Source organism: Psittacula echo (assembly GCF_963264785.1).
Source record: "Psittacula echo genome assembly, chromosome: 2".
Classification (NCBI taxonomy): Eukaryota; Metazoa; Chordata; class Aves; order Psittaciformes; family Psittacidae; genus Psittacula; species Psittacula echo.
The window spans coordinates 42521028-42589508 of record NC_137737.1 but is presented as its reverse complement, the minus strand read 5'-3'; the positions used below and the strand labels follow the sequence as shown (position 1 = coordinate 42589508).

Sequence of the window (68481 nt, the reverse complement as noted above, 5' to 3'; positions counted from 1 at the left end):
CTCCTTTGTTCCTGAATGAAGGTCATTTTGTGTTCAGTATGACTTTGAGAAAGACCTATCAACAGGTACAAGAAGGAAAGATGCAGGAAGTGCAGGACTATATCAAGCTCTGCTCTTCTATTTTTACACTGCCAAAGGAAAACCCAAACCAAGGCATCTGTCAAGTTATGCTTTACATTTCTGGTGGAATTGTTACACATTGAGTACTTTTTTGTTTGTTTGTTTGTTTAAATGTTACTGTCTATCAGTGACAGAGTGATATTGCCCAAGACTTGTTTCAATTACCATTTTTCATTTAATGTAGGAAGCTGACAACTACCTTGCAATAAGTGATGGGAATGCTCCAGTGATGGAGACTTCTCTTTTTTCTTTTTTTTTCTTTTAAGGAAACAATCTCTGTTTATGGCAGGGAAGCTTAATTACATAAAATTGATTCTCCTGTAATCCTTTTCAGCTGACATTATGATAACACTAGTGCTTGTTAAACCAGATTTTATTGTCCATTCTCCAGAGTACAGCAGAGCAGCAGATTTGCAGAACACAATATTTTTCTGCTTTGCTGTCAAAGGGCACAGTCCCCTTAAGGGCAGCTATACTGCTTCTCTTGCTAAAACTCCAACCACTTAAAACCCCCCATATCAATACTGTTGATATCAATACTGAAATTTCATTATCATCATGCACATAGACATTGTGAACTGAAATAACCACGTTTCTCTTCTCAGAAATTATTCATTGGAGGCATCAGATCTTACAGCCATGCTCAACAAGCAATTTAAGCAGCTAAAGGCCAGCAACATCATCCCAGTATGGACAAGAAAACGAGTCAAGGCAGCATTGTTTCTGTGCATCCTCCTTCACACCCCCTGCTTACCTTTCACGATTCAGTTAAATCAAAATGATGCAACTGCAGCTTTTTCTTCTTCAAATTGTCAGAATGCATTTAAAAGATTTCTGATAGTTCCAAAAATACCATGAAAAGAAAAGCGTGACTCATGATGCCTCGTTGAACTCTCTGCTTAAACTGGCTGCAGACTCATCTATAGACTAAAAAGTGACAGGAAAAAGGCTGGCCTTGGTCTGCGTGTACAGAAGAAACTAGAAATAATCAGGTTTTCTCTAAGGCGAAGGTGGGAACAGCTGTATACCTCCCAGTAGTTATAAAGAACATTAAAGTGATAGACAAAAACAAACAAAAGCACCATAGAGAAACCTGTACAGGGTCTGTCACTGCTGGTGATTCTGTTTCTCTGGAGTCTGTACAGAACAATACACACCTTAAAATCAAAATTTTGTCTTTAGCAGATGTATCTGGTGGAATATGCTTAAATAAAACTGTAGGCTTACGTCAATGCAAAATCTGCACCTGAATTTAGAAAAGTGTATTGATATGACTCCAGCTGTATGTGCATAATGCTTTGCAGGAAAACCTGTGCTCTTTCTATGTTTAAATGATTGGATAGCACTGGCTGCAGTCTCAGGGAGCTGTGCCCAAGCTTATGCAATGTTGCTGAGAGCACAGTGCTGCCCAGCAGAACTACAGGGCTTTTGATTCAGAGGTGGTCCATGTCCAGCCAACTAGGTCATGTCCTGCTCTGCACAATCTGTTTGCCAAAGCCCGTGCTGGTTTACCATGCCCTCCAAAAGCAGATTATTGGTCCTTCATAACCTTCATAATAGTCTCAAGGGATGGCTGTATCCCTGACAATTTTCAGGGAAAAATATGTGTTCTGAGCAAATAAGAGATCTCTAAAAGGACTCTTTGGGATTAGTTCTTTATTGTCATCATGAGTCAGGCCCATGCTGTATGGTCAGAACCATACTGAGAAGATGAAAGTGAAGGTCCAAAAGCAAGTGATGCCTGGTGAGGTGTCCCACCTTCAGGAGAAATAAGTTGCCGAGCAAGCGCTACTTGTAGCAAGTGCAAGTGTAGCAAGTAGCAAGTGCTACTACAGTAAAGTAGCAGTTGTGGACCTTTACTCCCAGGGAGGCCTGAATGCAGGAGTAACTTCACTCTCCTGTTTTGCTTCAGCAAGTAAACTATTCGTCATTCAGGCGTTGCTGCTGTTCATTGTATTGCACAGAAAGAGATTTTAGAAGCACGGGACTGGAGGTTGTGTTGCCAGAAACTCTTTATCGCTTCTGCAGCCTGAAAGCAGTTTGCAGCATAGCTGTCCTACAAAGCCCACACTGAATTACAGTGAGACGAAGAAGTGGCTTGAAGTGCTGAAGGAGTGGTCTGGATCTCTGAACCCTCGTGTTTAAGGCCCTACTGTGATACACATTTTATCTGGAGACCTTGACCAAGACAGTGCTGGACTCCATGTGAGCTGTCTTACTCTGCTCCTCATGCTGCATTAGTCAAGCAAGTGTGGTGATTTCCCCTCAGCTACAATCTGCCCTGCAGATTTGGGCTTAAAGGATTGCTGTCAGCTGCTTTCCACTTGCAGAATGACTCAGAGAGATAGAAATAGAGAGAGAGAGAACACCCAGAAAATAAGTGACACAAGTCTCTGCAACCACGGAAAAGTCGTGGAAAGAAACTATATGGTAGTCCATGCTTTTAACAGGGGAGAATAAATTCACCACCACCTTTGTGCATGTTGTACATGAACTTCTACAAACACCTCCCTGAACTTTCCAAATACTTAAATAGAGCAACTGTCTTGCACCCTGTCACTAGATTTTAGTGGTATCCCTGCATGACCAATACAGAAGTACAAAATCTTAGGAAAGTAATTCAGCTTACCCCAAAGCCCTTGGAATCACTTTGCAGCAGCATGGGTCTCTTTCCTATGTTTACTTAGAGGGTATATAACAATGAGGCTCTTAACCTGGGGACCAGAGTAATTTGCTGAAATCTAGGTGCAGTGAATATCCCTCGCGTATGCAGCTCATTCTGGAATGAGTCATAATTCCCAGGAAATACACACTGTACTAACCACTGCGCATTTCTGCAGAGATTATTGTAAAAGCAGTCAAGATTAAGACAGCCAAACAACTCCAGATAAAAGTCTTACAAGCCTGACTGTCAGGTATAGATGCGACATTTCTGAAGGACATTTCAAAGACAGCTATTTCTGTTGCAAAGTAAAACTCTTTACAATGCAGTTCTTTTCCCCTCATTTGCCCTATCAAGAAGCGGGTTTTTTTAGAGCAGTTTGGGGGTATATGCTGCAGCACTCATTTCTAATAATTATTTTCATCACTAATCATAAATTCTAACAGCTATAACGTGACTTACAAGAATATAAGTCTGTGACTGAAGGATTTGCTAAAAGTGAGGGGAAACATAACGTGAATGGCTAGGCTCAAATGAGGTTATTGTTTGTTCATTAGAGAATTTGTCTTGTTTTTGTCAAATATTGTGCAATAAATTCCATTATCATGCCTTTTGTGTCACTATCAACATAGAAAAGAATTGGAATATAGTATGTAAAGAGCTAGGTGGTCCTGAGGACTGCAGTAACAAATATGGGATGAAGTTTATTTGTATAAAATCTCAGGATCATACTCCTAGGTTGTAACAGAATGTTTTCTATTAGCTGAAAGTTCATCAATTTGAAAAGACCAAAGGAAAAGTAGTATCAAGATCATTATGAGTCATGAACCCCTCTGAAAAGAGGCGAATGCCACGTTACAAGCTGCACAAAGAAAAAGGCTTTTCTTGCCATAGCCATGACAAAGTCAACCCCTGCAGAAGCCCAAGGCCCTTATCCTGAATGTGGCTCTCCTCACCTAGAATTCACAGTACAGTGAGAATCCAAATATTAAACAAAACCCCACAATTGCACTTAGGATACAACTTTGCCTGCTTCACCTACTTCCTAACATTAATTTATCTCCCTCAGCTTACTTCATCATTCCAAACAGCAAATTTTAGAGATGTTTCAGTTAAGATGGTATTAGAAAATGTTCATGTATCAAGGGATATTTTCTCATGCTCTTGGCATTGTAATTTCAACGTGAGATTTGAATTAGAAAAGGTCAAAGTTGCAAACAGATATTTTTAGCATGAAGAAGTGATGACTTCAGAGAAAAATGTATTGCATTTTCTCAAAGTAAAAAAGTGGAATTTGTAATGAAGCTCATTGCTAGTATACATGCTTTTTTTGAGCCTCAAGTAGCACAAGATAAGCTAGTGGTATAAGACGGTTCAGAGGTTACTGAAAAAACAGTACAGTCTGCCATCACCCACATTAAGTCTTGAGCAGGTCTATGGCCTATTGCCCTTTAAGTTGATGTTTCTGGTTATTCAGGAGGTCAGTGGGCTCTGTTCCTCTTGCCAGGTGTTTAGAAAGGATACAGAACCGAAAACTAGGTCTCTCTTCACTGGAATAACAAAAACAGGAAGGTTCAGAGGGCCCAGTGCAATGTCCTAATGACTCAGTGACGAATCAACGGTAGAAAATACCTCAGGAACACTGGTGCTAACGGCATGACTGTAGGGTGGCTCCCCTCTGTGCTTAGAGAACACACACTCTTCCTGAGCAGTCATAGTGCTCAAAGATTGGATCTGAAGATCTGGCCTTCTACAGAAACTTCTGAGCCTGTGACATAACCTAACAGGATCTCTTCTTTTTGAACCATATACACTGCACGTTCAGCGAACAAGATAAGGTCACAAGCGTATCAACAGACAATCACTGCAGAAGGCAGTCAGAATCAAATTACACCTCAGCATGCTGGGCAAAGAGGGTAATTTGATTTTGAGCGCACACAGGAAGATGCAGTGTTTGGACCTCAGCTATTAACTTCCAGGCATTTTTCTTTTTCTTCTTTTGAAATACAAAACTTTTGTTAATAAAGTTGAATTTGAAGAGGAAACATATACTGAGAAAATAACTGGATTCCTTCCTTACAGCTTTAAGTCAGTATTACCAAGTTTCTTGAGTTTATATGCCATGCCCATTTATCCAGCACAACACAGGTAGAAGGATTTCTTCCCTCAGTGGAAGGAAGAGTTTTTTAATTCCTTAAACTACTTGCCTCCAGTGCCAAAAAGCAGCACACCTTCAAATTATGGACTGAGAGTGTGAGTTGGAGACCAGGAGGGAGCTTTACAAGGAAAGTTGCCAGCAACTGGTGAAAGTTCAGGAATTTCACAAAAGGGCCCTATCGTGCCAGTGTAAAAACAGTCCCGTAACAGCATAATTGAGAAAAAAAAATAGCCAGAAGATTTCAAGATGAGCCTCTTTCAGGTGACTTGCCACTACACAGCCTATGCCTTGACTCTGGATCAGATTTACGTGCTACTTTTGTACACACACTGCTTTTGACACCTTTTACTCTGCAGATCGAAGGCCAGAAGATACATGTCATTAGTATTTAAAGACTTTAAAAAAAGTATGACCACTGAACTCAAAGATCTTTGCATAACCCTTTTATCATGCAGAAAGAACAAATGCCATCCTCTTTTACAGGCCTGGAATTCTAATTTCTTCTAAAGTAAAATTTACTAGTTTCAGCTACTCGAAAATAATGTCTGCTTTTCTTGCTTTTACAGGGGTAGTAACAGATATTAAGATGGGCAATCTTACCGTTTCTAGGAGACAGCTAGTCATTTGCTGCATGCACTGTTATGAAAGACAATCTTCCAGCAAATGAAGACAATAAACATGTTAAAGCTGAAGTGATTGTAGGTACAGTGACTGTAAAATGTGATTTTTACTTCCAGTCTTTCATACTACCTTCACTGATCTCATGTATGGAAAGATTTGGTTAAATCAGTGCAAATGGGATTTATATTAGTATCAGCCTGCTATGAAGTATGGACCAAGCTATTAGTTTAACCATGCCATGTAAATCAGTTAAATAACTAGATCTTTTACACAGTTTCAGATAATAAATTACTACTATTTTCAGAGAGAAAATTCCATCTTCCTTTGGGAAAGTTTATGTAGAAATTATACTTGATCAAGTGTAAAAACATGGTAACTTCATCACATGGTAATACATTCCCTTAAACTGGTTCATGTGAAGAGTGAATAAAACACAACCTAAACAGGATGGAGGAAGTACCAATAGATCATCCTGTTCCTGTGCCATTTGACTGCTCTGTGCGTGTGCAAATTGGGCCACCTTCTTTATGCATGTATTGTATAGGAAAAGAAAGTTCATGCAATTTGCTTTATGCAGCATTTACATAGAAAAAAAAAGAAAGGATTTTTGGAAAAAAGTACAGGACTTGGTAGAAAACAAATGTATGAGTTCTACAGAATGGGTAAGGAAGCTCATGACAATTGATTTACAAGCCTGTTTTTTAAAAATTATTTAGGCTTCGAAAGGACCAATGTCACAAGTGTTATCAGGATTTCAATTCATGTAGCTTAATGTTTTGGACTAATTTTACCAACATATAATTTCCCTATGTTTCATAAATTAATACTTTTAAAAGTTTGGAGTATGTTACTGTTTTAGTGCTCAGCACTGACATCTAATAATCTTATTTCTATTCCAGAATCTTTCTGGATTAAGCAAGTATCAAGTCTGCAAATCCAGTCTGAAGCTTAAATTTAAGCCAACTGCATAGTTTTTCTCTGAAATGCCAGAAAAGCGTAAGTACTACTCATCCCACATATATTTAAGGTCCAAGGAAACTTGAAAATTATAAATTATTTAGAAATATATTTTTAATTAACTTTAAAGCATAGAATAAATAGAAAAATTCCCAGAGTTAAAACTGAAGACTGCTGTATATATTGTTACTATAAATATGTCTGAAAGGAAATGTGGCAGATTTCAATAAGCTTTTTCCATACACGATAACGCCAAAATGTCTTTCAAATTTTATGTTCCATTTAAAAGAAAAGAAAAATTGTCATGCTTTACCATGAACCACAGGAGCAGTCATACCAGTAGTACATCAATACTAATCTGCTACATTTCACATCTAACACACTACTTCAGTATACTGAATTGGGTTTTTTTAAATTGTAAAATTGAGCCAAGCCATTCTCAGTTGTTCCAAATGAAAGCCATCAGGTGCTAAGTGATTTATTCAGAATTGATATTCCTAAATACCAGTGGAATAAAGAAAATATCTATACAATAAGACATAGGATTTGAATTTGCAATACACTTCATTCAGTCCAATTGTTGCAGGAACCTGACTAGTTATTTTTAGCATACTTGCTTAAACTGAACATTAGCTGACCATGTAAAAGTAAGAAAATGCCAAACATAATTTCACCTAACCTTAGCTTCCTGAATGCTAAGATCCTAATCTGCATCTTGAGTCAGAGGAGAAAGGAAAGGCACTTCTAAAGACTGTTTCATCCTACGTGTATAGAGCCATTGGCTCTACAGGGGAACCAAAAGATTAAGCTGTCTATTTTTTGGCCAGCCACTGTTATGACAGGTGAATCTTTCCCTGAGTGCTAGCCGCTCTGAAACAGTGAAAGTACCAAAGTTGTTCCAACTGGTCTTCTTTTTTAGCTACTTTTACCTTGCCTTTTCAGTTACTCCCATTTGTTGATGAACATCAATAAATTCCATGAGTTGTCTTTGTAGCACGTTTTCTTTTCCTTCAATTTGCTTAATAAAATCATGCTGCAAAAGATTAGATACAGTTGGGCGCTTCTCATAATCTTTAGTCAAGCACCTGTGCTGGCAGAAAAAAACATATCATTGTTGAGGGATTGTTGTTCAGTTTTGAAATGCTTGTCTGTAGTTTACTCATGCCTCCATAATAAATACATCCATCTTAATCATAAAAAATTTATATTGAAAATTGCTAAGATTTCACCAAAATGATGAGTCTGAGATGTTAAATCACTGCATTTTAAAACTAAATAGTCTGTAAGAAAAACAGAAACATCAAGTGTGTTAAAATGTTATTTTCCATTTTAAATCTGGAATCTCACTTGAAAGCCAAACTGGATTTACAAGGGTTTTTAAGGAAAAGTATTAGTAGCAAGATATTTCCATAGTGAATACAAAGATAGTTTACACATGACATTTACACATGTTCCATATTCAGCTACTGTGGTCTTAACTGTTACTCACTTGTTAATGAAGTCATTGAATTCAGGTGACCACAGTTCAGGCTGCTGTAGTGTTGGAGGAGGATTCCTGCAAAGGTCAATGTGACAATAAGTTAATAAGCTGCTCACTTGACAAAAACAATGTATGAAGGCAGGCTGAGTAATGAGGTTTAGAAGGCCACTGAAAAAAATACTGATTTTGACTGGTAAAAAGAGCATGGGTATATGACACAGTACATACATACATACAATACAGTACAGAAAACATAGCTGGACAAAGTATTTCTAACCTCCCCCTAGTACAAATAATACAAAGAAACTCTGCACACAAACTTACACAGTCTAAGTTTGAAGAAAGCAACAGTTAAGGAAAAAGCTCTGTCTAACCTGGCAGAAATAAGTACATCAAGATACTACCTTGGTATTTTGAAGAGTGCCCTCATAGGATGCAAATCAGCAAGGGGTGGATCTCCATCTCCCAGCTCTATTGCAGTAATACCCAGCGACCATGCATCACATCTGGCATCATAGGAGCTATCCAGCTGCTGTTCACAGGCAATCACCTGTTGGAGTAAAAGACTTGAATGGTCACTGTATGTTCAAATTTAAGAGTACACCCGCAGCTGGGGAAATCTCTTACAGGATCGAAATCAGTGAAATCCACAGACTTGCATGCATTCAGGAAGCTAAAGCTGAATTTTTCCTGCTGAAAAAAAACAATGCTTAAACTAGAAAAAGCAGGTGCCCATGAACACCAGGTTCTCTGACCAGATGTTCCCACATCAGACAAAGGGGTGCAAATCCTTGGCCTTTTCAGCTGAAGGTGGTAAACTACATCTCATGCTTAGGGAAGTAGAAAGAAACTCAGCAATGCTAAACTCTTTTCTATGAATTATTCCTGCAAAATAACTAATGGAGATATACTGCTCTGTCTATGAAGTGAAACAAGTAGGAACTTCTGCTGAAGCTGAATTCATTGTCTCCTACAGGGTCCTTGTTCAGCCAAATCAGCCAGTTTCAAGATGAAGCTATTTTTTCAACAATGCATTTTGCCACTGGATTACAGCAAACGGATTTGATTTCATGTATATTTCAGCTTATCTACAATGCTGAATGAATCTAGAATTTTTCATGCCATTAGCTACGGGTCTAAAGCAACATGAATGTTGCTAGCTACATGGCTAGGCCAATGCTTATGAATAGAGTATGTTTATAAAAACGTATATAAACAGAGTAGTTTCATGTGTATGTACGTGCATGTGTTGTGTGTGCACAAATACTGCAAGTGCATAGGCTTATGTATAACAAAACATCTTTCTTGCCTCAGCTTAAGATGTATCTTTGTATGCTTCTATTTCAGACCAGAAAAATCTCCAAAGATATGTAGTATCTTATGAATATTATATATATACATATATGAATATATATACACACACTATTATAGTACATCTTACTCATTCATAATAAACTCTTCCATTTCTTGCTGTCAGCTATGAATACACAGCATTAAAAACTTTCCAGGTGTAGAAATCCAAAGATAAAAGCTATAGTGTATTAAAAAATTACCACCCTGGGCTCCTTCCATCCATGGGAATATGACATACCTACAGTTCCAGAGCTTGGAGGGCTGAAAAGGATTAATGGTAGCACTATCTACTCTTTAAGATTTTAATCAGCAATTTAACATCTTGCTCTCTGGTTTTAAACTTGTAATTTCAAAAATAAACCCAATTTTAACTTAATCCCTGTGAACATGTAAGAAAAAAAAGTTGAAAACGCTTTTTTAAAGGACACTGGTATTTCATTTGGGGAACAGACCAGTGGTCAGGAAGAAAGACAAAGAACAACCAGAAATACAGAATGCAACCCTTCAAATACCCGTGACAGAATGTTTTGAAACATGAATCTAACCTCTGGAGCCATCCAGAACGGGGTGCCCACGGAGGTGTTCCGACGGAGGCGAGTGCTTGTCAGCTGGGCAGACACACCTGGAAGAACGAAGGGAAGCCATAATCAGAGCAACTGCTATTTCCATCCAAGACAGCCCTTCTGAGTGTTGACATCCTCATCTTCATGCTATGACTTCCCCTACAGGCAAATCTCAGATACATCTGTCTGGCCATGTCTTCAAAGGTACTCAGCACTTCATCTGAAGTTCTCCACATCCTTCGTTTCCAGTGATTAGAGTAGGACTGAGATTTAGCCACAAATGAGCACTTCATTAGTAATCTGACATATATATTTTGACTGGCTAATTACAGTTTTCCTATATCCTGTTTTAGGAGCGCAGTAGAGCACTTTAGGGAAAAGAAAAAAATAAAAGAGTTCTGTAACTTCCACATATTTATTTTTTTCTTTTAACGCTCAGTACTGATATTAGACCTCAGTTTCATTATTAATACATCTCAGGTTGAACACTATAAAAGATACTTATCCTCATCTTTTAGCGACTCTGCCATAAAAAAGAAACAATAAAACTTGAAAGATTCTTACAAAACCAGAAGTCTCTCCATGTTCAAAGCACACTCTCAAAGCAACAACAAACGCCTGCAAATCAGCTTTGTAACATGAGCTGTAGTTTAGAGGAATTAACTATTTCCGGCCAAAGCTAGAATGTGAACTCTGAGGTCTGAAGATTACTTACAGTTTTAAATTAAAATACACTGAAATATTAGGAATTCAAGTGGGATACAGCACACTTCTGACCAGCCTGCCACCATTTTCCTTCCTTACAAAACAAGTTTATATTGGTTGGAAATATCTCTAGTGTGTGCAAAGGGAAGAGAACAATACAGAGAAAAACAGCCCCTCAGCTAGCATGTCCTGGACTATTGTGGATTTATGAGTCAACATGGAGAAAAACTCTCACTCCACTAGCAAGTCCCAAACTGTTATGGATTTGAGTAACAGCCAACTGTGAGGTTCATCACAGGCATAGTCTGAAGGGCCAATATCATGGATGGCAAGTGAGGTGCTGAGTTCTACACTTCTTCCAATGTCTACGACTGACACTGAAGCTCACTTAATTTGCCTTCATACACATATCTGCTTCCTCTTCAAAAAAGTAAAAAGAATGAGTTTTACTCTGTGAGTGCCATTTCATTTTTCTGAAACCTATGAAGCTCCAGTGATCACCACTGGCCAGTTTCAGCTCTGATTGTCTGGTTTGAACATGTATGAACATATCTTCCTGAAAATTCTGCTGATGTTTCATAAAAGGAACAATTCACAGGAACTGCCCAGTGGAAATACTAACTAAATCTCTGTCTATGCAGAATTTGATTGATTTCGGTTTTTTAAAGCAGTGGTCAAGAAACCATAAAGGACTTGATCTGTTTTTCACTCTAAAGCTATGTCTTCAGCTCTGACTGACAAAAAATATCTGCATTTGCCTGTCACAGAAATGTATATAACTGCTGAAAATAAGGCAGCAAGAAAGATCCTGCCTGTTCCTTTGAGACAAACACAACCACTGCTTTTATGGTTGCCTCCCTCTAGTCTACTTCAGGCTTGAGAAAGTAAAATCTCTTTATCTCTCCCTGCATGCAGAAAGACCGATATAGTGTTTATACCATGGAAAGTAGGTCAGTCTTAGCACAAAGTCCATCAGTCCTACTTCAGCTCAGCTAAGCACAGCTTTGGTTTTGGCACCTCAAGGAGTTGTCTGAGGTCCAGCTTCCGGCTGGTTGTTTTGAGCTGTGGCTGTTCCGAGCCATCAGCAAAACACGTCATTCAGAAAGCAAAGAGTAAGCACACATTGCCACACATCTGTCACCGTTGCAGAGACGCCAACAGACATCATTACATGATCCTCATTTTTGAAGAGAAGGGAAGCTACTCTTCCCTCTCTCTTTCTACGTGTAGTGGGAGTCCCCTGTGCTAAGGCCTTTTTTTGTAGTCTTGGACACGGAAACAGGATTCAGATCTGCAGGCAAAGAAATTTTTATGATTCCATTGTCAGATATTCTAAATAATCACAACTTTCTGTAGAGATAAAGAACAAAATATAAAAGGAACATTAATGTGCACATTCTTTTCTGTCTGTGCACTGTTGCTTTTTTTCTCTTTGAACTGTAATTATTAAACTGAAGGATTTTTTCCTCCTCCCCCCTTTTTTACTTAAATAAAAAGCTGATTTAATTTAAATCGTTCACCACTACCTTCTTCAGGCTCTTGAGGTTTTTTGTGTGCTTTTTGTTTGTTTTGGGGTTTTATCGTTTTGCTCCTAGCAGTAAAGTGGCATTTCAGATTATGGAGCCTCGGTTTTATGACAAATGATATTTCCTCAGGCTTTTTCTGTGTATAGAGGAAACACGACGCAATTCCACACTTAGTAACATTTCTTCCAGCATTTCAGTAACCAGTCAAGCATGTAGCTGGCCAGCTTTTTATAACTTGTGTATTTTCTAAAAAACCCATCTTGCTCCTCCCCCTTCCCCTTCACTATTGCTTTGCTGCAAAATGAGTCAAATATTCTCCTAGGAAAATCTAAATATATGTTATAAAAGAGCATTCTATCACACACAAATGGTAAATCTTATGAAAGTGAAAAGCTTAATAAATAAATGCACTAATAGTACCAATGCAGACCATACCCCAAAGAAAATATTGTGTTCCCCCCTTTTTTAGGCATTAATTTACTCATAAAAACTGGAAATTAGCAGACTTACACCATGAATATCATTTAAGCTTTTCATTGCAAAAACTGGTATATTGGAATAACATTGAAAGTAAAGCCACCTACTTCTGACCTTAATACTCAGTAAAAGCAAAACAGTGCAGAAATAAGCTCCCTATTATAAGGAAAGATTTGTCTCCTAGTAGCACCCAATCTGAGCAGACACTGTTCTGATCTAAACTGGGAGGCTGTATAACATCGTTTTATGGTTATGTCCTGTGACAGAAGTATGCACATTTTATTGGTTGATGCTAAAGGGGGAATGGTGAGCCCTAGCAAATTCTACTAAATTCACATTCAGCACACACCAGGGACACTGCATTACCAACATGCTAGCCACTGCCTTTATATACAAAAACACAGACCCTATCCCAAAAGACCTACATTTTAGCTATTACATTGCCTCTGGCTACCTCTTTCATAACCTTTCTTCATTTCTTCTCTCAGTGTCCACTTCCCAATCAAAGCATCCTCTTTGTGACCTTTCTTGGACTAAGAACCTGCAACCCAACCATTCCTCAAGCTAGTCTCTGGACTAAAAACTGCTCCCACTGTTAATCCTGCAGATCTAAACAGGCCAAAATGCTTTGAATTATTTCCCAATATTTTTTTCATCTCCCAGAGAAACAGATGTAAAGCAGCACCAGCATCTTACACTTCATTCCCCATAAGCCTGCTGACAGATATGTTTTGGCATTCCTGTTCCATGTTGTTTGCTGCAAAAAGCAGCCTGTCCTTCTTTGCCTCTCTTACAATGGAGTGAAGACAACCCCTCATAAATGACTCAACCCCATCTTTTTACTAGATCCGGAGACAACAGGTCCCAATGGTTTAAGGTTTTCCTTTAGCACCCTAAGCTTCACTTTGAGAAGAAGCCACCACTCTTGTCAGGAAGCAGAGAGAGAAGTAGCTACTTCCCATGGAACAATGGTGGTGTCATAACTCCTCTATAATTGCTGTTATCCTTGAAACTGTCTCATTTCTTTGCTTCTTTCAGGTTGCATTGGTGTAATGGTACATATACTGACAGGATAGCTTCAGACAGATCAGCTGAAACGCATACAAAATGCTAAAAACATAATACACGTAATTCCTTCGAAATCCACAACAAAAGACAACAGAGAAAGAACAAGATTAAAACAAAGCAATTCTGATAGTCCAAATGACAAACATCAAAACACACCAGGTTGTAATTGTATTGCAGTGATGGCAGCATTCCCACTAAGAATGTAAACGGAGGCCAGAATGCTGATCCCAGGTTTAATTACTTAGCATGGATAGAAAGCATAAAGGTATTTAATAGAAAATGTTACTAATAGAAAATGTTACTAACAGGCCATAAGGATACACGTGTTTCAGAACATTTTTGAAACAATGTCAATGCTCAGAATTTCTTACAGATAATCAACTGACCTCAAAACCAAGCTTTTAAACGAAAATAGCACAGAGACAATACTGTTTCTTTGGGTGAGCTTTTGACAGAAAAAGACGGATGAGAACTTCCTGGTGATAAGGGCTCAAATCATGTCTAGAACTAAAATCAGGTTCTGACCAATAAGATGGAAATGAGAAGATAGGAAACAAAGTTGAAACGAAGAGCCAAAAAAAATCAGACTTTTCAGCAGTTTTTATGTTGAAAAGTGTGTGTTATGTTCTGCCATGTCATGTCATGTTATGTATGTTATGATGAGGCATTACTTCTTTTATCATAAATCCACAGTGCCTACTCCTTCTTGTCCTTCAGATGTTTAGAAATAATTTTCAGGATTATTCGCTCCATCACCTTCCCAGGGATCTAAGTGGGACTGACCAGCCTGCAGTTCTCTGAATCCTCCTTCTTGCTCTTCTTGAAGGTAAGAGTGACAATAGCTTCCTTCCACTCCTCAGGAAACCAGTCAGTCTCCAAGACCTTTCAAAGATTATCCAGAGTGGCCTTGCAATGACATGGGCCAGCTCCCTCAGCACTCTTGGATGCATCCCATCAGGTCCCACGGACCTGTGTATGTACAATTAATTTAAATTCTCCCTAACCTAATCCTCCTCTACCAGGGGTAAGTTTGTTTTGGTTCAGACTTTCCCATTGGTCTCACAGATCTGGGATTACTGAAGGCCAGCCTGACAACTAAAGACCATGGTAAAGAAGACATTGAGTGCCTCTGCCTTTTATCACCACATCCCTGTCTTTATGCGTTATTTTAATGAATTTAGTGTGTTAATGATGAAAACTAAAGTATCCCACTCAGGAAAACATGCACCGCAGATGCAAATCTTAAAACATATCCAAAAGGTAACCAAGTAGTCCTTTACAACTCCAGGAAGATCAAAAGCTTAGTACACAAGAAGACCATGTATATGAGCTGCTTGGAAAATTAAAAATCCGTGGTGATTACTACAAGCCAAGAAGCATGTAACAAGAATGGGATAAAAAATTGAGTCTGTACTATGAAATATAATGTGATATAAATGAAAACTAAGGGTATTGAAGTCCAGTGGCTTTCACAGTAAACTCACCACAAAGACTAAAAACAAAGAAAAGGCATTTTTAGGCATATAAGGAACCAAACAAAAATTCTAAATCAGATACAGAATCATTACAAGGTATGTACTGATAATGAAATAGTAAGCAGTGATTTAAAAAAAAAAAGCAGAATGTTCGCTACATCTATGAGATATATAACCTTTTTTAAACAAAAGGTTCTAATACAGCTTCTTTCTTTAAGAAACTTGAGAACTTTTTCATAATACAGGGGATTGTCAGGATGGTGTGGCAGCGTACTCATGCTTCCCTTAGTCTATGATTCTGATTGCACCCCTTCCATGGCCTTCAGTAGAGCAGGTGACCATGGGATGCCCTCCACATGCTCCTGACAGTTCAGTGTGACACCAGGCCAATGATTCTAATCAAATCTCATGCTTCAGGGCGTCAGCTGGTTTCCTGAAAGGGATGCACAGGAACATTTGTTTTCCTGATGGCCAGATGTATTTAGATAGCAGAAGCAGTCTTCTCTAGAGCCTAAGGGATTTGTGCAGCTACACTGAATCTGGTGAAGATGATCTTGGAGGTCTTTTCCAACCTGACTGATACTGCTTCTACGATATGAATACTCAAGTATGCTGGTGAGGAAAGTCCTCCTTTTTAGATGCTGCCTTCCTACATATGAGGTTTCAAACTAACTGCCACTTTTGAGACCCAAAAAAAGATTTTTTTTCGTGTATGAATGGGAAAACCCTGGAGATTTTTCTCTTTGTTACATGACATGGTTCTCCTGTTAAGATTATCTGGGTGACTGGCAACATCTGTGCTGATGGAGAGAATGTTTAAAATACATAAGGACGTGAATACTTCAGTACAAATGAGTAATTGGGTTCAACTTTCAGGTAAAAATTAATGTATTTTAGTATACACAGATACGCCTCATGATAAAACCAAGAGCAAGCCTTTGCTGGCGAGACTGTGGTGTTTTCTCACTTCATGTGTTTCTGGCATATGACACCAGCTTTCTGTGTCAAGCTTCTTTAATGTTTAAGCCATCAGTGACATCTTTATGTGCCTTAGAAAAAAATACTTGAAAGACCAAGTGTACAGCTTATCCTGGATACAGAATTTGGCCACATGATTTCTTTTTTTATTTTTGTTATTGGACAGCACAAAGGTTTTCATTCACATGTGGCTCATAAAATAAGTTTTTAGGGACTAAGCCTTCAACAAAGAATTAAACATTCAACAATGAAAATGTCCCACAGCTCAAGCCAATGCAATCCATCTTATCCCTGCTAACCCTAGTTTGAAAAATTTGGAATTATTACTATGATTGGGTTCAAAGCAGTCTGACAAGCTGCTCATGAAGAAAGTTTTCTTCAAAGTCTCCTATTGTCTTCTGTCACAGTCCCTTAGCAAATGCTTTTTAGAAGCAATGTGTGAATGTCACACTGTACGGTATGCAGAAATGACAACACAATAACAGCCTGGTTTTGATCTGAATCAGTGAAGCAGATAGCTTTATTATGATGCATGCTAGAATTATTAAGGCAAACACAAGCCTTGCTATGATTCATTGCTTGAAGTAAGCTAAGGGCAGAAAAAAATATTTTATTTTTAATACTTTCAAATTAAATTATTTTAATTAATTGTTTCATTTTTGCTGAATGATTCAGACAGCATTTATAGGTAATGCAGGGCAAGGAGAAAGAGATGCAGTAGGATATTCTGACTACTCCAGAGTAAGTAATCTACAAGTCTGGAAAATTACTCAAGGTCATGTTGCGTTTCTCTTCAATGGTTCCTCCTTGCAGGACATGCAAGGCTGGGAACCATGATATATATTAAAAGGGACAGAGATTAAAATGTCCCTCCTCAAAATGTTCCAATAGTGCTCCAAACCTGGATCAGTCACAATTGTCTTCTCAACCCATTCACTGAGCACAAGGTGGCTCTAGACTCTCAATCTATTGCAGCCCAAATTGTACTGTGTGCATTTGCAGCACAGTCCTGTAAGCCTTCTCTCCCTCTGAAGTGCCAGATGCCACACAAGGCTTTCTAGATTGATCTGTGATCAGTCAACAAACTGCATCTATCAAGTCTGTTCACGGCACGAAGAGTCCATAGCACTGTGTCACAGCAAGGGAACAGAGCTATGGTTCCCTCCCCACCCTCTGTCCCAAGATTTCAGATGCTTTCCCCACATGACCAGCAGAAAGTTCCTCATGCACCAGAAAATCAGGAGAGGTGAACAGTTACACAGTGGAACTATTAAGATGCAGTCCTACTAAGGATTCCTTAATTACTTTGAGATTGTCCCCATATTTTGAACATGCTCTATAGTGTAACTGATTTTACTACTCTTGCTTTGTCATTATAGCAGCTGCTGGCACATTTATACTTCAAAAACTCTAACTGCTTCGTACAGTTACAGAATACTAAGTATTTTGACCTGTATTTCTCTATGGGAATGGGCATGAATATAATGCGATAAAACATAACAAAACCATCTATGCATCTGAACTTACATTGATCAATTACTACTGATCACTACTAGTGGTAAAGCATCACTAACATAATTTGTAAGGAAGAGAAATATTGGCAGAATTATTAAACACTCTTTCTAGGAGAAAAACCCCAAGAAATTCATTTTATGAACTCAACTGAATCATGAAATGAACTTAATACTTTCACTTGTTATCATCTGAATGAAATTATGCATGCATTTTAAAGTAAAAATAAAGTTAATATAAAAATACACTACCAAAAAGAGTGCCATACAATTGGCTTGTTTCAACAAATTGCAATTTGCAATTATAAGAAAGCCACCCAGAACTGCCAGCATTAACATTGCCTTAACTTTGGATAACTTCAAGTAGCTTTAAAAGAATGATCATTCTCTCTGTAACAAAATAATAACCCTATTACGCTCCAAACACAAAAGCTAACCTCTGTCTATCTGCAGTTTCCAAACTACATGGAAGAAATAGTTCAAGTATTGAACAAGGTAATGTCAATTTTCAGTATGTCTAAATAGAGCAACACAGTATTCCCTCCCCCAATTCATATTAAATGTCTAGTTGACTCAGGCTACTATACATTCACGATAAAACTGTGCTAGCTACATGAAAAGTGTGATATCTGAAACTGCATTTGGAATGCCAAGACAATATTCACATGCAACTTTTGCATCAAATACTTGATGTAAAACAAAAAAGCAGAAAAAATGCAAACTGAGCATGGTTGAAGTACAAAAATCACCTTACCTTCACCATATATTCCATTAATGTTACAATACATGTTTTACTTATGCAATCTCTTTATTCACAGTATTAAAGGAACCCTTGAAACCACTCTTCTATCAACTGCATGCAGAACAGCTTGTAATTTTCCACCATCTGCCAGCACCAGTGAGATTGCATTACCTTCTTTCCACACCTTCCGCTGGAACCTGCTTTACCTACAGAACCCCCTTTGATCTTTCCTATGTATTTCTTATTCAGAGACTCTAATGATGAAGAGTTTTATATACCATTAATGAAGAAGAAACTAAAAAGAGACAGTGCCAATCATTTTCAATATCCCCTTTTCCACAGTGTTAGTCATAGGTAAACTGGGGGGAATCATGGGAACTCTTGTGGTTAAAAATTGGCTTGAATTACAAAGATTTAATGAGTCCTCCAACTTTTTATTTTCATTATGGGAACTCGAGTATTTCTAATATCCATTTAGATGTCTGACTCTATTGAGATGTTGAGATGCCTGACATTTTTCCTGTGACTTTTCTTGGTAATAATGTCAACAGTCTACATGTGGCAAGGAAGCATGTTTTAATTAGATGCATAGAAGGACATGGCCTTCAGCAAGGATCAGCGTTGCTCTAAAACTATGCATTTGCCTAAGTGATGGAGTACAATCTATACTTATATTTTTTGTGGGCATTTACAAGACAACAGCTGCTCATCATGAGATATTTCTAGTCTGTGGCAGCAGGCTTCAGCAGTCCCATAAGAAGTATGAGCTACCTGTGCCCTTGTTCAAGACTGTCAGCCTACAAGGTTAACCCTCAGAAACACAGCTGAAGAGGAACTTTCCATCAGCATTACACTCTCCTGTTTTTAGCTAAAAGAATGACTTGCAACGTAACTCTAGATGTTTCAGAACTTTGAGTGGAAAAGTGGTTCTTTCCTCCATGAGTTCCCCACATGTCAGCAACATGTCTAGTTTGCTGATATGGAGTCATGTTCTATAGGATCTTCTTCTTTCAATAACATGTAAGTGTGAAAAGCTCTGGGTTTTAAGCTCTCAGACTCACTGCAGTGGCAGGGGATTTCAGAAACATGTCAAATCTTTCAAGATGAAATGTCACTTGGACTTTTTCAGACCAAAGTTAAAATAATAAAAATAATAATACAGCTAAGTTTCTCCCAGTTTCAAACAGCACATTATTTGACATCTCAGAATTTCCAAATGGGAATTGTGTCTTAGACTAATATTGTTTAATACACGAAAGGCCCTGTGCAGCATCCTGATTTCCAGAAAAGAAATTGAATTGAGAGGGACTATTCAAAGAAGCAAATATTTGTCAGCATAAGCAGATGTTATACACTTGGCTCCTTATGAAAATGGTTATACACTGTAAGATGCAGATGAATATATGAATTTTATTACAGATGAGGTGTGCTATGCGTGCAAGTGACTTCAGGCCAGTTTTTTAACTGATGAAACAAGGTCAGACACTGAAAGATAGTAGGCAGTAAAAGCTGCAGATTAATTTGTCACAAGACTTTCAATAGATACCTAGCATTAAATTAATTTGGATTTACCTGCTAGAAGTTTCTGAAAATTTTACTGCACTTTTAGTGGTAAAATTTATTTTCAGTCTGGCTCTTTAACATCAATCCACAGCATTCAACCAGACTGCTGAGGAACAGATGTAATAGACTTTCTTCCCAGAACACTAATAAGCAATTTTGAATATAATTAAGAATATTTATAAAATGGGAATTTAGTTCACACTTTGCTTGCCTCCAACCCTTTTTATACAATATTATTATACAGCTGTCTTCCTTTAAAGTGCTGCAGGGAATTTACTTTAATGTAAATCTATATTTTTCCATCAAATCTCTATCCTATACTGAAAACATAGCAGCTACACTTGAATATAGTGCAGCTATTTATTATTTGTATTGATGTGGTAGAGGATGCTCCTTGCTTCGAGCATAATTGCTGCAATTCTCAGGCGTAACATCCTTCCCCAAAGGCTTTCTACCAGAACAACAGCTAATTCCCACAAATGTTGAGGTAGCAAACCAGCCTTCAGTCAACCTTCTCTCATAAGGAAAACACAAACTTTTAATGTATCTAGAAGTTAAATGAATTCAGGGACTGAATCTGTGATCATGGGATGCTTAGAGTAGATCCCCTTGGTTGCTACTCATTATCTGTAGTAAAAAAAGACTGATTTTGTTTATCTTTGCCAATTTAAGTTATCATACTGGATGGATGTCAGGAGAGAGGATGCTTTCCTCGTAACAGCATTTCAAACTTCTTGTGGCTTGGACAGTTTAGACTAAAACTTCTATCTGGCAATAGCTTTATAAGTAATGGAGCTCCAGATGCATCGGTGTGGAGACGTTATAGATTTGTTTACTTGATTTCATCATTAATGTCAACAGGGATTGAGTGTTTCTTAGATACGAGAATATTACTGGGGTAATTAAGCAATATTACAGCAGAATTTTAAGGGAAAGCAAAAATTTCACTCTTCAAACCAATGTGGGTGAGGCACTGGCACAGTATTCTTTCAAAGTCTTTCTCACCTTTTAACTATCAATACCTCTATGAAGGGCAAACAGTTCAGGCTGTTAGCCTGAATTTTGGAAAAGCTTTTCCACACACTTCCTCTACTACCTCAAGCAGATCAGTCTCTCAAAGTTTCAGATTCCCCAACTGTTAACTGGGAATTATAGTAATTTACTTCCTCATAAGAGTGTTGTGAAGGTCATCTGTTACAGACTGTAATGTATTCAGAAACTAGGGCCACAGCATACACAAATACCTATGACACAACAACGGTAAGGCAACGTGTACAAACTGTGTGACAAAATGAAGCTTCTGGAAAGCCAGTACTGCTGTGCAAGAAAGGACTCAGAATGGTGGTACTCTATACCATCAAGTTCAAAGAGTACAGAAAGAACAAAGGAAAGGAAAGCTATTTTCAAAGGTGATTTAATTCACTGAAAGTTAACTGTTCTTTCATTTATGACTCTTAAAAGTTCCTAACTGTACTTTAATTAAAAAAAAAAAAGACAAAAAAAAAGACACAAGTGCAAATTGTATTACCACACAACACATACAGACTAGGTCTTTTTCTAGTATTGTGCTCCACAAGGCACTTCACAGATCCGTCTTTCAGATACATGTTTTATGCATCTGTTTACATGAAAATCACCATAAAGAGTATCAGGAGAGGAGAACAAAGGGCTCTTCAGGAACACCTCATCATCAACCCGCATGCAGGAGAATGGCACAGACAGAATTATCTTGGGAATGGTTCACTTCCATTGTCAAGTGTTAGGTGGTTGAAGAGGTCCCCAATCCACTGCCTCTGCTTCCCTCCCCACAACAGAAAAGCTGTGTGCATGCTAGAAAGCCCAGGGTGGTTATTTGGGTTGGTGTTGTTTGTTTGTTTGCTTGGCCCCACATAATAATTGGTTCAACCTAAACAAAAAAATTTGTTCCACTGAATATTTACTGGAAGAAAATGGGATTGTGCCTGCATGTCTATCTCATTCTGCAGCCTGCAGATATACAGGCTTATATATTAAAAGATGGCTATGAGTTTCAGTCCCTGATCCAATAAATGTTTATGTACAACACTCTATAGTAGTGCCAACATGAGAGATTTTGATCAACTCACATTCCTGGCTTAAATGTACTCCTGGAATCAGATTAATGTGGGTTTAAATCCTCTTAAGTAGAAGACACAAATCTTCCAAATCTCAGCTGAATACCTTAAACATCAGCCTGAAGGGTGAATGGTACGTCTTCCACGATCATTTTGTGAAGACTGTATAATTTTTTCCTATATTACTACTCATTATTGGCTTCATATTGTGCTTTGTTTTTTTGTGGGTGTTTTTTTTTTGGGGGGGAGGGCAAAAAAAGCCAGGGAAAATTTCTTTCTATCTCTTCCTAAGTTAAGGTGCAGTTTCTCTATTCCTTTGAGATGAAAGACTGCAGATACTACAGGCTCCTCCTTGACCCACATAAGTGTGTGTGTGTATGTTTGTTTCTTGTGCATGTTCTCATCTGTGCTTTGGAATCACAATTTTCCCCATAAGATTTTAAGGTTATTTTTCAATTACAGCCTTGGCAGCAGACTGCAGTAGCTGGGGAATAAAGAATTCAGGTCCTCATCCCTACATCTTGTATGTTTTGACATCTGCATAAGTGAGTTAATTTTCAGAAACATTGATCCTCCACGGCTCTAATTGCCTTCAGCACCTTAGAAAGAAAATAGTATACACAATACATTAAAAACCTGTGAGCAAAAATATTGATTTTGCCTCACATTAAACTTCCAGACTATTAGAAAATACTAGTAAGTGTACAAAAGATAATTTAGGAAGTCTGAAGGCTTTTCAATAGAACATTTTATCCGATAAATAAAATAGTGAACATAAATACATGAATCTTCAGAAGAATAAGTAACCCTAATAATCGTGGGGATCTTAAATGTGAAGTAATGAGAGTTACATAAATACAGTCTACCGGCAGGAAGACGCTACAGCAATGGGAGTTAAAATCCCATGATTAATTTAAACAATTGCTATGTATCAATTGAATATATCTTACTAAAAAAAATTGGAGGGTAAAGGAAAATTTTCAGATTTTCCATCTTTTGAATGGAATCATCTTTACAATTGTCTGCCATGCTGTGAAGTAGTTACCAAGAAATTGAATTTAAACATTAGAAGACAGTGTGCTACCAGGGGATAACAGTTCATAATAATGAGCATTGTTATTTTTTACACACACACACACCCCTCCCTTATATGGAACAGCAGCCAATACACTTATAAGGCGAATCACTGTAGTATGGCTGGTAAGTAACAGGTTGCATCCATTTACCTGCATGTCTGCTTTTCACTTTTGGTGGTGAAACCAGACCGTAACATTCAAAAATCACTTTAGCCCTAACAGACTTGATCAGATCCTTTTCATGTCATGCAAGTTCTTGGGTTTAGACTTGCCAAAAATAATCTGTTAGTCTTCCCAGACTTTGGAAAATGGGGATTACCTATGTAATATCTCCACCTCTACTGCTTTCTCACAGTATCTCTTGTTTTGTTTCAAATCACACTAATGAAGTATATGTGACTGAGGTGAAGCTCATATATTCTTCACAAGATCTAGTAAATTTTAAGTCTTCTCATATATAACAGGAAGCTCTTCCCTATCAGCTTCTTATTTCACTGAAACAGCCCATGATCCTGAAGGAACTAAGTACCAACCTTATTTGAACTCTATTAACTAACTTTGCCATTTCACTCACTGTGTCTGCCCCAAAGCACTTGGCACTTACTACCACCAAGTTATACCTTCTATTTGTTAGCCATGCTATCAAAACAGCATTAGCAAAATTGCTGGAAACCCCAAAGTTGTAAAAACACAAAGTCTCTGAATATTTTATTTCTATCAGGTTAGAAAATAACTTTGGTTATCCAAGCAATTTTTAACAAAGAACTCAAAAAATTATTAAAAACATAATTAATCTTTTCTGATTTATTTTATTTTCCATACTTCAGATGTACAACATTAGTTGAATATATAAGTAATAATAACTTACCAAAATCCACAAGCTTGACTCCTCCTTCAGTGGTCAAAAGGATATTATTTCCCTTAATGTCACGGTGGATAGTTTTGTTTTCATGCAAATGCTGAAGTCCCTGAAAGATGAGATGCAAACATGAACTTTCTACTAACACTTCTGTCTTCTACACTACAAAACATAAACAAAAAAGTAGCAGAAAAGTATGGAAAGCCATAAAGCAGATGGGGTTTTTTTTTAATCCAAAACCACAGAGATGTCATTCTTACTGGAAAAAAACCCCAAACAAACCACTTAGCACACCATAAGGAATAGATATTTTTTAATTAGTCCACTTTATGTCAAGTAGAAATTTCAAGATGAAAGCAGGAAAAAAGCACTATAAATCTACGTTCTATATGACACCTTTAGAGTATAAACTCAAAGAAAACTGCTAAGGCCTAAATTCCACTGCAGAATATCAAATTCTGGTTAAAAGAAAATTAAAAATAATGACACTAGATCCTGATCAGAAAAAAAAAAAAAAAAAAAAAAGTATTCTTGTAGTAGTGTTTGAATTCACTCGATCTGTTGACCATTTTGCTATAATAATATTTCAGATACAGACATAAGAAAATGAACAGTATTTGGGGCATATTTCTGCTATTTCTCAAAAGCAAAGCAATTCTGATGCAGAACTGTGTTTACTGAGGAAACTAAACAATAGTCAGAAATAAATTTTCATTCTCTTAATAATGAAACATACTAATTCTTCTTCACCTTGCTTGTTCAAAAAGAACCATCTGAATTACACATTACATTGATTTCATTAAACACTGCTATAATACAAGATAGTGAGCCATATTACTGAAGACATGATCTTCATTCATTTAAAGAGAAAAATATGAGCTGAATACTGACAGTCCTTTCACTGAGAGCTTATCTTACCATCAGAGCTTCATGCAGAATGTAAGCAATTATAAGTTCATTCATCCTTTCGCCTCTCTTCAGAAATCCTTTCACAAGATCAGTCACGGATCCTCCATTGCACAGCTACAAAACATGAGGGAAATATAAGAAGGAATTAAGAATGCTGGAGTAGCCACCTGGTTTTACTTTTCAGTGGGGTTTGTATTTGTAGCCGAATGAGCTCCTATTAAACTGGCAAACCACAAACTGTCCTCACGTCTACCATTTGTACAAACAACATACACAGCAACTTCTGCCATTTTTTTCCACTAGTTTCTGCATTTAATTATCCTTGCTGAAATACAAGTACAGCAGTCTGTATCTTTGGTTTTCTATATACACGATTGCTTTTCACTGAAACAGAAGCAGCTTATAGTGCAATAATTTTGCTTCAAAGGCATGTTCTGTAGGGCATGCCAATTGCTTCTTATATCATCATGTGCAACTCACCAGCAATGCATTGATTATTACTGCATCAATTATCAGGTACAAAAGCCACATACAACATAAAATGGATTTAAAGACAGGCAGCAGAGAAATTCTCCCAACAGGAAAATGGTCCAAAGGGAAAGACACCCTCTTTGCCAAGCAGCCCTTAATTCCTAGTGTAGAAGGATGTTATACACAAGGGATCGGCATCATGGAAGATGATGAAAGCACCATGGAAAGGTAGATCCCAACTCCCACAGAAACAAGGTGGGCCAGGGGTGTAAGACTAATTATACCCACTGTAGCACCAACCATGTCAGCTTCTTGTTCTAGATGCAAAGCCACAATCTACTCTGGATAACCATTTCTCCTGTCCAAGGTCCAGTTAGACCCTCATGTCCTGTCCCACAGGAAGCAGAGATTTGGCCTTGCTCCCTAAAAAGATCAGTGCACCCACATTACTAATAGATTAGTTTAGACCTGCAATATTTCATATGTTCATTTTTATCACTTACAGTTTTTCCACAGGAAGAAGCAACAGTGTAGCTTTAGCAGCTTTAGCAGCTAACTGTAGCAGTTACACACCCGCAAAGAAGAAATTGGTACTTAAGCCCTTAAACTATCCATAATGCACTTAATACTCATTGACTGTACCTCTGTAAACAATACTCATCGACATTACCTCTGTAGAGGAGCAGCTGCTTCCAATAGGACAGTGAAACAAATTGTAAGTTTAATACTATATCATCGGGTGGCTTTTCAAATGACAATAAATACTCATGTACGACATTTTGCCAATCCAGCGCAAAACAGTAATTCCTTTTGACAATGTATTTTGAAGTCTATTCGGATTAAGGGCATAACTTATAAATAAAACCTTTCAACTGCAGAATTCCAGACATCAGATACTCCTTACATGATGTTTTTAATCTGTTCTTCTATACCTCTACCTTTTTTCTGTGCTGCAATTACAGAAAGACTAGCACCTTACCAAAAAAGCATTTCATAGCCCTTTGTACCCGAACATTCCAATAATTTTCTGACTACCTTTGGAACCCCTGGGTTGCACTGAACTTGCAGCACAAGAATGCTCACACAAAAACTATTTAATACGTAAGTCTTGTAGAAAGATTTGTCCCGCATCAGGTCAGTGAAGGCACTGGTCTTATAGATGCCGAGCTCTATGACAACAATCTTAGAACTCTCTTAATCTCACCCTTACTTCAGTGGGACATTGAAGTTTAATTTACTGTCTTTAGCCATGCTGGTCTGCCTTCTCCATTGACTTTTTCTAGTTACTTTTTTTTTTTTCTACAATGACATTATCTTCCCTAGGTCTCTATTGTTTTAACTTTGTGACATCAGTGACACGTTTAATCAAACCAAATGGATGATGACAATTCTGGTTAATGTATTTGCGTTTCAGGGGATTGAAACTGTTTCACAAGTGACAAACCACTTGTGAAACAAATTACATACATGATATTCTTAAAACTATTTTTTTTTTCATTATCTAGTATTAAAATGGTGCTCCTCATAGGTGGACATTCTTTTGTTTCCTTTACAGAGCTGGATATCTGTTATCTATAAAGAAAACTAACCCACAAAGGAATATATTCTTTTTCTACATGGGAAAAGGAAGAAACTATAGCCCAGAAATTACCTTCTTCAATGTTTAGGCAGTAAAGCCAAGACTGAATTTATTTGCCTGGGTCAGCAATGTTTATTTTTTTTTTTTTAAACATGTTGCTTTAAATAATTTTTCTACCCCTGTCATAAGATACAAATCCCTATTAGGAGATAAATATCAGTATTGTAAGATAAAACTTAACTAAAGTATCAGGTTATTTTTCTACAGGCTAAACAAGTCCTCATGGGTAAAATGTTGCATTTAGTCTCATTTCTTATTTCTACTGTCTATTTTTTTGCAGGTGAAGCTGCCACATGTCCCTATAACTATGCACTTAACCAAAGTTCAAACGGTGATTCTTTCTCTTGAATCTGGTTATCAAATTGCATGTGTGTTCAATGCAAGCTTATCATAAACACCTCAGAAAGTCCCTCTCCTAACAGGATCAAAAAAAATGATGATACTCCTGCCTAATGCAGTACTGGACCATATTTGCTTGGGAATCTGAGTAGACAGGGCAGTATATTATTCTTGGGGATGTTGACTAGGATCTAGTTCATGACTTAACAACTTAAAGGGAAAAAAATCCCTAAACCATTTAAAAAAATCACATTCCTTCTGGAACAGATTATCTGCAAGTCTGTGTTATCTCCATCCCTGGAGATAATTCACAGCTTGCATGCAGTCCTTCAATGACAGGTTATAGGGTAAGCATTATTTAGCAGTACTGCCAGAATGGAAGTTTCCTGGTGTGTTGTTAAATATTGCAGCTTATAATTATGCTTCTTAGTAGCACACTATCCATAGTAAAAAGCTGTGTAGTCTCTTACCAAAGTTATTGTGTTGGAGTTAAGCCAACTGTAACGCTTGGATGACAAGAAATCATGGAAGCAATAGAGATGGTTTTAAAAAAGATCTCTCCAGTGAAGCATCCAGAGAAGAGAGGTGCTGGTAGATGTTATTTTGTTGCAAGCACTGTGAACTCACACGATCAAACAGCTAATCAGTCTGTGTCACAAGCCCACCTCATTTGGTAAAGCTCCTCAGAGTACCTTGATGAAGGGTATAAACAGACACTATAAACAGACAACAAGAAACATGTGGAGAACCTGCGACACAGACATAGAGTAGAAGCTATGTGTCTATCTGAGCTGTGTGCCACAGGGCTGCTTCCTAAAGGTCAAAGTAACTCACCAAATCTAATGTCTTTCAACCTGTCATGAGACATGGGCTCTTCTGTGAAGAGAATATTAATTCTATTTCCCTCTCCCATACTCAAAACACGCATGCACACATTCTCTATTACAGGCACAGATGCATTTCTTGTGGTTTGTATCAGTTTTACAATACCTATTTCAAGTAGCTAGTAATTCCAGGAGGAAAACTGTGTATGGAAGAAGTGTTGGTGGCATCTTTAGTAGTAGTAGATGTAAACTGAAAGGACTTTCTCAGTTTGGTTCTCAATTACCACATACTCAGGTATGTGAAGTGCATGCAAAACCAAAGCCCTTTACTCTGAACTGCTTTTAGGAAGTCTCCAAAGGCTGCATTTTCCCAGCAAAGGATAGAAATCCTCTTTTAAGCTCTTTAAATAAACTTAATTTAAAGAGAGAGACTTTTGTAAATGTCCAGCCTGTCAGACATGGTCTGACAGTGAAGGTACCAGTGATCCTCCCACAAGGATGCTATTTAGAAATGTCATCATGATAACTTTGTACATGAGCAATTTTCATCAATTTAATGTTAGCCACTTTTTCTATCGTTCCCTTGTGAATTATACGTACTTTAGTTACCGGCAGTATTTTCAGTGCCTGCAATGACAGAATGCAAATATTACCTGCAAACACAAGCAACTAAAAGGGTAGTAAACTGAACCCTGCAAGCTACATAAAAGGAAGCGGTGAAGACACACAGATGCTTCCCAGAGGCACACAGCAAAGGATGAGAGGCAACAATCCCAACTGCAAGATAGTAGATTCCTACTGAACATAAATGAAAAGCTTCTCCAACAAAAGTAGTTAAGCACTGGAACAGATTATCTCCATCCTTATAGATAATTCACAACTTGCATGGCAGAGACCCTGTGTAAACCTGTAACATTGGAGTTAAACATCTATGAGAAGGGGGCTGGACCCAATAACCATCAAAAGTCCCTTTCAAACTATAGTTTTCTATAATTCATAATATTTGGATTTTAATATATTCAGTACCTAGTTCAGGTATTTAGACAACAGTAATGGGAGAAAGGACTAAGGAATCTTCCATATTCAGACCAAGGAAAGAATAATTTGATAGAAATCTTGATCCACATGAAAACCTGCATGCAAAGGCTGTAGCTCAGATGGCCATACATAGCTGTGTCAGAAGAGGTGGTTGTGACTCTTCTACAGTGGTAGCAAAGGGTTCCTCCCTTATGATTTTCCAGCACTCAAAAGGCAAAGACTCATACTGGGATGACATACAGTCCTCCACCCACCCATCTGCCACAACCCTGTACTACTTTAATTGAGCTATTTGTATGCAAAGATGTCTTCAGCAATAGATTTATAAAATAGCATGATCCTAACACATGAAATGTCAGTTAAAATTGCCATCACATCACAGTTATCCAGGTGTTCTTTTTAGGTCGTACTCACTTTCCATCTGACCCAGCTTATCCATTTCTCTCTACTGAGCTCTTCTTGATTCTGATACCCATTTAATAAGGATTCAGCATCGGCTTTGCTTTTAAGAAAACTAGCAGTTGCACCTTTGTTAGGGTTATTACAGCCTTTAATCTTCCAACTGCTCCTGATTTGTGCATCTGTACTAAGCTGTCAGGTAACATTTGCTTGCATTCTGCAGTCTTCAAGGTGCTTTCATCTTATTTCAGTAGCTTGGATGAGAATAGCAGGGCAACTACAATTACTACCTGCCTTGTCTTTAAAGGCTGCACAGGCATAAATGACTGGGTAGCACATCACATATGCACAACTTAACAGCATGCGTAAACGATAGTTACAGAAAAGTCACACTGTCATACCTCACTTTAATGTTATCATACACAAGAATGCTAAAAGCATCTTAGGCACTAATCTCTATTTTTTTCTCTATTTTTTTTTTTTAGAATAGACTAATAATCTGACCCGTTCCATTGATCTTGCAGTACAGACGCACTGCCAGTCTCTGAGCTGACTTTATCTTCCTTTTAGTACTGACAGCTGTAAGAACAAAAGATTCTTATTTGCTGCTGTTTTGTTGCCAAAAAACTACAGAAATATAGGAGTAAAGGGGACCCTGAGAAATAATTTAGTCCACTTTATTTGCATTGCATAGAAATCTGGTACTTTCACAGAATCAGATAATAGTTTGGGTTGGAAGGGACCTTAAAGATCATCTAGCTCCAAACCCCTTGCCATGGGCAGGGACACCTTCCACTAGACTAGGTTGCTCAAAGCCCTATTCAGCCTGGCCTTGAACACTACCAGTGATGGGGCAGCCACAGCTTCTCTGGGGAATCTGTGCCAGTGTCTCACCACCCTCACAATGAAAAACCTGTATCTAATCTAAATCTCTCCTCTTTCAGCTTAAGGCCATTCCCCCTTGTCCTGTCACTACAAGCCCTCGTAAAAATTCCCTCTCCAGATTTCTCGTTGGCACCCTTTATGTACTGGAAGCTGCTGTAAGGTCCTCCCTGAGCCTTCTCTTTTCCAGGCAGAGCAAACTCAATTCTCTTAGCCTGCCTTGATGGGAACAGTGCTCCAGCCAGTCCTCGACAGATATTTGTCTAACCTGCTCCTAAAACTCTCGCATTAAGGGAGACTCCAATCTTTCTAAGTAGCCTGTTTCTGTGTTTCACTAGCCTGAAAGTTAAAGCATTTTCCTACTATACAACCTGAATATTTTTTGCTTCCAATAGAACTGCTTTATTTTTGTCCTTCCTTCCAGTAGTCTTTGATAATGAATTATCATTATTCTCTACTTAACACTATCTCTGTCAGACTACTGTCATGATATGTCATTCTTCTTTTTTTTAGGCTGCACAAACTTAGTTGCTGAAACCTTTTGAAATCATCCATGTTTTCTAAATTTAGACTGCCTGCAATTTGCCACTGATGTTTGCTCCACACTGCATGCAGAATTCCTTTGGAACTCTTGTCTTAGCAGGGAAGAGCTGAACAGAAGACTCCATTTCTTCTTCCCATGGATAGCAGTACTTTTCATGTGTCTACTGACCTTTGTTTTCTGTGATTCAAAAGAATCCCTCCAGTATTCAAAACTGTGAATCTGATGCTACCCTCCAATGTGCCTGTAATTAAACTAGGCATCCACTCTCAACTTTTTATGTGGACTTTGTTTCATCACCCAAGTTGTTAATGAACAGAGCAAAAGCAGATGCCCATTTGAGACTCTCCCAGCCCAAAAGTGAACAACTGAATCCAGTTTTATGAAAAGAGCTTTATTGTTTATGTATTTCCACATTTTCCTCACAAGAATGTCACACAGGACCATATCAAAACCTTACAAAAGACACATCTCATATACTGCTTTCCCCTTGCTACACCAGTTACCCTGCTTAAAGAAAAGATTTTATCCTGGCACAATCTAAGTCGACCACTTCTCACATTACTGGATTCTGGGTATTTCTACAGTGGTTTCTATTAACTTGTGCTGGAATAGTTGTGGATATCACAGTTAAACAGACTGGTTTGTATTTCCCTAGGTCATTATTTTTCCTCCCTTTGTATATTAAACACCCTTGTATCTCATTTCTGTTGTGTCTTAGTAATATAATCTTGTCATTACCACTCTCCACATTAGCCTCTCTTGAGTTGATCCTTAAGTGCCCGTACCTTAGCTGTGCATGTTTGTTTCTTCTATTTGAAGGCATTCTGAAATATTAAAATAAACAAACCCCGATCCATTCTTACTCATCTCATACTGTGTTTTTTCTTTTCTCTGCAGCAGCTAATTTGCTATTGTGTGTTTAATGTCTTTTAGTAACTGCCAGCTACCTTGCTTTCCCTCATTTTTACACTACGTTACTAAGCACAGTACTTATCAGTTTGCCAAGCTGGGTAAAGCATACTCTCCTGAAGCCCATTATCCTTACCCTGCTGTCCCATCATCCTTCCTTTCCTCAGAAGAGTGAACAAAATTATTTGGTATATTTTCCACTTAAATTTCCTTCCATCTTCAACTTTTCAAATGAGTTCTCAATTAAAATGAATCAGCCTGATACAGCCAATTCCTCAGTCACTTTCTTTGTCTTGTCTCCAAGACAGAATTTGATGGACTGTCCATCTCACAATGCTGGCTGTCGCACAGCGTCAGCTGTGACCAGATCAACTCCTGTTCTTTGCCTATGATGTGACATGCTTTCATAAGTATTACTGCCAAAGAGCACATTCCACTGACAGCACCTGACACCTAGTACAAATACTTGAAGGTCCTTGTGAAGACTTATGGGGAACTAAATCAGTTTCTTCAACAGGCCAAGTGGTTCAATATGCAGCGCAGATTTAATTTCACCTCAAATGGAAGAAAGATATACACTGGGGTTCCTATTTTTCCTAATAGCAATACAAGATAACCATAACCAAAAGAAACTATAGCAATGCCCTATGCTTTTAGGTAAAGCTGATTACTTTGAATTTTACCCAAATGAAACATATCACTAAACCAGACATCTTTCCTGAGTTATTTAGCTTCAGTGATCACAAACCATGTGGTATTTATAATTTTGCTCTCTTACATGATCTAGCACCTTCAGGGCTGTGTTAGTCACAGCCTCATGGGTGTTTTGTTGTTGCTTCTGATTTCTTCACTTTCAGTTTGGCTTTTAACTTCTTATTTTCTTTGTCAAGTGCATGCACTGATAAGACAGCTGGCCAGAGGAAAAATTTGCCTATTCCATCTTATGCAATGCCAGCTTTCACAGCCGCTTATTTTTCTCAGGACATAGATATCTCAACCTCACGCTGTGGATAAATAGAAAAAGCCGCATCTATGCCCATATTGTAGCTTTCTAAATTTCTTCTTTCAACCTCAGCAGAAGTGAATGAAGTCACTGGACTTTACATAAACAGGAAAAAAAAAGCAATAAGCCCCTCAAAGCAGGATTTATTCTGTTCTAAAGCATTTGTAATATTGTTTTGTCTCTAACAGAATGAAAAAAAGCAAGTAGGCAACAGCACTGTACAAAAGGTTTATGGGGAACATCTTGGCTGAATTCCCCTGCTAGCTACTTCTGATGTAAACTTCATATTGCACCATCCCATAATTTAAATTCTTTATGTTACAATACATTTTCATCCCCATGAAGTTGCTAATGAAGAAATCAATGTTATCACTTGTTTACATACCTTCCTCAAAAGAGTATACAGCTGAACTGGTATCAAGTTATGATTTGGAACAGTGCTATGTAAAGCAACTGAGATCTAATTCACCACATAATATATTTACAATAGAAATTCTGAAGGAGCTTCAACTACAGCTTCGCAGCCTGACAAGAGTGTAACACTGGGTTCAAATTTATTTAAAAAAATGAAATAAATGGAAGGATCACTGTGCAAAATCACAACTAACCTAACTACAAAACTGAAAGGCACTGGTCAGTTATAAGCCCAGAACTTTGTGAGCAAATGCAAGAGGCAGCTTATCAAGACAGAACATTTTGACATAAAAAACAGTGCAATTCATCATTTTATTATACACAAGGAAGAGTGGTAAAAATAACATTTACAGTGCAAAACCATTCACTTGGCAAGGGATAAAAAGCAGGGCCTAAGTTAGGGATCAGTAATGTTAACAGAAGTATTTCTACTGACTGCTGCGAGCTTAGCTGAGGCTCTGGAAAACACACAGAATCTTGTAAGCAAATAAGGCCGCCTGCGGAGACAGTGAGCACTTCACAGCTTTCACTGCTTGCTCAGAATCACGTTGCTTTTGTTCATTCTTCACCAATTAAGAAAAGTTTCAAAGCACCTTCTTCTTTTGTAGCATCATTTCTACATGATTTGGGGTCGAGACAGTAGTTCCAAGTACTGCCATGTCCACACTACACATAATTCATTTTATGTCTACGTTCCTACATAAAGACAGTAATTTAGTGTAATTTAAATTACTGCAATAGAAATCTTCTCTATTGAGTTTGAAAGAATGGCTGGGGAAGCACTGCTCCAAACAATGGGGCTTGTTGAAAGGCTCCTTTCATAAAAGGAGTGAAGCTGAAACACACTCAGCCAAAATGCAATTCTTCTTCCAGAAGCGTGCAGGACAGGACAGCTCTAGGAGTTGCCTGCCTCTCTCTGGTGACTACAAAAGGAATTACTGCAACTCCGTAAATGTCATGGGAACCTATCACAGCGAGAGTGTCCTGAAGATATTCCAAAACATTCTTAAAGAGAATTTTGTAAGAGCCAAAAGGATGCTAAACTCAAAAGACCTGGGGTCTTTTTAAATAAACTACTGGAATGATTAACTCTGAGAGACTAGATCAGACAGAACTGAAATTAGAGTGCTCTGTAAACCAAGCTCTTCCTGCTTGGTATGCAAGGCAGTTCCTTGCTTCCAGGGTTTGGTTTCACCCAAGTCAGCAGCTTTCTGAATTGCAATAAATGCTGACATCCTTTCTGGAGCACAGGAAACTTTCCTTTTTGTCACCACTGACACCTGGCTGCTTCCTGCAGGTCCTTGCTCCTTTTTCCTTGCTACACTATTCTTCTATAACCTTCAACTCAAGCCCTCTCTGGCCAACAAAAGACAAGGATGAGGAGACCTTTCTACACTACAAACAAGTCCATTTACTCCAGTCACTCCCTGTATAAAGGGACCCAACCTGTAAACTGAGAACTAACACAGCAAAATTATATTGTCTATCACACTTGAATTTAAGTGTTTAAACCTCAGATGTCTGAAGCAAAGAGACAAGCCTTAGCCAAAGCACTAAGATGATCGATGCCGTTCCTCACTAGAGCTAAAGAAGGTTTGATAATCTGGGATTTCACCAAAAGCTCTACAAATGTAAGGTTTGGATTTCATGGTGGGTTTCCTGTGTTTTCATTTTTGTTGTTGATTTTTTTTTTAAAAAAATAACTTCACATCTTTAGTAAAATTGTGATCAAAAATGTATAGAAAATGAAATTAAGTTAAATATTAGAATGTGAGAGCATAGTATTCGCATGCTATCCAATGACATGGTGGAATGGTAAAACTCTGTTTGGGGTTTTTCTAGGCTTTCGCTTTACTCCATGATGGCAAAAACTGTTAGAGTTTACATAGAACCAGCTTTTTGTATGTGCAGTATTCTCCAGCAAGGTGAGCCATAATGTATGCTCACCAGCTGTTTAAAAGATGTGGACTGTGGAAACAACAGTGCAACATGAAATAGTCATTATTTCAGAAATCACGAGTTTTTACTAAAACTTCGAAGCATCAAATGATAGTTGTAGCCACACAACTTTGATCTTGAGAAAATAGGATATAATTTGAGAGTGAAAAATTGCTATAATTGGGAAGCAAAGAGGGATACATTAGAAATGAAAAAATGAAGGATAATTCAGACATGTAATGGATCAAAATATTCAGAGTTAGTCTGAATGGAGCAATTATAACCAAAGACATTACTGAAAAATGATCCATGTTGAGAAATATGAAAAAGCAATTTTCAATGGTTTAATTTTTCTTCTATACGTGCCATTTGGAAATACCTGATAACATTTAGACAGATGACAACTCTCTTCCCCCCACCTCACTCACTGTAAACCACAAATGGACGAGTTATTTTCCACTATGCTAATTTCCTGAAAGATTATTGTTTTATACTAAATCTTCCACACCAAAAAAGTTGCATATATTCTTTCTTATTATAGCTTTTATCATATATTCTATTATACAGATCAACTTCCAACCAAAGGCTTTTTTAAACTCCACAAACTTGCCTTTATTCCCTTAGATGGAAAAGTATCTGCATATATTAGCTGCTGTATCTTACAAAAGCGTACCCTTCAGTGATATGCTGTAGTGGTCGTCTTGGCAGTCCTGGAGTAATGGTTGGACTTGATGATCTTAAAGGTCTTTTCTAACCTAGTTGATTCTATGATTCTACACTGTAAACATGCCAAAGGAAAATCCTAAATAAATTATTCATTTGTACATACCACAAGGTCCTCTATTTCATGTAAAAGAGAAGCAACTGATATAGCAGTGTCTCTAGTTTATCGCAGATAGGCTTATCTCTTTGAAAGAGAAAATGAGACTATTGGGTCCTGCTTCTAGGCATTCCCACAGATCCTGTGGTGCTCACTCCAGCAATCGCTTGTTACTTACGAAGGCCTTGTACAAAAATGCATATCACTGAATTTGCTTTTTCCCACTCTTGCCAAAACTATTCCAGCAATAAGAAGAACTCCAGTTTCCATACTCTTACCTATTCCTTACAATTGTATTATTGCTTAAAGACAAAACCTTCACTTGAATGGACTTCAACAATTGAAGGCCCAACAGCTTCAATGATATGAATTTGCCCGCTAAACTTCAGATATGCTAGTCTAAGTCACTCACAGTATCACAGTATGCTAGAGATTGGAAGGGATCTCAAAAGATCATCTAGTCCAATCCCCCTGCCAGAGCAGGAACACCTAGATGAGGTTACTCCTACTCCCACCATGTGACATCCAAAAAGGATATTGTACGATCAGCATCTACCCAGGCTCTGAGCCTTCCTGCAAGCTGTGAAGCTGCAGATATTTTCAGCCAATGTGTTTCCACATCAAGAACAAGCACTACCTGCTTTGCAACACTGACAGCAGTTCCTCTCTTCCTCTTCCACACACCGAGAGGTGCCGTGAACAGTGACAATACCATTAGCTGCAAAAGAAAAGAGATCAAGCTAATGGAGAGAAAAATGTTATACTGCCGGCTATCAGGATTCATCATGGCTCTGGAAACTCAGGAGAGACAAGGACAGAACTACCTGCCTCACTCTGCACTTTGCTTTTCTGTGCCCAGCCTGCTTTGGCACAAACAGCACTCTGTGCCTGGATGTAGAATAGAAGCAGAGCCTCATTGCTTTGGCCATGTGGGGGTGACAGCACATTCTGACCGCAAGAACCATAGGCATCTCCTGCCTCGTACATGTTACAGGACTCCCTGCCCTTTCAGACTGGGATATAGGAAGGAGGTAAAGGCATTGATAACTTCGTCAAGAAAGATTATCAAGATACAAAGGTTTTAAAAATACTGATCTATTTATATAACACAGAGAACTTGCCAGTCTCCTTATAGGGCTCATAAAGTCAAAATTAATGAGTCAGAAGTAAATATACTGTTGCCTACTGCAAAAAGAATCTCTCTTGGGTTTGGTTGGTTTGGGGCAGGGAGGAGTGGTGGTGTTTCTTCCAGTTTCTTGTCTCTCTTCGTGTTTTACGTCACCCAGTTCCAGAGTTTTACATCTCCCAGCTCTCAAACAGCTGAAGCCTCATCCATGTTAAGCTACAGAATAGCAGTGAAACATTTGGGTGATGTGCCTCTGTCTTTCTTAATGCATGTGGAAGTAAGAAAAGGAGATGGATTTCATTAATACATTGTTGTCCTGATCCTGGAAATCCATACTGTGCTTCTGGCCATTCTAGCCTTATTCTTTAAAAAAGAAAAATATTGATACCTAGAACTTTGGACAGTGGTTTCTTCTCTTTTGTAGCAAACTACACTGCAATCTAGAATTGCAGTGTTAGTATATCAGCTCCCAGCAGAATAAAAGATAAATCTCCATTTCTCAAGGCAACTGGACCTGCTGAGAGTGGTATTTCTTGTATTTCTTTAGATAAATACACTCCATAGATAGGACAGTATATAACAGAGCAGAGGAATTTATTTTTTTGTTGTTGTTCTTTAAACGAGAAAGATGCACTTCAGTGAGTTTCACCATATGTTAGAATTACATGTGATGTCGAGAAGGCAACGTGATCAGAAATTGTTCCATGTAGAGTAGGTCAGTAAAGAATCCAAGACTATTAGCCACACTAGATTTGGGCATTAATTATACTAATTTTTCTCTATCTGACACATATGTAAATTATGCTGTCACTGTTCATTTATGATTCTGTGAGGAAAACTTATACATACATCATGAATTCTAGGGCTCTCTTCGTGACCACAGTCAGCATTTGCAAACATTTGGAAGCATCCACTATGTTAAACTTCTCTCTCCAAACAGCAGATACCACAGTGCAGCAGCACAGCAGACTCACTCCAGGAAAGATGCAGCAGTACAGATGTATTGTTCAGCATTCTTCATTTTACCCAGGAGTTACTGCCACATCATCTTCTCTTGGCCTTAGTGAGTTCTTAGCACTAAACAACCACCTCTGACCATGCCACTCTTTCCCTGAACCCTCATGCTGGCTGCCCATTCTCAATCGCATCAAACATGAGCTAGTTGCTTTTACTGTTGAGACCCACAGCAGTCTTTCCTTAGGCAGCAACAGGTCTACTCCTATCCTTGATTAACTCAGAGTGCTGGCATCCATTACTGGGTAACTGTAGGTACAACATGTCTTCCTTTCTGCTTTGAAGTAGCAGCCAAAACAAACAGAAAACCACAGCACTATCCTCCTTCAAATCCTTCTTAATAACTCTTCTCTGCTACAGTGGTGACAAACGCTTGCAGCTGCTTGAGATCACCACTGACTTCTGTTACCTTCTTGGCTCTCCATTTCCAAATCCATTTGTTGTATCTGGTTTAAAGCTGTGATGTAAGCTCTTGCTAGGAAGGCTCACTTTTAGGATTGGAAAGGAGTAATTGATATTCTATACATTGTGCTGAGCTCTCCATCTCTGGGCAAATTCAAAAATGTAATTCTTCTAAAGGATCTGCACAAAACCAGAAAGGACTTATATCAGAGGGTCTCAGCTTGTTACATACACATTGTATGTGACTCATAGGACAACTGCAACAGCCCCTATAACTGGTAATTGAGTGGGAACTACACTGATTTCTACTCTGCGTCCATCACAGAACAACATTCTCTGTTAGACAGGTTCTTTCTCAGTTCTTAAGATTTTAAGCATTTTGGCTAGATGTGCAAGCTTTCCCAGGCCAGCCAAGCCACTGGAATTAATCCAGTAGCAATGAGCTATCATTACCCTGGTACAGCAGGTTGGCACTTTAATCTTTTTTTCCATATGGGTCTACCTATACAATTGTTACAGTGTCCTCACTCTGATCAAATGGAATCCATACCACGGGTCTGTACCTCATCTATGTTTGTGAAGAGAGTACCAGGTGAATTGATTCACTAAACTTATTTTGTGTTCTAGTTTAATTCAAACCCCTTCTGTTTACTGGGTTCAATGATTTTGTCCTTTCTGAAAAGGCAACACAAATAGAAGCTTCCCAAGGATTTAAAAAGAGAATTTAGATATTTCTAAGTTCAAAATCTTTCCTCTTGGTGTTAACTTTGAAAGATCAAAGGAAAGTAACAAATTTGAACCACTTCAGGCAAATTTTAAATTAGCAAACACAGCTGCCAACTGGATCACCATAATCCTTTATTATAATCTTTCTGCAATTCTTTTGAGTTATCAGTGTCTGGTTAGCAGGTTCAATTAATATCAAGAAACATTCAGAAGATCAGACTCAAAGTATACCACTTTGCCTGCAACAATGCAGAATGATACAAGTTACCAATGCATTAAATTAATTAAAACAAATAATTAAAACTAAGTTAATTAAGTTATTTATTTTAATTAAATTATTATTTAATGCATTTATTTTCCCATGTTAAAAGGCTGAGGCCACGGGAAGGCTAATGTGCCACTTCTTCAGAAAAGGAGATTCCAGGCACAAGCTATTCTAGAGTTTCACGTGATTTCTCTGATGAAGATTACCCTACAACAAGAAAAGGTTTCTACATGAGAACAAAGATGAATCAGGTTCATTCCAGTCAAGACTGGGCATAACCAGTGCCTGTACAGATTGCACTAGCTACTGAAATACTGTTTGTGAAGGTACTTTTTAGCATTAGAGCTGATCAGAAAACAGAGCTAGCAGTCTTACTGGAAATTGTAACGTATTCTTCCCTCTCAAATGAACAGGATTCTATATTTATTGCCATACATTGAAAAATATTTAGATTTGGAAATGTCTTCCTAATGTTGAAAACACTATATTCTACTATATGGAATATGATACATAGAAATAAGGATATAATAATGACACAAAAATTAAACTTCCATGCCCTAAAAGAAGACTGCACAGCATGGCAGTAGCATCAAATTTAGTGTGTCCATAAATGGATAGTAAACAGAATAGTCTGGGACATCCTTAATACAACAGTCATGGTTGCTGGAGAGCATGAGGGAAATTGACTGAAGAAAAACTGGACAGACTTTTCCTACATAGCATCTTCTAGTGCCACCATAGGAGACAAAATGTTGTGCGACACAGACCACTGGTCTAACTCAGCAGGGCATTGTAAATGCTCTCGAAATGGTCATGTACACACTTGGAGAACAAAACCACCTATAAAGAATATTTTGTCAGTCTTCTTGACATTCAGCACAAAGGGATGCCCTTCTGTAACTTCTTGGCAATTCCCTCTACCTCTCCGGAAATGAGGGGTTTCTACAAAATGCTTTGATGTTACAAACCTGTATTTTGGGGTGGGAAGTCGCTCTACTCAAATCTTTTTTTTTTTTTTTTTAACACCAAGCTAAGGTTTAACTCATTAAAGCAATTTTTTTCCCTATAAAATAATGCCTGTTCCTTCTATTTCGTATAAAAATATACTGAGAATTATAAAACATACTAGCTTACTTATGTGGCTCACAAACCAAAATCCATCTCATATATGGCATGCATAATTGTGTCTTTTAAAAATGGACTAAAATGCTTCTGAAAGGTCTACATCATCTGTGTAGGAAATGAACTACAGAAATACATTGCATTATGATTCTTGGTCTCTGACTTACAGTAGCAAGTAAAAGCTGTGTAATACCTACCATTTACCTTGCTGTGGTATTTTCAGCCTTCACTCAGTCTTGACTAGGTTGTTATTTGCAGCAGATCTTGGCCAAGGGCTGTGCCACTTGTTCTCCCCACCTGCCTTTGACCCACAGGCTCACCTGTAGGGCCTAATATGTTTTATCTCTCTGTTCCATCTTCATCAGCTGATTTCTAATTATCTCAGATCTATTCCCTTCTGAACTAACATCCAGAGCAAAAAGAAATGGGCTACAGCATATGCTGCCTTAGCTGTGTCACCATACTGGTGTGGGCTGACATGAAACTGCTAAGCTGATTCACCCCAAGTACATACTCAAGTGATTTCAGCGCAAACTCAATAGGCCAGTTTCTTCTGCCTGCAGCTCTGGACACATGTGACAAAGCTTAATATACATGGTAAGCATCCTCCCTCCACAATATTCTTCATTACAAATGTGATTAGAACAGCATCAACACAGGAGCAGATGTTCAGCGTATCTGAGTGCAGCCTATGGAGAGGGGGGATTTCTGAAGTGAGAGTTGAGCACTGTTACTCTGAACAGTTGATAACTTTATTGAGAGAAGGAGATGAGAAAGTCTTCCTCCTTGATATCAAACTCAACAAATCTAAATTTCAAGACTGGATTTTCTTCTTCAGAGGACACAACAGTTCTGAAGTGAAAATGCTCTTTTATGATAAAATAAATTAAAACAAAACAAAAACAAAGCAACAGAAACAGAGTGCTCTGTAATCTAAAGCAAAGACTAATCACCACCTTTATGAATTTAGACACAAATTTTTAAAAAACCCTAAAACCATGAAAACCAAAAAAACACACCAAAACAACCCAAAGCAACAAGACAGAATGGAGATGATTATGATATTTCATTCTTATCAACTCTAGGACACCTAAATAGCCACTGTGAAAAACAAACTGCAATGGCTCTATAAAGGTGCATACGAGCTGAAAGGGAGGTGACATTTTAATAGAGGAATCTTTTCCACAACAGTTTTATTTCACAGGTACCTTTACTAAAGGGAAAGCTTCATCAAAATCACCACTGGAATTTATTTTTTTACTTATGGATGTCTACACACACACACCCCAACTGAAATCCATTGTATTCATGGATCTACATGTGCAGTGACAGAAAGCATGCAGGACTACCCCACACACTCATACTAGCAGTTGCACACGTACAGATTGGCATGCAAAGTATAAATATAAAAATTATACTATGGATGTAGGTTTGTGGTTTTCACATTAAGAAAATAAATCCATGTGAAATATAAAAGGTAAAATATAAACACTTTACTGTTTCCTCACAGTCTGTTCCATCCTGGCAGTTTGGCATCCATCCTTTACAGGCCAGAAGTTTCACAGATGGAGTTTCAACTGCCCAGCAGACACAACAGAAGCTAGATCTTCAAAGATGCTCGCTGCACAAAGAGCTGACATCTTTTGATGCCAGTCTAGCCTAATAATTTACTATTTCCAAGGCAAACTTCTTAAAAACATCTTCCCAATGCAAGTTAGAAGAATTTGGAAAAGCTTTTAGAACTTGAGTATTTTTAGAGCTTTCCAGGATTAGGTAACATTGTATCACTGAGATATTTGGCAGGAGATTTTTATTCACTTACCTGACAAATCATAAAATATAACCAATTCTCCAATCTCAACCTTATCAAACACTGATCAAACATCAGCAAGAGCTTTGATTGTTATGAAAGGCACACTATTCCTTTCAGAGACATTCTTCTTTTTCCTCTGGGGAGAGGAGGCAGTTTTTGCAGAATAGGTTATAGTAGATCTATAAAAACTGTAACAGTCAAGCTCTTTGCTCCCAGACTAGTCAAAACTAATGACTGAAACACTCAAATCACAGGCCTTACCTTGCACTGACTCCATTTGTGGAAATCCTGCTGCATTCAACAGTATTTGAGCAGTAGCCTGTTTTTATTGACTTATCTATTTGTGCATTTACTTACATAAAAAAAAAAAAAAGGGCAATTCAATTAATTAATTTCTATAATTTTATTTAGGAAAAAAATCACCATAGTGGTTTCTTTAACTTTTATGTCCCATCTTAGTCATATTTAAAGAAATACTATTAGAGAAAGATTCCCATGACAAGACTTTCACCAAAGAAAGATTTTATGCAGCAAGTTCTATGAAGCCATATCAGAATTTATATCCTAATTCTGAAGCCACAGCACTATCAGTATAATACCAAAATAAGAATGCTGAACTCTGAGCAGACCATTAATTCAGGACACTGTAGAGACTGAACAGCAGCATTTATCACTTCACATGCAACCACTACTGAGTTTATACTCAACATAAGAATGCCAACTGGAAGAAAACTCTTATTTTTCCAAATTGTTTACCTCAAGAACTAGCCAAAGCTGGTCTCCATTCTTCACATCTTTTTTATAGTACATGCCATAGAATTTGACTACATTGGGATGATCAGAGAGAGCTTTCAAAATGTTGTACTCGGCTTCAATTTCTTCATCAATATCCTAGTGTCACAAATGAGAAATACACAGAGGTTAATAAATAAATAATGGTATCCATTTAAAAAACCCAGCACATAACACTTCTGTCTATTCAAACACAGTTTGAAATACAGCAAGGGAAAAAAACCCCATGAATTTGCAGATCTTTAAGCAAAAAAAAACCCAAAACCCACCAAAAAAAAAAAAAAAACCCAAACAAAAAAAACCCCCAAACCCAGAAAGTCAAAAGCCAAAAATCTACACACAAAACATTGTCTTAGGGAAACTGGAAGAGAATTAGCCCCCTATCCTATTGTGATTTAATACGGGTTTGTGTCTCCTGAGGGGTACTCAATTTTATGAGATTTTTACTATTATAAGGAGAAACGAAAATAAGAGAGAATGAAATTAATAGAATATTCATTCTGTACATACTAAAAAGAAAAATCTTCCTCTGTATTTTATGAAGGAAGAAAACTTTAAATATTTGGTTATATTTAACATATTTCCCTGTATAAGAGTTCCTCTTGTAGAGGTGGTACAGGGAATATTTTCATGTGAACTTAGACATAGGATGATTTGGTTAAAAGCCCTAAAGTACAATAGTATTTACTTAATAGTCCGAAGAACAAGACTAAGAGCATTCTCAGTTCCATCTTTATGTATTCGTATTTCAACACCTTCGCTTTCCTGTTTCAGTTTCAAAAAGCTGAGCTGTTATTCAACACAAAGAATCTAAGAGCTCTAAAGGATTCAACATGAAGTGCTTATTTCAGTTTCACATCACCCATGATCAAATAGTTTCCCAGTTTAATGTGGAAATATCACTTAAATCAAGTGAAATAAACCACATTTCTTCTGCTTGTTTTCTTCAGTCCACCTCTCAAGTGGCAGAATTCTGAAACCCTTTTCAAAGAAAAAGAATCTAAAATGTAAAGAGAACATAGAAAGTATCTTTTTCTTCATTGCAATGGCTCCCTCTGCAGCCATTAATAATACTTTCAGTTTAAACAAAAAGAACTAGTTTATTGCTTTCACTCTATTTCTAATACAGGATTGCCATTTTAACAGTAACATGAAGGTTCAGCAGCTACCCCAGACATCCTGTAAATAGGAGGGGCTAAAGAAGAATACTCTTCTTAGAATAAAACCAAGATATTCAGATAAAAGATTCAAGTCTTGCAGTGTGATGTTGACTGCATTAGTGACTTCCATTTTTTTCATTCAAATAAGGAATCTGGTTTTACCAGTTACACATTTTCCCTCCTTCATTTTCTTATGTTGCATATTTATCCATCGTATTTCTTCTGTGTTCTTTACATTCTATTCCCTTTTCTCCTACTTAATCTATTTCTTTCCTCTAGTATCAGCTTTAACTACCTCTTCTTTCTTCCTGTCATCATCCTTTATCCTTTTCCTACAGCCTCCAAAGTGCACACAACTTCAAAAGCATCCACAACACCTTCAGTAATCCCTCTCTGCCATAGCCAGTTGCCATTTAAGAATCACTTCTGAACAACTGTGAAACAGATGAAAGCAGAAGCATTTCCTGCCATACAGGCATTTAGATGAACACCAACTAAAAGTCCTGCCTATTCATTGTAAGCACATGAACCTTGTTCACTGAAAGCAAGAGAGTCAAAAATAGTTTCCAATGCACTTGAATTAACCAAGATCCTTATCACCTGGCTGCAAATCATTATTACTTTGGGAGAGGTACATATTGCAGAGATGTCTCCCTTTGTTGCTTTGAAAGCATACCGACGTAAAAATCTGATGAACAAGAAACACAGCAAAGAAAATGCAAGCCACTATGTTATCACAAACTCATTTCATGGACTTATGGGCCATGAGATCCCAATTTGACACTATGTGATAAGCACAGGTAAACAAAGCCCTGTGTGGCTGTGCAGCTCGAGACCTGCAGCGTTTCATACAGTATGGCATGTTCTTCCCTCCCTGCCCAGAGGTTGTGCAATGGAAGCACAAGCCTCACAACCCTATATTGGAAGTGCAAAAGATGAGCTCAAAGGGGCCACTTGAAACAGAACAGTTCTTTGTCCAAGTTTCATAGGTCACTGTTCTCAAGAAAAATCCCAAGCCACATGCAACACCAGTGGGATATGCCTTTACAAACTAGGCTGATGTTCTTCCTTACTGTTTGAGCATTTATCTGTCATCCAACAAATGTCACAATTGAGAAGGGGAAGCCGTGCTTGACCAACCTCATAGACTTTTATGAGGAAATAACACAGTGGATGGGTGATGGCAGAGCGGTGGATGTGGTCTACCTCGACTTCAGCAAAGCATTTGACACAGTCTCCCACAGCATCCTCATAGCTAAATTGAGGAAGTGTGGTCTGAATGATCAGGTAGTGAGGTGGACTGCGAACTGGCTGAAGGAGAGAAGCCAGAGAGTTGTAGTCTATGGGGCAGAGTCTAGTTGGAGGCCTGTATCTAGTGGAGTGCCTCAAGGGTCAGTACTGGGACCAGTATTATTTAAAATATTCATCAATGATTTAGATGAGGGAATTGAGTGTACTATCAGCAAGTTTGCTGATGACACTAAGCTGGGAGGAGTGGCTGACACGCCAGAAGGCTGTGCTGCCATCCAGCGGGACCTGGACAGGCTGGAGAGTTGGGCAGGGAATAACTTGATGAAATATAACAAGGGAAAGTGTAGAGTCCTGCATCTGGGCAGGAACAACCCCAGGTTCCAGTATAGGTTGGGGAACGACCTGTTAGAGAGCAGTGTAGGGGAGAGGGACCTGGGGGTCCTAGTGGACGGCAGGATGACCATGAGCCAGCAATGTGCCCTTGTGGCCAAGAAGGCCAATGGCATCCTGGGGTGTATTAGAAGGGGGGTGGTCAGTAGGTCGAGGGAGGTCCTCCTTCCCCTCTACTCTGCCCTGGTGAGACCGCATCTGGAATATTGTGTCCAGTTCTGGGCCCCTCAGTTCAAGAAGGACAGGGACCTGCTGGAGAGAGTCCAGCGCAGGGCAACTAAGATGATTAAGGGAGTGGAGCATCTCCCTTATGAGGAAAGGCTGAGGGAGCTGGGTCTCTATAGTTTGGAGAAGAGGAGACTGAGGGGTGACCTTATTAGTGTATATAAATATATAAAGGGGGAGTGTCATGAGGATGGAGCCAGGCTCTTCTCAGTGGCAAACAATGATAGGACAAGGGGTAATGGGTACAAACTGGAACACAAGAGGTTCCACTTAAACTTGAGAAGAAACTTCTTCTCAGTGAGGGTGACGGAACACTGGAACAGGCTGCCCAGGGAGGTTGTGGAGTCTCCTTCTCTGGAGACATTCAAAACCCATCTGGACACATTCCTGTGTAACCTTATCTAGGTGTTCCTGCTCTGGCAGGGGGATTGGACTAGATGATCTTTTGAGGTCCCTTCCAATCTCTAGCATACTGTGATACTGTGAGAACAAAAACATACTCTACAACATATTTCCACCTCCCAATCACCTGTTGCTTTGTGTGTAGGTGCTATTTTCTTCGTATTTTCCATTTGAAAAGATGGATCCCTCTGTGATATCTACATAATTTGGCACATTATGGAAACACAGAACCAACAACATAAAGTATGCTATTTTATTTTTAAAATAGCATTCACAGCATGTAGCTAAAAGCATGTAGTCAAAATAGAAGCTTTCAGGTACATATAATGCACTTAGAAACTTGTAACTTTCTTGCTGGCTAGTGTGCAAATAAGAAAGGAATGGAAGCACCAGTAAAAATAGAAGCAGCTAGGACTCCTGGTACCAGAAAGAAAAATAATCAGCTCTGCTTCTGGAATTAAGGGATAAACACGAGGTAATCAAATGTAAAAGCAACAAACTTTAGGTATACTTCTAAATTCTACCACATGCAACCACTTCCAAGATCACTTATGGTTCAAAAAATGCATTGATAAATAGCCTGATACTTAGCAGGCTGAAGCAGTTTATTTCACCATCACTTCCAATGCAAATGATCTACCAAGATTTAAAAAGAAAGAAGCAGACAAACAAAAAAAGACCGCATAAATTCACTTACAATTAAAGAAGCACAAAACAAATAATTTAAGTAGCTTACGTGAACAGGATCCAAAATTTTGACTGCTGCTTTGCTGCCATTTTTCTTATTTAACACCTTGAAAACTTTTCCATATGTTCCTTTGCCAATAGTCTCAATTATTTCCCAGGTATCTGAAGGATCAGGAAAGCTATCAAATATGATTGTTTTCCCAGTCAATGGAAGCATCTCAGATGATGGCTCCTAGGAAGGAAGAAATTTTAATGTTCACTCACCAAATGGTTAATAGCAATTGTTTTCCTACAAATGCTAAGAGAAATACATATTCCAGTCTCAAACACTAGAAATGTTTTTGTATGTACTGTGCACTGAAAGCATAATGTCCAGCACTCCCTGAGATACATATAGGCACAATTCAGCCAGGACACTGACTGCAGCCTCTTCCTAAGGCATTACCTTTCCACCTCATGGGAGCTTTACCGCTTCCAGGCAAAGCATTCTCTTCACCAGAAAATGAACACAAATGAATTACAACATTTTGGGGAGAATTCTTTTTTTTTTTTTTTTTGTCTATTCTCAAATACTGTTTTGCTCAAAATTCTGTTTTGCTTTCTGTTTTTTTTTTGTTGGTTTTGTTTGTTTGTTTGTTTTAAATTACTTTATACATGTATAGAAATGCTTGCAATGAGGGACTTCATAACTGGGACTACACAAAATAATAAGAAAATTAAGGATGATAAAGGAATTAGGATTCATAATCCCAAACCCTTGCTTTGTGGGATTCAACAATGATGGAATTTCAACATTTCTCTACCTGAGCTTTAGTTTTTAGAATTGAGGTTAACTATTTGTTTAAGTTTTACTGGATACGTGATCTATAACTAGTGTTTTTGGGGGATGAAAAAAAACACAGAGAGCTCCTGCATAAGAAATGAGACCCTGTTTGAGCAGAAAGGGTGGACTAGATGACCTTTGGTGGTTCCATCCAGCCTCAAACATTTTGTGACTCTGAGACATGCAAATCCTATCAGGGTCTGCCTACACAGAAATTATTTTCTACAGATTATGTAGCTTTCCATCAAAATCCAGGGTCTCCTATGTCCCACATTACAAGAATACACAGTAACAGCCTTTGACCCAGGCAGGTTATGACAGGAGATAGGCAGAAGAAAGGAAGACTCATTTCCCCCTTTTCAAAGATGAGTACATAAGATGCAGGAATGCAAAGACCAGCCTGTGCTAGAGCCAAACAGGGAACTGATACCCTGAATCTCCAAATATACCTTTAAGCAAAGACCCACCCCTGTGCACAGAGGTTTTATAGCAAGAACATTCTAAAAAAAACCAACAGACATCATAACCTGCAGCTTCAGACAGCTCCCCAGGCTGTGTTAACTTCCTGTACATTAAAAGAACACAGCTGAAATTCATTGACTCCCAGAATCAATTGCTTATTTGTCTGTTGAGACTGGTACAAGGACAACTGTAAAAGGGTTTAGGAAACATGATCCTGTAGGTGCTATTTGGCTATCAGAGAACGTACTAGAGACACTGTCACATATACTTGCATTTTCCTCTGCAAATCACATCAGTTGCACACCATTTCGTCTTAAGAAAAGTCACCATATACTTAAAAACAATGCATTCAGTAGCTGTCATACTTAGTTCAATAATTTAAGAGTGCCATTACAGAAAGAATTTATTTACACTAATCCTTTGTTTTTGAATTTACAGCTTCAAAATCATAACTTGAGTAAGTCATACTGAACATCGTATTCCCTCACTTCCACCATGTTTAAGAACAAGCCTCTGCAGATAAATTGTTTAGCTTCCACTTCTGTTATTAAAAATATATGAAATGGAATGATTTCAAGTGTTCTGTTCTGGGTGATGAATAACGTTTTATTACATCTCAGTGAAGCCGAGAAAGCTGATAATGATTTAACCTCGTATATCAGCAATAAATTGGACTGTCCCTGGAATACGTCTGGATGCCCAAACAACTGGGTAATTTATCATACCCCTCACCATTAAAATTTTACTTTAAAAAAACAACTTACAACTTGATCCAAACTTCTGAGCTGGGAATGTACCCTTGAACTTCTATAAAACCCCTTTGAAATACTTCTGGTGTTCTCAGTGTGACAGTTCACTCAGCTTCTGCTCAGATTTTGTCAAACCTGGCTCCTGCTAAGGCCTGAGGCATGCTGGGAGCAGCACCACGTGGTCAAAGCCAGAGCACCAGGTAGGCAGGACAGGTGGCCAGAAAGAGCTAAAGGGCCAATATGCACCACGACCACCTGCAAATCACTGTGTCCTACAGACATTATCTTTTGTCTGGCAGTCTCCTCAGAATCTGTTGACTCAGGGAAATGATGTAGGCCAAGCCTCCAAGCTCAAAAGCATAAAACATCAGCTCACCCGAAAGCTTTTTAAGTGGATCCAGCAGTAGCTGGACTGCTGATGCCTTTCTGCTTCCCCGTGTGATATAGGGGACACCTACACTGCAATGGAGGAAGAAAAGATAAGCGCTTCTGCCCTCAGCATGGCAACTGTCTTCTTTTTTTTCCCCGTTTTTCTCCTAGTCACACAGATGAAGAGTTATGGGTTTTAAGTTATGAAGCCTTATAACGTGAATGGTGAATAAGTGAACTCGTGCTAAATCAATCTGGGCAAAAGGGGATTGAGCCCCTGTTTGTTGTGCTTGATTGTTCTATTTTGTAATGAGCTCATGAAATAAAGTTGAAACCACAGAGCACGTTGTCCAGTAAATTTAAGAGATCCAAATGGACTATGACAGAGTGATTAAATTCAGGGTACTTGAGGCTGGAAAATAACAGTTTTGTAGTTCCAAGACAACAAGCCAATGTGGTAGGGTGGTTTTCTTCCTCTAATAGGGGGATCTGATGTTAGTTATAAGAACAAATTGGATGATAATTATTATAAGCCAGCACCTATGTGACTTCTCATTTCCTAGGTCACCTCAAACATACACACCCTATGCAGCAGACCTAAGGTTGCATAGCAGAGATATCCAGTGACACAATTGTTTAATTTGGAAAAGACCTTTAAGATCATCGAGTCCAACCTTTAACCTAGCACTGCCAAGTCCACCACTAAACCGTGTCCCTAAGATGACTTGGTCATCATCAATGCTGGTAGATCACTGCATTCTCCATCATTTTCAGTATCTAGCTAGTTTGGAGTGGGGAAGAGAAGGGGCAGCTTCCTGAAGAATAAAGTGTATCTCCTGTGGGCTATCAGATCACTGCAAAGGCAAGTCACTGAAGCTCATTTATCACACCCAAAACCTAAGTCGCATGCTAATTGCACTCTCGAGGGCTTTATGGTCAAGGCCATAGAGCATTACAGACAATAGAGTCAAGAAGGAATAAGCAATAGGTTTTGTTCTGCAGGCTGGGTTGCAAGCACAATGGAACCTGAATTTCACATGGAATATTACACATCAATCCAATATTTTTATTGCTGTTTTACACCACCTAAGTTTGACGCTTCTATTTTTTCCATAAGGAGCTGATAAAACAAGAGGTACCTTGCCTCATGTTATTCATCCTTCTCCATGAAGGGAGCCCAAATGATTACCAAAGGAGATACCTATGCATCTATGACTAAAAGGAATCCAGCCTTTAGGTTCCCATCAGCATCTTGACTCCTGAATACCACAGTCTTCTGGTCGTAAAAATTAGAATCAGGACTGCCTTGGCTCAGCTCAAAACAGACCTACTGAGGTTATGAGTTTATCTTTGATTTCTTCTATTTCTCCACACCACTCCCCCCTTCTCATTTCAAAGGCTACTTGAGTTTAACCTGACATACCTGAACATACCTTACCCTGTAATTTGCCAGACATCTTCACATGTGTCACAGGAGGTAGATGTCAGGAGCCAGCAACACTGGTTTACATTGCCTATTGGGTTTGTTACCTCTGTAGAGGTGGCATCTGCACTCCTTCAGATTCTGAAACTTAAGCCTCCTGCCTAACAGATGTCAGAAAACAAAAAAAAATCACCCTAAAAAAAAAAACCAAACCCACAACAAACAAACAAAACAAAAAAAAAAGAAAAGAAAGAAAAAGAAATTGCAGGCAATGTTTATGTAGAGACTGCAGATGCTTGTTAAACCCTTCTCACCTCACTTGTTCACCACCTGATGCATTTATACAATATGTGGTTTAGAAGTTCTTTGGTCTGGTACTAATCACAAAGCACAGTGGGGCCTTGAAATACTTAAAGCAATAGCACAATAAAATCCCACATCACATTTCCTCTTAATTCATGAGTTTATGCCACACTGAGAAGTACTTAATAAGAAAGTTAAAGGTTGCTGCATGGAATCCTTAAGACAATCCAAAGCATGAGGCTACACACACCATTTATCATACTAATACCTAGCACTTTTTGGATAAATGTTCAAATAATTTGATTATTCAACCATGAACATGGATTGCAGCTCAGATCCTGAGCTAGTATAAATGTAGCTATAATGAGCCACTTAGGCAGCATACTTTCTCATCCATCATTCAAATAATAAGTTTTGCACTGTAAATCACAATACCACCCCCACTTAATTCTAGGGGATATTTGGTCTCTGATTTCAATGGTGATAAAACCTATATCTGAATGGGAATTATAGACAAATCTAAGGTCAGTGTGATCAGATTATCTAGTTTGACAATTAATTAAAATCGAGTGCTACGAGCACAATTTTTCGGGTTTTTTTTTCTTCATTTGCTGAAAGTCAAAAACACTCAGCATTATAATTTCACTCTAAAACGTGAACAAAAAATATAACTCTGCACAATTACTTAACTTACGTATTATCTGTGTATCTATCTGTATTATCCTCTTTGATTGTGTATCAGTTTGCTTACTACTTTCCAGTCTATACATTCCCCATGAATAATTGTTTTTCCCATCTGCAAGAAACTTTTCAGAGGGAAAAAAACCCCAAAACCCTCTTTAGCCCCAGCTATGGTAGATGCAGAATAAAAATCATCCACCTTCTCTAGCAGCCAGTCCACTTGTGTGCTTATACAAGTAAGAAAGACACAAGACCTGGGATTCACCTAACTTGATATGCGTACAATATACCTATTGGAAACTAAGCTAGATACCATAATCCCATTCTAGTCAGCCAAAGCAATCAAAAATTGATTTACCTGATCTGGTTAGCACCTCCCTTAGCATAAGAAAACTTGCTCTCCAGACTCCACTGATTACCCTGGCTAAGTTTCCATTGACTACAACAGGGAACCAGCTATACAGCTTCAGGTATAGACATATTAGGTGAAATGAATCCTAGCCTACTCAGCTTATTGCTGGAAACAAAGTTATACCTTGACAACTGACAAAATGAGCATAAGATCCATGCTACAGTCAGGGAAACTGCAAGCTAGCCACATCTCATCACTTGAAAGCTGGCAGGCAACTTGGACATTGTCTAATGATGCAGAGAAAAGGCAAGAACCATGCAATGACATTGCAAAACAAACTTTGAACCCAACAACTGACCCTAAATTAATGTAATGGTAGAAAGGAATTGTTATTTTAAAGTACTTGGAGGCAAGAAGTGGTGATAAATTTAACTTTACCTCAGACACTGTATTTCCTGGGCACAATGCAAAATATGTATGTTAACCTTAGGGCTGCTCAAAGGAAAAAATTAGTCCATTTTTGAGGGCACTTTTTAAATGTTCACTCTTTGAAGGACTGGGTAACTGTTTCTTCTGTTTCTAAAAACACTTTTCCTCTTTGCTGACTGGTATCCAAAAGAACTTTCCCAACTAAGCAAGACAGCTTTCAGAGAAACTTGATGCCTCTGGACTCCTTGACCTCTGTAAAACTTCCACACGCAGTAGAGAAACAGAACTGTGTGGTGTCGGTACCTGATCTCCTCCTATTGATAAATGCATATTGGGTGTCCATACTGACATTTCATCTGCTGATTATTATTCAGCTAATCTTGACATTTTGACTTGCTGCTAACTGAACTGGTCAGCCTGCTCATGGAAGGCTCCAGCTCTTCATTCTGAATGCTCTTCAGGAGGCCATTGCTGGAAGAGCTCTACATCAGTGTGAGGTTCCACCCTGGTTTTCTTCCAATCCCCTCCATACCCTGCAACAGTAGAAGTCCTACTCTATGCTGAGGTTTACAGTTCTCAGGAAACTCCGTTGGAAGAGAGGATTTTTTTAAGCCATAGGTTAAAGAGTCAGTAAGGGCTGCAAGCATCAGTCTAATCTTGTGCACAAGGGCTACAATCCTTCAGAGCTCAAACACGACATCAGTACAACATCCCCACATTTGCAGCCAACCTTTAGTTCTAGGAAGAGGCTACAAAAAGAACACAGGAACAAAATGGGGAATTTAATTACTGTAGTCAATTCTAAAAGCTCTGATATTTTGAAAACGAATCGGAGCTAAAGATTTTTGTTTCAGTTGTTATCAAACAGAAAATATTTATGCAGGGGCATTACCATAATGAAAACAAGATTAATAATGGAAGGGGGAATGGTTCATTACCAAATTGTATTTGGACCTTGTGCCACCAGAAGTAATGAACTGACATTAGCAAACCATGACCCGAATCATACCCAGCTCATTTTGTGGCTCCCAGAAGAGAGGCGTTGCAAGTGATGAGAATAATTTTTCAATGGCTACACACTAGATCGATATACTAGCAAAGAACATAGCTTTCAAAGCTAAAGCATCACTTAATTTTCCTATTTTAACACGGTAAAATTTTATAAGGCCATAAAAATCAATACGGTGCGATCTCACTCGCTCCCCATGGCTCAGAACTTCGAACAGCAGATAAGTGGCAACTCAAAATTAATTTAGAAGCTGTATCAACGAGCTTTGGCAGGGCTTGAAATGAAGGCGATATAGTCATTCAATAGTAAGATAAGCAAGGCATTACAGACAACAAGAAAACTTGCCAGCACTTAACATTAGCAGGCAAGAAGTTACGGGGTATGTGCGTAGCCCGGGACGCTGTTGGGCACGGTAAGATTCCACACGTCCTCCTTAAGGCCCACGGTCTGCAGGCTCTAACAGCGCCTGCAACCAGCCTCAGCAACCTGGCTGTCACCACCACAAGCACCTCTCCTGAATACTCACTTTCCCTACCCCGAAATTCACCCACAGAAAAAAAAACCCCAAAAACAAAACAAAACAAAACAAAACAACAAAACAAAACAACAACAACAAAAAAAAAAAAAAAAAAAAACAAAAAAAAAAACAAACAAACAAACAAAAAAACACCACCAACTTAAAAAGTAGAAAGAAGCGGGATCCGCCCCGGGGGCTGAACGAGAGAGCCGAGGGGACAGGGCCAAGGCAGTGCCAACCCGCGCCCTCCACACGCCTCCCGCGGACGGGACCTCCCTTGTCCCCCCGCAGTCCCAGTCGCTGCGTACTCGGCCACGCACGCACGCACGCTCCGCCGCTGCCTGGAGCGCCCGGCCCGACAGAGGGGCTGCCACAGCAGCAGGAGGCACGGTCGCACCCGTCCTGCCTGCCCGTCGTTTTCCGAGGACCGGGCTGCCCCGAAGCCCCTTGGAAAAGCGTGGTTACTCAGCAGCGGCGGAGCCCCCAGTCACTGCGTCCACAGGAACTTCCCTCCTGCCCTGCCCACCGCTCCCGAACAGGGGATTACCCGCAGCGAAGCCTCCTGTCGTCGCAGAGCCAGCGTTGCCGAGGGCGCTGGAGCCGGACACCTCCGGCAGTCGTGCCTCGGATTCGCTCTCCTCCTCCGGACGGCCCTGGCCCGGCCACAGTCCCGCCCCGGGGTCAACGGCGGATGAGCGGTTTGCCCCGCTAATCTCCAGCAAGCGCCGCAAAGCCGAGGGCTCGGTCCGCCCCGGGAAGGGAAGGGCAGGGCACGGCAGGGGCGCCGGGGCGGCCCGTCCTCCCTTCGCGGCAGGGGAACGGGAGGATGCCGAGGGAGCAGCCGAGCCCGGCAGGGCTACAACCGACCAGGGGCTGCGGGGCTGTCCGCGTACGGAGCGCGGCCACAGACGCCAGGGCCGATCCGCCCGTCGGGGGATTACACCGCGCCTGTCGGCCGCGGGGATCCCGGAAGGCTTACCTGCGCCGCTAAAAATAATTGAGAGCTGGTGCGTGCACAGAGCTCACGTTAGTGCCTGTTGCAGAAGGGTAGCTACAAAGCGGCAGCACAACATAATACAGGATAGAAGGGTGAAGTTGCAAGATAAAGTATGCAAAAGTTGGGAAATGGATGAATTTTTCTAGTATAGCTGCTAAGTAATACATGAGCCAGGCTTTAATACTTCTTATGTTTTCTTTGGAGGATGCTTAGCACTTCCACTGCAAAGAAGCAGCCAAACTTAATCAGCACCAGGGAACGTGTGCCTCCATTGGAGACTTATGCTGTCACACTGAGTTGATCTTGTTCCATTTTTCCCATAACGTTTGAACCCGAGTTTTGTTTTCAGATAGGTCTGACAGTAGGGGAATTATTCCGAGCCATCTATGTTATACATCTTTCATGAAATCAGTGCAGAGACCAAGTAGTTCATGGACAGCCTTCCTACATGAATATATCTGTGATCGGAAAGACTGCTTGACCCAATCCCAACATCAAATAAATCACATGGATAAGAAGCCTTATAAAATTCCTGACTGTGGGAAAATAATCAATAGAAACTTATATATTCTTAAACTGCAAACAGCCACAAGCCAGATATTTATACAGACAAGAGGCCTCCTTAATTCCCTCCATCAAATGACTGCTTCTTTACTGTACAAAAATTGTTAACATTTCTAGACTGTGTGCAGCATTATGCACATAGGAATTTGTGAGGAAAATAAAGCCTATATGGCACCTTAAACTTAACTCCTTTCAGCTGGATGTTCTGTCCCTTCATAATCATTCCTCCTCCCCCATAGAATAACCAAATGAGCTTCCTAGTTTTATAATCCCATTTTACTAACTGGGATTGGAAGCACTAGGAGAATAGGGCCTCAGTTGTAAAAACATCCATATCTTTTAGGCTTGCATCGCTACGTGAACAACACTGTGCAAAGCTTCCCTCTCCTTGAGCAAGGCTCTTATTGATTTCAGTTGTGCTTATGAGTGCTTAGAACCCACTGCCTTTCAGCTATGTGTCTGGCTGTGCAGGTTACAGATAGAAGCTTGACCAGAGTGCACCATGATAAAAGGCTAGAAGCCTCTCAGTGGAAACCCAGGTACAAAAAGGGTATGGTGGACCCTCATACCTCTTCTCCCAGGCAGAGCTGGCATGCATCTGAGGCCTGGAGCAAGGAGCTGAGAAATGTTTAGACACAATCTTAAAGCCAGAAACGACAATAACTTCAGTAATTAGTTCACAGATCCCCTTCCACTCCTAGCAGTGCTGTCTTAAAATAAACCCACTCTTGCCTGCCTTGTCTGCTTCTTGATACCTGCATGCCAAAGTCACTGACCCTTAGCTCTGAAGACGCAAGATTCCTTTGAGCACTCCCTCTTCTGTCAAAGGGCATTAAAGGCAAAAATCCATGATGTGACTCAGCTGAGTCCATTTGGAGTGAAGTGCTGTAGACACTCTGGTCTTCTGCATTAATTAATTGTTCAGGTTAACTGGTCTGTGAAACTCTCCAAAACTAGTATCTGTTTCATTCAGATGATCCTGAATGATGCATAAGTAATAACAGCCCATTGCTGCAGAAAGGATCCTAGTTTAAACGAGTAAAAATCACAACCAACTGTTGAGGTCTATAAAGGTAGGCACTGTTCAAACAAACAGGGAGTTGCATCCCTTAGTGAATGACAATTTACATGTCAAACAGACACTGGTTTTGCAGAAAAACTGAGATGTAGAGTGATTAACTGACATTCAGCGTCACACAGCCTAGCCACGTTTCTTCTTTCCATTTATTTTCACCCCCTCATGTTCTTTCTCCATATCAACATGCCATGGATTTTGCCCCTCTTTTTCCTCAAATTTATTGCTTTGCTTTTCTGTAGGAAGCCTTCCAGGTAAGTTTTAAAAGTTCTTGAGTGAATGGGGGTATATGTACCTTCTCTTCCAAAATAAATTTGAAATAATTAAGGACAAGTATTATTTATTGACAATATCTAGTAGTAAATAGTGATCATCTCCAGGTGTACCTGGTATGAGGTTAAGTTGTGCTTAATGCCACAAGACAGTGTCTTATACTACACTATCTTTTAAACAGATTGCAGTTAGATTGGTTTCAGACTCTCTTCTTGCCTTTCAACAAAGCTCTTAACTTCATTAGAAACTTTGTGGGTGTAAGTCTGAAAACTATTTTTAAATTACTGAGAAACATGAAAGCAGTATGAACAGATACCCTTTCACAGCATCCTCAACATTAGATCTCACCAGACAATTGCTTACAAAGTAAGTCTAACTTTTCTTTGCAGTATAATAGACCAGAAGCATAGGTAAGTAGCATGGACCTTTCTTACTTCAGAACTGATAAACTCACTTTTACATTCTGAGAAGCTTCTAGCGATGAGAAGAAAAAGTGGATGCTCCTGTGATTAAGGCACTAAAATTAAGATTATAATTTACTTAATAAAATATTTTCTGTATTGTAGAAGTCCTTACTACATCCAAATAAAGTCAGGATCCTGCTGTGCTGGACACTGTGGAACCGCCTACAAAAGCAGCTCCTCCTGCTGCTAGGGTGTGAATCCTGGGCAAAGCTCAGCCATGGAGAGCTTGTGGGACCTAAGGCACATGTTCTCTCTTTTCATCTATTTTCTTTTCTTTATAATTGAGCTTTTAACACTGTTCTATGCCTGAGGAGGTGTTTCAGTGGCTAATTATGGACATATGCAAATAACAAGCAACAGACAAAGATCAGCAGATACATAAATAATAATTTAAGAAAATAAACAAGCAACTAGCAGAAGAGAGATCACCACTATAGAAATTAAAGAACTTACCTCTCTGAGGAACTGCTTTTTTGACCTCTCTAGCTGCTTAACTGAGCACAGCCTGTAGCAAATACAAGGAACTCCTCCCCTTTGGGTGTTTATTACAAGGAAACAATACTTCCTGTGACACCTGAGTAAATATCCTCTAGGAAAACCACCACAGAGTTTGCCTACAGCTAGCTTAGTATTCCTTTGGTCATAAATGCTATCCACCATAATGAAATATCAAGTATGTCCAAAAGCATGAGTTATTTATTGAATGTAAACATTTCTCTGAAGCAACCCTGAGCTTTGCCAGGTATTTTCTTTAGTTGATCAAAAGAACTCCGTAACCCCTTTTGAAGGTCTTAGATGTGTGATCCTTGTAATCACATTTAAGGGGCTGGTTAGCTCAGGAGATTGTTAATAGGATACAAAACGTTTCACATCCAACCCAGATCAGTGCAGATGGAAATCTGTGACTATTTAACGGCTCTTTCATGCCATGTGACCTAACGCAGTTCCTAAAGAAGAACTGTTTGTATTACTTGAAATTTGCAGAATGTGGTTTTCAGGCTCTTTTAATTGCAAGTGTAATACAGAACATTTGACAAGCAGGAAAATAGTTAAAAAGCTCAGTGATAATTAATGAATCCAATTAAAACTGCAATCAAAAGAATTTTGAAAATCCCCACTCCAAAACTATCTTCACTGTCTCAAGAAGTCCATAAGCACAGGTGAGTGTTATAGTAATCAAACAGCAGGAGTTGCTGGGAACCAGGAGTGATTTAGAAAAGTGACAGTTCTTCACGTAAATTTCACTCTATCAGCCCCTCTTACCAGACCCAGGATTTGCACATCTAGCATGAAAGCAGTGCCTTTGAATGTTGGTAGCCTAACTCACACTTACTGATTCATACCGAATAGGGAAAAAATAAAACCACTACAAAACCAAGCAAACATATGCAAGGCATTGTGATCAAATTTCACAGCTGTTTCTACTCGACAAGGTTTGAGGTAGCAAAGTTGTAGGGTTTTGCAGGTATTGTTTTCCATCTAAGAAAGTCCTAAGTCAGGCGCAGTTTGAACTCATATCTCAAACTCAGTTTTTAAAAAAGGTTCTTAACTTTTTGTTTTCACATAAAATATCAGGGAAAGAGCTATTGGAAATTCTGGAATATAAATCCTTCCACATGTATTCTAAAAATTGCAGGAGTGAAGATCAGGGGCCAAGTGATAACTGCAGAGAAGTTCTATGCTACAAAATGGCTTCTAGTGTCAGCAGTTACTTAGAGAGTACACTTATCCCTTCCTTGGAACATACTGATCACCAAAAGAACCTTAAAGGATTTTGCTTACGTACAGTGATGTGAACTAGTAAGAAGATGGTGGGGCATGTGAGGATTGCGGCTTTCTGCATGCCTGGGTGTAACGTAAAGCATCAATCTTGAGAACGTGTTCAGGTAAAGATTTGGGGTTGTAGAACTGCCATTTCCAAGTCTGCAGAACAGATCTCTCGTAGTCACAAAGCTGCCTTGAAAACTGTGGGATTAAAAAACTAAACTAAGCAATAAACACCAGTTAATACAGCAGTTCCCCTACTAACTGCTTTGAGGTTTCAGGTTTGGCACTTTATATTCTTTTGCAAAATACTTTTAAATCAGGAGGGTCTCCTTTAAGTCCTGGAGTAGCAGTGCCTACATTATGCACAATCCAAGTGAACAACGATAAATAAACTGTGTATTTCTTTACAGCTGTATTTCTCCATAGCCCCTGAACGTTTATGTAATCAGGAGTCTAGCACTGGAAAAATTACCCATTAAACAAATGTCACTATTAACATTACTAATGCACTATGTTATATAAATAGGATTGTGATCTAATGAAGTATAAGCAGCATGAATGTATTGGTAATTCAAGCAGTTAGATTGATGTTTGTTATATACATGTAGTTATCTGTGCTGTTCTGATATGACCTTTAAATACATCATAAATAAACAACCAAACAACAACAACCAAAAAACTGCAGAATCTTTCTATAAGATTATTTATACTTCTTTCCCATCCTGAATTAAAATAAGACCTAATGTCCAGAAGCTATTCAGTGTAGAGGCTCCTACATAATACATGCTTGTATAGCATCTAGCATCCAGTCTCTGACTTCATTGCATTCCAGGTGCTGCAATTTAATAGTGCTTGTTAATGGGGTAAATAGAGGTCTTTTCATATAAACTGATAAAAGAAGACTCTGTGTTGAGCAAATGTGTCTTTTCTTCTGCTTCTGGAGGGGTCACAGTGCATAAATGGAAGTGTCAGCCAGTAATGATAGATGGCATTTTGTGTGAGTGAAAAGGAGAGGGAATCAGTCTTGATCAGTAGCCAGAGCACATACATTTCTGTACAAAAAGTTGCACGTGAGATCTGCCTGACCAGTAGGTCTCCAGATCAGTTGCTCACTTTTCTTCTATCTAACATTTTTTCAATCAGCCTTGGCTGGTGCAGAAGATTCTCCACGTTCACAGTTTCCACAAACACCCATCGCAATTCTTCAAATGTCAATTTTGGACACTAAAGACATTATGGTTTACATAAGACCAACTTCTCTCAAGACTGAATCAGTTCCAATAGCCTTGGCAAGAGTCACAGGGCACCAGCTCCTTAATCTGTGGATTAACTGGATATTGAGGTTACCATTTGGAAAAATTAAGCTTCTAATCTTCATAATATGTAAGGAACTGTAAGATTTAGTCTAAATATTTGGGAACAAGATGGAAAAGAATGATAACCTAAGAAATCTCATGAGTTTTGTTTTGCTATGCCTTCTTTTTTAAACCATGCTTTTTTAAAGCAAGTACCATGATTTTGAAAAGATACAACTTGTGTGGTTTGCAAATTTGAGACTGGAACTACTCAAATTACTATTCTTAGAGAATTTCAAGTTTGGAATATCACATACGATGCAGAATACTTCCAATGGACACACAATGTTTTGAGTGTTCTTTGTTCTGCTCCCTTTCTTTTTTTTTTTTTCCTGTTTTACACTGGTTCGGACATACTAGGAGCTTGCTACCAGTCTTGAATGTCCTTCCCTTGGAGCCAGAGGTAACAAGTACATTGCCAGACTTCACACTCTTCACAAATCCACACGTCATTAATCCCAAACAGTTGTAAAACAACTAACAAAAAAATAAACCCTAGAAAATTATCTTTTTCTTTCAGGCAAGAAGGAGTCAGGTTGGTTGTATCACACTAGCCCCAAATGGAGAATGACAGCATAATCTAAGAATAACCTGAAAAGCTTTTCTTGACGTTTTTCTCCATTATTCTGTTAGTACTGTTATAAATTCCCCAGCCTCCTAAACCAGGGGCACACCCCAAATGAGTCTTATAAACAGTTTCCTATTTGTGAGTCTGTCATTAATCTCTGAGGATGTTCCAAAGATAGCTCTTGGAGGATTTGGATTTGTCATCTTCTTCTTTTTAATCCAGTTAGGGAGTGTAGCAAACAGTGACACAAACAGGATTACATTTTGAAGGGGCCCATGCCTGGTTATGCATGCGGCACACAGACATGTTGAGCTCTGGTTTCCAGCTCTGCAGTTTGCTCTCTTCCTGGCTGTTCCTCCTCTTTTCTGGTTGATTGTAAACATATTTGAAAAATGCATACTTATTTTGGAAAAAAATTGCAGATTTTTTTAATTTTTTTAAGAGGAAAGAAGGAGGAAAGCTGTGTGCTATCCTGGTTTTTAGCATCTTACCTGTCTTTATTACCATAATTGTGTCCCAGTGCTCTCCCAGTTAGTTAACTATATGCAGCATTCCCAACACTGTGTTCTGCTGAATGACAAGACAGCCTTGTAATTTCAGCTGCTAGCAGGAATGGAGGCAGTTCTTCCCCACTCCTACAGATGACTTCCAGGCACATGAGAAACAAAAAGGTGGTTGGTGACAGCCAGCATGGCTTCACTAAGGAGAAATCCTGCCTGACCAATTTGGTGGCCTTCTATGATGGGGCTACGGAACTGATGGACAGCGGCAGAGCAGTTGATGTCATCTACCTGGACTTGTGCAAAGCGTTCGACACTGTCCCACACGACATTGTTGTGTCTAAATTGGAGAGACATCAATTTGATGGGTGGACCACTCGGTGGATAAAGAACTGGCTGGATGGCCGCATGCAAAGAGTTGTGGTCAATGGCTTGATGTCCGCCTGGAGACCGGTAATGAGTGGTGTCTCTCAGGGATCGGTGTTTGGACCGGTCTTGTTCAACATCTTTGTCGATGACATGGACAGTGGGATTGAGTGCGCCCTCAGCAAGTTTGCTGATGACACCAAGCTGTGTGGTTTGGTTGATACCCTGGAGGGAAGGGATGCCATCCAGAGGGACCCCGACACACTTGTGAGGTGGGCTGATGCCAACCTGATGAAGTTTAACCATGCCAAGTGCAAGGTCCTACACCTGGATCGGAGCAATCCCAGGCACAGCTACAGGTTGGGCAGAGAAGAGATTCAGAGCAGCCCTGCGGAGAAGGACTTCAGGGGAGTGTTGGTCAATGAGAAAATGAACATAAGCCATCTTCAGTGTGTGTTCACAGCCCAGAAAGCCAACCGTATCCTGGGCTGCATCAAGAGGGGTGTGACCAGCGGGTCGAAAGAGGTGATCCTGCCCCTCTACTCTGCTATTGTGAGACCTCACTTGGAGTATTGTGTGCAGTTCTGGTGTCCTCAACATAAAAAGGACATGGCACTGTTTGAACAAGTCCAGAGGAGGGCCATGAGGATGATCAGGGGACTGGAGCACCTCCCATATGCAGACAGGCTGAGAAAGTTGGGGCTGTTCAGCCTGGAGAAGAGAAGGCTGCGTGGAGACCTCATAGCAGCCTTCCAGTATCTGAAGGGGGCCTACAAGGATGCTGGGGATGGACTCTTCATCAGGGACTGTAGTGACAGGACAAGGGGTAATGGGTTAAAACTTAAACAGGGGAAGTTTAGATTGGATATAAGGAAGAAATTCTTTACTGAGAGGGTGGTGAGGCACTGGAATGGGTTGCCCAGGGAGGCTGTGAATGCTCCATCCTTGGTGGTGTTCAAGGCCAGGTTGGATGAGGCCTTGGGTGGCATGGTTTAGTGTGAGGTGTCCCTGCCCATGGCAGGGGGGTTGGAACTAGATGATCTCAAGGTCCTTTCCAACCCTAACTATTCTATGATTCTATGATTTCTGTGGTGACGGTTTCTTTGGACCCAAATTGTCGTTAGGACTTTTCCAGGGAACAAGCACTTTTTGAAATAAAACCACTGATTTTTAAACACTGAGAGTAATCTGAAGACTGGAGTACAAAAGGTACCAGTACTCGGAATACCTTCAAGTCAAGGCAAAGAATTTAAAACAACAAAAGGCTGTTAAAACGTCAAGAACTCTGTGATCCTGGAAGTATTAATTGCATATTGATTATGGCAGCTGGTGTGCTAAATGGTCCCAATTGCTCTATCCATGACCACCTCTCTCTGTTATTTATAACTCCTCCTATTTCTCCCATTAGCTACAATCTTTATCAGAAAATATTTTTGCTTCCTAGCTATTGTCAGGAAAATATTCTTTAGGACCAAGACCGATTGATACAGACTTCCATTAGAAACATATCTGGTTTAGAATGGTTTTTAACTTCACGTTAAATTTGAGACCTACGAGTAGCCAGTTTCCAATCTGTCCGGTGGTGATGGACTGATTTTATAGACTCTTGGGACTAATATATCTAGAATGACTGGCTTTGGTGTTTTATATAAGCTGCTATAGCTAGGAAGGTTCCACATTTAAGAAGTTCCCTGGTGATCTATTCTGTCAAAAATACTCATAAGAAAATCAAGGTAAACTCCTCTGTGTTTTTCTGAATAGGTCCCAGTTCTCATACGCATCTTAGCTGTGCTGTGTTGTGGTTGGCATTATAAAAAAAGTAAGCGACACAGAATGCATTTTATAAGTTTATATGTAATTTCTACATCAGGTAGTACTGGTTTTGTCTCTCATATACACTTATACCTCAGATGGTTTCTGAAATGGTTCAGTATGATCTGTAAGTCACAACAGTATGGTAATGTAAATTGTCTGGAGTGACGCAGATTATTGAATAAGCTCTGAAGGTCTCAGTAAACAAGATTTGAATTCAGTGAAAAAGCCAACTTCAAAATCCCAAAGCCAACAGTCAAAAAAAGCTTGTTTTCTCCTTTACATTATCTAGGTAGCAAATAAAACTGTACTCTGTGTGTTTGTTAAATAATATACCTTTTTAAAGTTGAGGTAAACTTATCTGTCTGTTCTTTAAAACATTTAAGTTGCAATTAGTGTAATGGCCCAGCAGTTACTGTGTCTAGCTGCTCTTCAGTGCCAGAATTAGATCTTTAGTTTGCCTTTAAAATTGCTTTTTAAAAAGGATTCCTAAGCAAACCTGCAGAGGAGCCAATATCAATCTAACCATATGAAAGTTTTCAGACCTGAAGATGAAAATGGTCTTTATGAGGGCGCACTAAGGTACTGCTTGAGTGGCATAAACTTTGCTCCTCAGACTCAGCAGCCTTTATAGCTGTTAATGCTGAACTGTCTCTGAGGAATGTATCATGCACCGTGAAATTTAATTTCAATGAACCCTAAATTATGAGCATCATGTAGGTGACTGGGTTTCCCTTAGGGTGTCCCTAGAGTGTGAACTGGAATTTGGACTAGTTTTGTCAGCAGAGTATCTCAAAGGATAAGAGAATACTGGTGGAAATGTATTGCTGAAAGTAGAGGTAGGGCTGCTTCACACACTACTACAAAGCTTGTCACTGAGAACAGCTTTTCCCAAGATGTGATCTTGTTTCAGTCCTGGGCAGTTGTAAGCACAGCCTGTGCTAATGACTGTTACTGGCTTCGTAACCATAATAATGTTTTCTTCAGCTAAGCTCTATGTAGTATATATGATCATTTTTAACAACCAGTGCTATTTCCACCTCCATCAGCTGTCCATATACAATTGTGAATCCACAAACACACTATTTGGAAAGACTGGACGAATTCTCATTTCAGATGTCAAGCCAGTTCCAAGTCAAGAATTAAGGTAAGGCACTTTATATGGGGTTGGCTTATCACACCTTTGTCTGTTACAGTGCCTCCTGTACCTTTCTTTGATGGATCTGAAATTGGTCACTGCTGGAGACCCAACACTGGACTGTGTATCCCACAGGTTTGGTTCATAACTATGGAAATTCAGTGTTCCCACTGCGGCCACTTGGCCTCAGGATTAGGATGTTTTCCTACCCCATTGTTGCTTGCCACAGTCTCCTGTGGAGAACACCCCCAGCACAAGCTAACACTATCTCCTTTTACCCTTTTTGCTAAAACACAGTACTTAATCATTGCTTTCACACACAATTGAGACAACAATGCAACTTTTGATTGCTTTGCTAAGCCATGCCGAGGTCAGGGTTGCTGCTGCTCTCCTGTGCACTGCCCTCCTCAATCAGCCTGTCTGGTTCAGAAAAGGTTGTTTTTTCTGGGAGATGGCTTTGTATCCTGAGGTTCTAGCTTTGATTGTGGCAACTGGCTTACTTAGCAGGCACCACAGGGTGCAGGGGGAAAGAGAAATCAGAACAGCGGGGGGAGGCTATCGCTCACTGCAGAGGCACAGCAAAGAGCAGGGCCACCCACTGCCTCCCCTGCTTGCGTTTGACAATTGAACTCAGATTTCTACCTTCAGTTCTGCTTCAATCCAAAGAAAGGAGCTGTGTGTAGCAAGCGGAGAATTGCCTACAAACTTTCCACAAATACAAACAATTACTTTTTTTTTTTTTTTTTAAGGTACTGCAGCTTAGGAGGGATTCAAAATCTGATCCCTGTTTCTTGCCATGCAATGCAAACCTCCTGACTGCTCCATTTGTAAGTGCTCAGAGGACAATGAGATTAATTCTTTACCAATACCTGTCTGACTTGAGATGAACTCTCAAATTCATTATGTGAAAGCTTCCTTATCTGGCCTAATGTTCAGAATTCTGCTGCATGCAAGTAACAAAGAGCTAATCACTGTATTTGTATGAGAGATTTCAATATGGAACTATTTTCCAGTTGGGGAGCAGATGTGGGTTTCTGGTTATCAGATGCACCTACTAAGATTAATGTTCCTAACCCCCATCTCGTTCGAGGTAACAGTAAAACTTGTGTTGCTTTGGAATGGGCTAACAACTGACCCTTGAAAAGCAGTATCTCTAATTCAGTTATTTCCCCTACTGCCTGTTTAGATATATGACAACAATAAGGAGCAATACTTTACATTTTCTGGGACTTTTTATTCCTAGGATTTCTGAATGTGCCACAGTCTACATGCACATCATCAGTCCATTGCTGGACATTGCAGCAGGCGGTAAAGATGCCCATGCTCACTGACAGAAGGCAAGATTTTAGTTTTGAAATCTGATACAGAAGACCTGCCACACAGAAAGCAATAGGGCACCTTGGAGGGCTGTCTCAGAAGGAGCAAGACACAGGGTATAATGTGTTTTGCACCTGTTATGCAACAAAGAACAATTTGCCAATTAATTCAGGTAGTGTTAGAGAGAAGAGATAACATGTCTTGGATTTCCTGCTCTTAATTTATTGAACAGCTAGGCCCTTGGGACTAATAGAAAGTATTTAATCAGCCTGCTGGATGTCTACAGTTTCTGATATAATAGAAAAATACCAACTTTCAGAATGGCAAAGTATCATTAACGGATGCAGACTGTACTCCCTGATGGGCAAAATGATAGACAATAAGGTACATGGGGTGAGTATTTACTCATTTTTCAGCCTTCTGTTTCTTTGCAATGACCAGCCATGAGAAAACAAGGTAGGAAAGAACTTTCCTGTCACTTTCTCCTGACACACAGGTGGCAGGAGACTTTCATTTCCTAGGCACTTCTAACATGGGACTGTGTCCTAGGACCTAGGTAACCTGAAGTGACTTAGGTCCTAAACCACTACTGAGGGAATACGAATATAGACAACTCCATTACTTTGTGTGTTTTCTTAGGAAATAACTAGGAAATAGCTCATAAAAGACTAACGCAGTTGTTAGTTTCTTTCTCTCTGCAGCTTCATTAATACAAATTGGAAGAAGAGGTAATGCAATAGAAAGTCTTTTGGCTTGACAGCAAATTCCCAGAATCTTCTCACTTTCAAACTAATAAATAAATCAAATGTTCCTTATTCATGAAGATGGCAGTACCATCTTACAATGCTTGCTCTGATGTCAGGTGCAGTTTAGCTAAGACAGAGGGTCTTATGTTTTTTTTCACTTGGAGGCAGAGGGCTTATTGATGTACCAGCTGCTTTAAAAGTGATGACATTTTTCTGCAAAAGGTCATTTGAAAATGAATCCATGCTGAGTTAATATTCTTTAAATAACTGTTTTTCTAACTAGTTCTAGTTTATGCCATATTTATTGAGCTTGTCAGCTGGAAGGTCTGTAGCAAAGCCTGGATTATTATGCATCTCCTGATTTGTAGTCTTCTTGTGCCAGTATGCTAAGATAGATTTGTCAGGGAACCAGTGGAGTAGTGCTCAATTAGAACAATAAACCACTGTCCTGCCTCTTCTCAGTAGATGCATTATCTCTTTTCCTCTCTTTTCAAAATAGGCAGCTCTGTCTTCACTAGTTTAGGGACACATCCTCAGTCTCTAAAGATTGTTTCACAATATACTGAGTTTTAATCTCAGTTTTATCATGAGATTCGGGAGTGAAAGCTTCAAATCAAACTGCAGACATGTTGAGTGTTTTCTAGTCAAAGAAGTCAGCTTTCTTCCACAGAGAGGAGCCTGTATCCTCTGAGATGGGAGAAATAATTCATCCTATGGAAAACTGAGAACTAAACAAAATGTGGTTAGTTTGCAAAGTGGATGACGTGGCCGGCTGTAGAAACCTTTGGTGCTGAAGTACTTGTGGTGAAGCCCCCACCCGCACAGACTGAAGTGCTTACAGTCAGAGATGCGGTGACAAATTAGAACTATGTTCAACCTTCAGCCTTCAAACAGTTTCTGGGAAGTCAGCGTGATTCATGTGTCTTCCAGG

The 68481-nt window shown here is 39.1% G+C and overlaps 1 protein-coding gene across 1 annotated transcript; it reads right to left on the bottom strand.

Annotated features, from left to right (window-relative positions):
* Positions 1 to 8398: 8398 nt before the first annotated feature.
* LOC308217434 (myosin-IIIa-like) lies at positions 8399 to 47884 on the bottom strand (the record flags this gene model as incomplete). The annotated part of the gene is made up of 6 exons (XM_080610504.1): positions 47541 to 47884; positions 43341 to 43475; positions 24906 to 25010; positions 23997 to 24096; positions 9897 to 9973; positions 8399 to 8548 (listed from the first exon to the last, which is right to left on the bottom strand). Exons 1-6 carry the CDS (start codon positions 47706 to 47708, stop codon positions 8399 to 8401), a joined length of 735 nt encoding a protein of 244 aa, XP_080466630.1. The 5' UTR covers positions 47709 to 47884.
* Between the last annotated feature and the right edge of the window lie 20597 nt (positions 47885 to 68481).